The sequence below is a fragment of the Notechis scutatus genome, chromosome 4 (assembly GCF_049901735.1).
Source record: "Notechis scutatus isolate UNSWTSFEM ecotype Mainland chromosome 4, rNotScu1.2, whole genome shotgun sequence".
Lineage (NCBI taxonomy): Eukaryota > Metazoa > Chordata > Lepidosauria > Squamata > Elapidae > Notechis > Notechis scutatus.
In genome coordinates, this window is record NC_142012.1 from 48,062,778 (window position 1) to 48,134,866 (window position 72,089).

At 36.3% G+C, this 72,089-nt stretch overlaps 1 long non-coding RNA gene across 1 annotated transcript; it reads right to left on the reverse strand.

Annotated features, from left to right (window-relative positions):
• Positions 1 to 29,710: 29,710 nt before the first annotated feature.
• Positions 29,711 to 31,491, reverse strand: LOC148130727 (uncharacterized). The gene is made up of 2 exons (XR_015749611.1): positions 29,882 to 31,491; positions 29,711 to 29,841 (listed from the first exon to the last, which is right to left on the reverse strand). It is a non-coding gene; the product is annotated as an uncharacterized LOC148130727 (long non-coding RNA).
• Positions 31,492 to 72,089: the final 40,598 nt, after the last annotated feature.

Genomic DNA, 72,089 nt, shown 5'->3' on the forward strand with positions numbered 1-72,089 from the left:
TTTGAAGTGTCAATGGTCATGTGATTGGATTTTGGGCCCTTGGCAACCACCCTGTGTCCATTTGAAGTTCCACTGTCATGTGACCATAATTTGCCATGTTATTTGCTAGAAACTGGCAATTTATTTTTAGGGATTCACTTAATAATGTCTCATTTGCGTAACAACTTCAATGTTCACTTAATGACTATAGGGTTCATTTAACGACTTCCAAAAATCTGTTGTAAAATCAAGTGAGGTCAAGTGTTAATTTGCTTAATGACGGCCATGACTTATGGCCTCCTGTACCATGGGGGAGGCATTTTTAGTCTCCCTTGGCTCTGGAGGCTTTCCTCGAGCCTCCAGGAGGGCAAAAATATCCTCCCTGGGCTCCGGAGAGTCTCTGGAAGCTGGAAACAGGCCCATTTCTGGCCTCCCCAGACTTCTGGGAGGCCCGTTTTTCACCCTCCCTGAGCCTCCCTGTACGCCCTGCACTTACCGGTATCCAAAACGGGCCACATGGGACTCCTGGGAGGGGAGGGGAGGGGAGGGGTGGGTGGGCCCAGCCAGGAGTGGGATTTGGAGGTTCTCCAAACTGTGCAGAATCTTAGCTAGGGGTTCTCACAAACCCCAGGAACCCCCAGCAGCCCACACCTGAATATTTATATAGAAAATCCACCAGGATGATAAAAAAAAAAAAACCTGGAAGGTTAGACTTAAGAAGAATGGTTAGAAATGTATTGGATATGTTTAATTTAGAACAGAAAAGATTTCAAAGAGGAATATCTTCAGAGAGAAAACAAGTTTAAATCATAAGGAAACAATATTTGGTGGGCCATAGAGAAAAAACAATCATAATGATAAGAACAGTAGTCCCTGGAAGCATTTAGATGTAGCCTATATGACCATCTGTCAGGGATTCTAGGGTAGTAGCTTCTTATACTAAACTGGAAGTACTAGAAGACATGTAGAAGACATCTTTAACACTTATATTCTATAACCAAAAATTAAATGGTAAATAGCCTGGATGTATTTTCTTTTTCTTTGGGTCTGGACTAAAAGGTGATTGATTTTTCTGCCAGCTCAAGTGTTTTCTTCCTTAGAAGAAGGATAAGACTTTTGATCCTGATTTTTGAACCCATAATAAATCAAGTGAGAAACAGAGAGAGCTGCTGATTCAGTCAGGGGGAAAAAAATCACAAAAAGCCTTCTATTTTGCAATTAAGCAATAAAGCATTCAAAGAAAAGGGGACTGCCACTTGAGAAAGGTCTGGGGTCATAAGTTCAGAACCTCACTGTATCAACAGTAAGTCAAAGTACTGAAGCAACCTTGCTGTAAATTCTGAAAGAATGGGTTGTACATTGCTGCATACTACAGTTGGAAAATGGTGTGAATTAGAAGAATTTGATATGTTAGGTTCTGGCTGACAAATAAAATATATTAGAGTTTAAAATAATCTCAGTTCCATATGAACATGCATTTTTTTTCAGCTTGGTGTCAGTGTTCCAAGTAATGCACCCATAGAAAACAGAACTCCGAGGAAGATAGATTCCTCAAGGAACAATTTATTGGATATATCATATTAGCACAACTGGTGAAAACCGAATCTAAAAGTTCCCACAGTTTTCCCACAGATTAAAAAGTGAACATTTCCCTTTCCCCCAAGTCATTAATCACATTCTCCAACAGAGGTGCTAGCCGGTTGCTTGGTCCACTCGTCTTCTCCCCAGCCACCTGTTGGAATGTCCTTCGTTCCCACAGGAAAACTGTTTCTTTTGACTACAAACCCCCAGTTATCTATTTCCCTCCTCCCTGTCCCTTCTTCCTTGTGGCAACCCTGAAGCTTCAAAGATGGACCTCAGCCAGGTTTGCTTCAGAGTTGACACTTGGGCATGAAAAACTAGAACAATAGAATGTAGTTCTAGATTTTTATATATCCAGAAGATAGATTAAAAAAATAAAGAAAGTGAGATCAAACATTAAGCCAGATATGAGAAAATAGAAAGTCATTCATGGTATTCAAAACAAGTATATGTCTGTCTGTCTGTCTATCATCTATCATCTTTTTTACCTACCTATTATCACTCTCTTTCTCTCTCTCATCTATCTATCTGTCTGTCTATCATCTATCTATCTATCTATCTATCTATCTATCTATCTATCTATCTATCTATCTATCTATCTATCTATCATAAATAGAGCTTCTACAGTACACAGATAATTATCAACTTACAACCATTCATATAGTGTCCATTTGAAGTTACAACAGCACTGAAAAAAGTGACTTAAAATAGTTGTTCACATGTATGACTGTTGCAATATCCACATGGTCACATGATCAAAATTCAGATGCTGCCCTGTAATTATGACTTTTGCAGTGTCCTGGGGTCATGTGATCCCCTTTGGCACCCTTCCGACAAGCCAGATCAATGGGGAAGCCAGATTCAACTAACAATCGGGTTACTAACAGTTGCAATGATTCACCTAACTATTGTGGCAAAGAAGGTTGTAAAAAGGGGCAAAATTCGTGACATCCGTTTTGCTTAGCAACAGAAATTTTAGTGTCAATTATGGTCATAAGTCAAGGGCAACTTATACTGTATCTTACAATGCAAGTAGTATTAATACTCATGATTTTGGTTTCCTGTGTAGACTACTTTGAAGGGTTGGCAGGTAACTAATGATTGCTGCTATTTTAAAGACAATTTTCAAATTTTCAACTTCAAGTTTCCATGAACAAAATAGATTTCAGTCAGAAAAGGTTTTCAATGGTTGAAAAAGGATCGTTTTTGTGTAGCAAATTTAGCATAATTATTAGTGAACAAACTCCATTGAATAGTATGAAATTTACATGCAAGTAAATATATAGTGTACTCAAGTCTACAAATTAAGTGACCTCTTTTATTACAAAACACCTACTTTAAACTTGATTGTACTCTGGCAATTAAATTTCTTAAGTATTACTGAAAAGAGAAGGTTAAAGAAACAGTGTACAGCATAAGATGATAAAACATTTCTCATAATATAATGATTTACATAGTTAATGTATTAATAAAGTCTATATGAAAATAATGCAAAAACAAATAAAAGCTGTAGATTTTAAATATATAAAGTTCTGATACTGCTGGAATTTGGACATACACAAATGAGTGGGATAAGAGTATAACAAATATGAGAAGGAGTTTCTAGAACATGCCTGTGGATGTATGTTACTGGTGGTTTCCATCAATGGCAATGTACCCAGTGTACACAATTAACAACATAATTTATGTACCAGAAAGTAAAAATACTCTGGTTTTTCTACTTGCTATTTATGTGGCATATGTGACTCCTTAGCTCTTGTTTTGTTCCATCTCTACTTCAAGATGTAGGCTTACAATGTTTGAAATAGTTGTTGTTAACCATTTAGTTATGTCCAACTCTTGGTGACTTTATAGGGAAGTACTTTTCATGCTACCCTATCAAGCACAATTTCTTTCAGTTGTTATATGTTTTCAACTTTGTATCAGATTTGATGTCATCAAACCAGTTTGTTCTTTGCTTGCCCATTCTTTTTTGTCCACTAACTATCCCTAGCATCATTGCTTTCTCCAATGAATTCATACGCATAACATGGCCAAAGTAAATCAGACAGTCTTATGATTTTAGCTTCCAGTGATGTGTCTGGTTTTATATGATTTAACATCTTTCTGTTAGTTACTCTGACTGTCCAGGGTATATGCAGTAATTTACATCAGCACCATAGTTTAAAGATGCAAATTCTTCTTCGGTCATTCTTAGTGTTCTGACCTACACTTCACAAAATCACAAAACAGACTCCTTGTCTCGACAAAACCCCTTTTTATTAGGCTAAAGAGAATTCCTATTATTCACCTCCAGAAAAATCCTGGCAGTCTTTCAACTTGTCCTGATAGGTTTGTTCTCCTATGTTATGCCATAAAATGGTTGTTTCTGAGGGCTTCCTTGATGTGTTTTAGTTCTTTTTCTTTTCCATTTTTGCTGGCCTTCCATTCAGAAGTGTAGGGTTCTGATAACTCCCATGTTGTGTTCCAGTGGTAAGAATAAAAATGTAAATATTGATCTCTCTGTGTGTGTTTTTCTGTAAACTTCAATGTTAAGGCTTCTGTCTTCCTTAATGTGAACTGCACAATCCAGGAAGGTAGACTATTTTCTTTAACAGTTTCCCACGTGAATTTGATGTATCTGTCCATATAGTTGATATGTTTGGTGAATGTTCCATTTCCTATCTTTTGATCTTGATCCAAGCATACCTCTATCAGTGAGTGGGATGGAATTTCTGTGGAGTTTAGGGATTTGGTTTCTACCTCTTCCATGTAGAGATTGGTCACAATGGGGGACACAACATGGCATAGCTATGTTTTTGTCTGTAGAAACCTTCATGGTATTTAAAATAGGTAGTGGTCAGGTCCTGCTTATATAAACAAAGGCTTATAACCATAAAACCAACAATTAAATCAAGAAAGTCTTGGTCTGTGCCATGCAGGACAACTGCATGGCACATATGTGATCTGCACTGATGTTGGTTCTGTCACCTAAGGAGCTATTTTGCAGCAATCATTTCTTCACTACTGTGACAGCTTCAGTTGTTGGAATGCAGGTGAAGAGGAAAGTCACATCATACAATGTTGTGGTGTTGCCAACTAGAGAAATTAATAAGGTGGTTAGATACTATCATCTTTGTATACTATCATCTTTATCCTGGGAAAGCCATGCCATGCATATACAGAGTCCCCAAAACCCACAAGGATGGAACTCCACTCAGACCAATTGTCAGCAGCATCAATTCTGTCATCTACAACATTGCAAAACATCTAACAACCTTATTAGTTCCTTTAGTTGGCAACACCACCCATCACATCAACAATTCACAGGATTTTGCCAGCAAGGTTTGGAAACTAAAACTGGACCCTAGCCCTACTAGGAGGTTTGACATTCCAGGGCATAGACTGTGTTGTGGGAATTAATTGTTTAACAGAGTGATAGCATGAGGGTGGGTGGGATAGAAACTGTCTTGGTGTCAGGTTGTCTTGGTGTGCAATGACTTATAGTATTGTCTTAAGGGAAGAAGTTGAAACAATTTATGTACAGGATGTGAGGGGTCTGTAGGTATTTCCACAGACCTCTTTCTGGCTTGTGCATTGTACAGGCCCTCAATGGAAGGCAGGTTGGTTGCAATTTCTACAGTCCTAGCTGCCCATTGAAGTCTGTGTGCTGGCATCTAACTGGGAACGAAGTTGAACAATTTTGTCTTCCAGAAAATCTGCAAATTCCTCAGCGCGCCCCTTTAGGTGGACCTCAATCTCCTCCTTCCCTAAGAGGAGATGGCTCACCTTAAAGAGGGTCACTGGGCGATTATCTGCAGATGCAATTAGTGTGGAGAAGTATTTACACTTTGCCTCACGAATCGCCACAAGGTAGGCCTTAGTAGCAGCAAACCCGTGTTTGATCAAGTTTATCTCCTGTCTTCCACCAGCGGTGCTCTAGACGTCTCTTCATGAGTTTCATCCCTCTTAGTTCCTTTGTATACTACGGAGCACAGAGAGGTCTACAGGTGAGGAGAGGTCGCAAGGGTGCAATCCAGAGCCTCAGTCACCTTCCTATTCCAAACAGTGACTACGTGCTCAGCTGGACTGCATAGTAGATCTGTAGTTATAACCCCCAGCTCCTTCTGGAACCTATCTGAGTCCTTAGTCAATGGGGGTGGACCAATCTAATGGGTCCTGCCTCCCTGCGGGGGGATGCAGATTTTGAGAAACTCATTGCCACCAGACTGTGATCTGACCATGACAAAGGGGCCAAGGGGTCTACCATGACAAAGGGGCCAAAGGGGTCTACCAATTCCAGGTCACATGGACACTGCTCCGACAAAAACACCAAATTGGGTGTGTGACCACTATTACTAGTTGGGCTCTGGATAATCTGGGTCAGGCCCATGGAAGTCATGGTTTCTATAAAATCTAGGGCTACCTCCGACCCCAACCCCAGAGAAGGCAGGTTGAAAACCCCCAGAACTATAAGCCTGGGGAATTCCACTGCCAGTCCTGCGGTGAGGTTCAGGAGCCCAGGAAGGGAAGCTGCCACACAGCAAGGAGGCTGGTATAGCAGCAGCAATCCCACCTAATCCCTTGAGCCCAATCTAAGAAAAAGGGTCTCACAGCTGGGCACTTGTGGAACAGTGCCTCTGGAGGCTGCTAGAGATTCTCTGATGACAACAGCCACACCTCCTTCCCGACCCTGAGGTCTAGACTGGGTCCATGCTCGATAACCTACTGGGCACATTTCTGCAAGAGGAACACCTCCCTCTGGGCTCAGCCAAGTTTCAGTTATACAAGCCAGATCAGCCTTCTCTTCGAGGATCAAATCAGCAATAAGGCTAGCCTTATTGCAAGCTGATCTCATATTTAAAAGCAGCAGTCTAAGACCAGGGTCACCACAGATCTGCTGACCAGGAAAATGAGGTGAGTGCAATGGGGCAGGACATGAGATCAATACTAAATACTGAGGTCGTGTTCCCCGTGCCTGCCCTCTCCCTTGTCTCCCACATCTCCTGTTACTCATATTAACCATATCAACGAATTATTTGGTTGGGTAATTGTCAGTACAGCATTATCATGTATATTTCAATGTATGTTTTTGAATTGCTAATTGGAAGGTTATTTTCCTGGTATATTGTCACAGTTAATGGCAATAATGCCAGTATAAATAAAGAAGGAGAAAAGAGACTGTCTTATCTTGTCTCTGTATAGTGCATTGTTGTGATAAAAAGCCATTTACCAGTAGCGTGGCTTTTTGTTTATAATCTATATCCAGTTCTTTAAAAAAAAATAGAGTCAGAACTCTTGATTTTCAAAACTCTTAAGAATGATCTTTTCTCCTATTCCTCTTAACTGAACTTTTTCTTTCTTCTCTTTCTCCTGATTTTTCTGTAAAGGGCAAGACATTCCAAGTTATATGTATATACTTGTATGCTTCTCCATATGACAGTGAATTGTGTGAGAGAAAAACAACGATTCATGTATGCAGATGTGAATCAATTAATGGAGATAAATTATTGTAATTGCAATTGTTTAACAAGTAGTTGCTTATATTTCTAGTCCTGCAATTTTTGTATATCTGTCAAAAGTCCGTCAAGTGAACCCAATAAACTTAGACCCTCTCAGGAACTTGTACATTCCAAAAGCAAAACTTTATTGAATATACTATTTCAGCACTGAAGAATAAAAGCTCTGTTTTTTCCCGTGCAATGATTATATAGTTAAACAATAGTTTCTCTTTCTCCCCACAGTGTTGGTCACACTGTCCAATTATGAATCATCCATTTGTTTTGAGAACAGTTCACTTCTCTGTCAGACACCTTCATCAGTGGCTTTGGTGGGATCTTTGCTCTCCTGGTCCGTCTCTGGAGTGTCTGCATTCTTTCGATCCTTCCCTTCCCTGCAGTTCTTTGGCAAATTGAATAGCGATAAGACCTATATGCTTCAAAAGCAGTTGAACCTTGACAATATCGCTTCTAGAAAATTATTATACACACTTGCACTACTACTAACTATTTTTGTCAATATTTTCAGGTCTTATGGTGACAAATGTTGGACATTATTTGTTTAGGTTTATTCTTTTTTCCCGTTTATTTTTCTTGAAAAGGGCTGCCTTAAATTTGATTCAATAAATATGGGAAAATATGGATATTAATATATTTCTGGTGTAAAATGGCTGGTAATAATCTTAAGCATACTTTATAGCTTCTAAATCTACTGATCCAATTAACATCTTAGTTTATCTAAGGAATTAAATGCACTGATGGACAAAAACAAGTCATATGGGCTTGTTTAATATTATCTGTTTTTAAAAAGCTAACATTTTATACTTTGATTTGTTATGGGCTGAAAGGTGGGATATAATATTAAAAATTCAAAAACTTAATGGAGATAAAAACTTACCATTGTTGCAATGACAATAAAGAAGTCCTTCTTTGTTATCATCCTATCAGCAGAATGACATTTGGATGTTTTTGTAATTGTAAAGAAAAGCATATTCCCATCCACTGCAACCATTGTAATATAGTCCATCTGGAGCACATGATGTTAAAGGAAAGCAATTACGCACAGAAAAATTATTCATAAGTAATTGATAAAGACTTAATGGCCTACCAATTCTACATGAAAAGTTTATATTCTAGGGAATTCCAATACAATTAAAGTCCCTTTGGTTGACAATTGAAGCTTGCAACTCCAGAATTTTAAGTGGATGCAGCTGCCAGTCTTTAGTCTTCTGTACATTTTTGTGTATGTAGTGACACACAAAAGCACAGAGAGAGACAGAGAAGGTAGTTGCCTGTGTGCCATGTGTTTCTAGCAGCTAGGATTTCCTTGCCAGACTTTTGGTAAAGTTGTAAAAAAGATTCTGGTTTAAAGTTAAATATTTCTCATATGGGCTCTTGTAAATGTCATCATATTTTACGTTCATAAGATAAAATTACCTGGTTCCGGTAATCTTTTCTTGGCATTAGGCATGTTATTATCTAGCAGTGTTCCAATACCTCAGGGGCTGCCACAAAGCAGAGAGGGTCAATATTCTCCAAAGCCTCTGAAGGCAGAGCAAGAAGCAATGCATGGAAACTAATGAAGGAAAAAAACCAACCCAGAAATAAGGTAATATTTCATGACAGTTAGAAAATTAATCAGTGGAATGGCTTTCCTTTTGAAGTTCTGGGTGCTCCATCACTGGAGATTTAAGAAGATTGGGCAACTATTTGTCTGAAATTATATAGGGTTCTCCCACTTGAGCAGGGGGTTGGACTAGAAGACCTCAAAGATCCTTTCCAACTTTATTCTGTTATTCTCTGTAGGATTTTATTGAAGTTAGTAGATCATAATCTATTACATTGGTCCAAGTAAAGGATTAATAGGTTTTTTTTAACTTCTCAGTCTAGGGTTGAAAGCGAATTACTACTGTAGAATCAACTTGCTGGATTCTACATCTAAGAGAGGATTAGAACCAGGTTTCTCTACTTTTACTTCAGCACCTTGGCTTTTAGACCACACTGGCTCTATTTATATCTCATTTTCTTTTATGTAATATAATATATCCATTAAATTTTTATTTGTTGGATATTATTACTTGTTACTAATGGTTATTTCCTTTCACAGTATTGGGAAAAGAAAATATTTACATTAGTTTATATGTGTTCATAGATATCTTAGCGAAAATTATGTCTAATAAATATATCTTAACCACAATATAATGTATCACACTAGGCATGCTTTCAAGATTATTTAGAAGGGTTTTACCTTTGCACAAAGATTTTCTCAATTATTCATTAAGAAAATTTTGAAGTCTTTTGCTTTAAGGAATCCACACATTGAATTAATAAAATGTTAATGCACTGACATCTTTTTTTCTAGATAGTTACCGAAGTCTTTTAGAAGGATTTTTCCCCCAGAGATTTAGAGAATATTTCTAGAGTTGAAGTATTTCTTTTTAAAACCGTAGTTACTAAACAAAAGTCTTGGAAATTTTGTCACTCTCTGCAAAGCTCTGTAATTCCATAGTCAAGCAATAGAATTCTATCAAAATCATCATTCCCTGTATCTATAAGATGAGTTATATGAGCTTTGTATCAATTCAAGTAAACAATTGAGATAGATTCTTCAGGGATAAGAACTGTGGTGGCACAGTGGTTAAAATGCAGTATTGCAGGCTAATTCTGCTGACTTCTGGAAGTTTGATCCTAACTGGCTAAAGTTGATTCAATCTTTCATTCTTCCAAGGTCAGTAAAATAAGGATCCAGATTGTTGGGGGCAATATGCTGACTCTATAAACCTCTTGGAGAGGGCTGTAAAGCACTATGAAGTGGTATATAAGTCTAAGTGCTATTACTATTGCTACTAGCTTTAAATTTTCTTTCCGTATGTGCTAAGAGTTGAAGATAAATTTCTTGTCCAAGACTGCCACATATAAAGCCATTGAAGAATGTAATAATATACAGCATAAACAACACCTGCTTGTCTACTTCTACTATGTGGTTGAAGTCACCTAGAATGAAGTCAAATTCTCTGTGGCCAATCAAGGAATAATTTCTTAGCAGAATTTCTTTTTGTGAATGGGCCATTCTTTTACCTACAGTAAGACAGGAGCAGCTCCAGTGTCTGGCTTGCAGTTATCATTTGATATTTGTTTGTTTTTTACTTCCGCCTTGCAGGTGTACCTATTCAAAGGAATAGTATTGAAAGACTAATTTTTCAGCTTTTTCGTAAATAAGCTTTAATGGACTTTATCAAAAGCTACATAAATTATTCTGAACTTAAAAAGATTCAAAAGTATATTAGGACAATTGTATTAAATAATAGTTCCTGGTCTTGTTATTTTGTTGTCAGTAGTTCTGAAGAACATTTTGCTAATTCAAATAAAATGTAAAAAGATATCTCTTTCTTTCTCCAACCATCATGCTGAAATTTGCTTCATGCTCTATTTTTTTTATTAAGAAATTATCTTTTTAATATAAGCAAATAATAATACTATTGAGCTGCATTGTATCTTGTAATTAAATTCATAATGTATAGTTATTCTATGAAATGTATGCATTGAATTCATGCATGAAGATTTTTAGTATCAAAATAAAGGTATGTATTATTTATTTTGTATAAAATCCAGTTTATTTATGAAAAAGCAGAAAAGATATAATTAAAAACAATAGTTTAACTAGTGATATTCATAAATATGCTAGTATAACAAGATTATTTTATATTTGCCACTAGATATAAATTTATTGATAAAAATATTTATAGAATATATATTTTGAAAAATAGAACAAAGAAATAAGGATATTAAAAAAATGTCAAAATAGATTCATTTGCCACATGCATTTGGCACTGAATTGTAAACATTTGTTTTGGGAGATATATTTGAAAAAATATTGTTCTGAAAGTAGTTATATTTCCAAAGAAGCTTACCTTGTCTATTTTTACATTTTAATTACAGTATATTACAATTGCATGCATGGTTGTTTTTAGGTTTATTGTAAAATTTCTGAACAACTTGAACAAATCCAGCCAACTGGAATGCTTTGTTTAGCATAACTTCTGGCAGAATTGAAATGATTAGTAGGATACTGCCATTTTGAAATATTAAAATAATTTACGGAAAATAATTTACGGAATACAAACTAAAGAACCCTTTTCCAGCAGTGACACAATATGATTGACTTTTGTCTCAACATACGCTCACACAAAAATCACCACAATGATGTAATCCCCAATTGTAACTTCAAAAAAGGCAACTATGATATTATAGACAACGATCTCTCATCCCTTGATTGGCAATCTCTATTCACTGGATGCAATACTGTTGAAGACCATTACAACATATTTTACTTGAAGTCAAAAGAGTCATCAAACTATATGTACCAACAACAACTCCCAAAACAAAACAAAAAAGCAGATTACCCATAACAATAAGGAAACTTCAATCCAAAAAGAGATCACTCTGGCGGAAAAACAAATCTGGTCACGTTGCCAATTTCAAAAGCCGATACAAAAATTTATGCCACCAGATAAAGACCGAATGCATCAATTATCACATTAAACAAGAGGAAAACCTTCTAAGCACCAATTCCACCCGTGCTTTTTACAATTTTGTAAACAACAAACTAAAAGACTCAAGGTCTATCCCACCCTTGATAGGACGTGATGGTAAAGACTGCAACGACGACACCACTAAAGCCAACATCTTTAACACATTCTTCAGCTCAGTATTTGTAAACAGCAATGGATCATGCCCAGTATTTCCTAGCCGTACCACAGATAACAACAATGATCTAATACATATCGATTTTACAGAAGACAATGTTGAAAAAGCACTACGCAATCTAAAACCATCTCTATCTATTGGACCGGATGGAATATGTGCCTACTTCTTAAAAAAGCTATCCACTGCCATAGCCAAACCTCTAAGCATAATCTTTGAAAAATCTTTCAGGACCAGCTCCTTGCCTAACCTATGGTCACAAGCCACAGTCATCCCCATCTTCAAAAAGGGAGACCCAAGCCTAGTTGAAAATTACAGACCAATCTCCTTATGCTGCGTCACCTGTAAAGTCATGGAATCAATTATTAACCAATCCATCATCCTCCACTTAGAGACAAACAACCTACTCTCCAATAAACAATTTGGTTTCAGAAAAAACTATCCTGTAATCTGCAACTCTTACACTGCAAAAACATATGGACGACACAACTCGACCAGGGCAAAGCAATAGACGCAATCTACATAGACTTCTGTAAAGCCTTTGATTCAGTGGTACACGACAAACTACTCCTAAAAATAAAATCCTATGGTATCTCTGGACAACTGAATAACTGGATAGAAGCATTCCTGGCAAACAGACAACAAATGGTCAAAATTGGGAGCGTCCTATCAAATTCTGTACCTGTCAATAGTGGTGTCCCCAAGGCAGTGTTCTAGGACCAACTCTCTTCATACTCTACATAAATGACCTCTGTGATCATATTAAGAGCAATTGCGTTCTTTTCGCTGATGATGTAAAGCTGTTCAATACCACAGACAATACTGCTACCCTACAAAAAGATCTTGACTATGTATCAGAATGGTCAATCAAATGGCAACTTCAAATCTCAACAAATAAATGCTCTGTCTTACATATTGGCAAAAAAAATCAGAAAATAAAATACAAGCTGAATAGTTAAGATCTTGTTGATGACCCAAGCTCTGTAAAGGACCTTGGAATACTCACCTCTAATGATCTAAGTGCTACTGCCCACTGCAACTACATAGCCAAAAAGGCATTAAGAGTTGTTAACCTAATCCTACGTAGCTTTTTCTCTGGTAATATCACACTACTAACCAGAGCATACAAAACATTTGCTAGACCAATACTCGAATACAGTTCATCAGTCTGGAACCCACATTACGTATCTGATATTAGCACAATTGAGAAAGTCCAGAAATATTTCACAAGAAGAGTTCTCCACTCCTCTACTCGTTGTAGAATACCTTATGCCACCAGACTTGAAATTCTAGAACTAGAAAACCTTGAATTATGCCGCCTTCGGTCTGATTTAAGCATGGTATATAAAATCATACATTGCAATGTCCTACCTGTCAATGAATACTTCAGCTTCAACCATAACAACACAAGAGCACACAATAGATACAAACTCAAAGTTAACCGCACCAAACTTGATTGCAGGAAATACGACTTCAGCAATAGAGTGGTCAATGTCTGGAATACTCTACCCGACTCTGTAGTTTCTTCCCAAACCCCAAAAACTTTAACCTTAGACTGTCTACTATTGACCTCACCCCTTTCCTAAGAGGTCTGTAGGGGCGTGCATAAGCGCACCAACGTGCCTACCGTCCCTGTCCTATTGTTTCTCTTATTCTTCTTTTATTTTTCTTATATGTACCCATTTCATGTATTCACAACTATGTATACACTTATACTTATTATCTTGTAAACAATTGGCAAATCAAATAAATAAATAAATAAATATACTTTTGGGATTATTCAGTGTAACAAAGAGAACAAAATATTAAATAAACTGGATATTCCATAAAATCCAGACTCCTACATACAGTATAATGTGAAAATACCATAATACAAAATAATATGGCACTGGGATATTTGATTGTCCTCCTGAAGAAAATGTTAAGCATGATCCTGAGATAGTCCTTGCTCTTGTAGTTCAGGAAGGGGCACTGAGGCTGTGTTCTGTGCAGAAAGAAGCAAGGGTGGCAGAAAATGGTTGGAGACTTGGATAAGAGCTGCTTTGTAGGGCAAGGGATCCCATTAAGAGCAGGCTGTGGTGGCCAGAGTCATCCATTTTTTTCATGTTTTGGTATGATATCTCAGAAAATGTACACTACATATATAATTGCTTGGTTGAAAGTTATCCAAAGTCACCATGGATTTATGCCTAAACTGCAATTTCATCATTATATTTTTCTCACTCCTACCTCCTTCAAACTGTCGAAAGGACCACAGTGGACTTTTCTTTTCTTCATAATGTTTGATTTGCTTGATTTTATCGAAACAACTGGTTTGACTAGGCTGAAATAAAATGCTTATCATCATTAGAAATATTTAAGAAGTTCAGTGAGGAGAAAAAACTAAAAGCAAATTATATACTGTGAACGATATGCAACCCTGAAAGTTCAGAATAAAACTTTTATAATAGATTGCACTCTGTAAGAAATGATTACTATCACTGCAGTTGCAATTCACACATAACAGAGAAATGTCATATAAAGGGAGAAAGCAATTTGGTAATCTATTCTATAAATGTAAATTTTAAATCTATTTCAAGTAAAATAAAAAAGAGATGTATTGGTTATGATAGGAGGTCATATTACACTGATTGCATTTTTTATAAAGAGATTAGACACAGCGGCAATTCAAGGTTCCAGGGGCAAATGTAGAATTTGAGGGGTAAAATTCATGGTAAGCTAAACGCATAAAGTGGTCATCCTGTTAATTATATAAACCTACAATGGGCAGCTGCCTTTTTGTTTTTGTTTTTTTATAATACCATTTGAGGAAGAATGCAGAAGAAACTCACTCTTATCTGAGACCTTTATGTGCAGAAGAAGCCTTTCTCAATAACAAAATTCTACTCCTGTGCTTCATACCTATGTGGATTGAAAAAATAAATGAAAAAAAAAAATCCCTTTGACACTAATAAAGGATTTCTTCATATGAAATGCAAGATTATTTTACACACATCAAGTAGTAGAGAAATAAGATTTAAATAACCACACTAATAAAAGGGTTAATGTTCTATTTAATGTCAGTCAGATAATTGGATATTATGATTTTCTGAGCATCTTATGGAAACTTGTTTTGGAGTAATTTTTCAGTTAAGCCTTTTTGTGACAGAGAATAAAATAACGTTTCTTGGATTACAAAATTCAGACCTAAAGCAATTCAAAAGGAAAAATGGAAATATGGAAATGGAAACAAATAAAGCTCAATATATAGTTGCACAAGAGTAAATCTGCTTCGTAAAGGTTTTTTGTATGTACTATATCTCCAGATCTTCTGCTAGATCAAGAAGTACATCAATTGTATATTTCTACTTTGTCCATAGAAGTTGGGGAGAGGGAGAGGGAGGTCTTCATTAATCCAAAAACTCATTTTTCCAGGATTAACTTAAATTCACCAAATCATTCCCCTCCCAAAAAATGATCTTAGCTCTCTCAAGTCATTTCTACAAGCAATCCATTAGCAAACCCATATTTCATGCATGACTTCTTTTTACAGTTGTATGACTATAAATGTCTTTATTCTACAAAAACTCCTAAACTTTTTCATATTTAATTTCTAAATTTACCATCACAACAATGCCACTTGATATATAGCATTTTCTATATCCTATTATTTTAAAATAACAAGGAACAACATGTGCTTTCTACTCACTACTAAGATTTTATGTTTATCTTCTGACTAGGACATAATCAAGTCTTCTTACCTGTTTCGCTACTGAAGATTGAATGTTGGGTTCTTGTTTTGTTTGTTGCTATTATAATCCTTTGCAGGATTGGCCTAATTTTTATACTATCCAGACATTCATATGAGAGTCCAAAATTTAAAAATTGAAAGCACAGCTTTATTTATTTGCACAGTTCTTGCTATTTTTTTGGTTAACCCAGATCCTACAATCACTACCCAATCAAGCACCTGATGAAGTTTGGGACTGAAGATTTTTTTTTGCTGAGGTTAGCATCATTGTCATAAGTGTGTGCGTGCATATCTATGTGTCCATGTGTGTTTTATATATAATTTATTTATATATGATTTCTGTCATAAACAGCTGGAAAGAGAACAGTTATCAGTTCTCTTAAGTATGCCAGGGTAAATTTGCTGTTGCCGCTGCTGTTGCTGTTATATAAATTATAAGCTTTGTATAAGTATGCATTCATAAAAGCTTCATTGGTAACATATTTCTAACAACAGTATGCAGCACTCCTAAATAATCAAGTAATTAACAGACAATCAAGAATAGCCTTTCTTCTCCCTCTTCCAAGTATCATAAATGACAATCCGCAAATCTCACAAGATCTTTATTTGCTTTACACCTTATATTCACCAGAAAATTTATTTATTTATTTTTATTTATTTATTTGATTTGCCAATTGTTTACAAGATAATAAGTATAAGTGTATACATAGTTGTGAATACATGAAATGGGTACATATAAGAAAAATAAAAGAAGAATAAGAGAAACAATAGGACAGGGACGGTAGGCACGTTGGTGCGCTTTATGCACGCCCCCTACAGACCTCTTAGGAAAGGGGTGAGGTCAATAGTAGACAGTCTAAGGTTAAAGTTTTTGGGGTTTGGGGAAGAAACTACAGAGTCGGGTAGAGTATTCCAGACATTGACCACTCTTTTGCTGAAGTCGTATTTCCTGCAATCAAGTTTGGTGCGGTTAACTTTGAGTTTGTATCTATTGTGTGCTCTTGTGTTGTTATGGTTGAAGCTGAAGTATTCATTGACAGGTAGGACATTGCAATGTATGATTTTATATACCATGCATAAATCAGACCGAAGACGGCGTAATTCAAGGTTTTCTAGTTCTAGAATTTCAAGTCTGGTGACATAAGGTATTCTACAACGAGTAGAGGAGTGGAGAACTCTTCTTGTGAAATATTTCTGGACTTTCTCAATTGTGCTAATATCAGATACGTAATGTGGGTTCCAGACTGATGAACTGTATTCAAGTATTGGTCTAGCAATGTTTTGTATGCTCTGGTTAGTAGTGTGATATTACCAGAGAAAAAGCTACGTAGGATTAGGTTAACAACTCTTAATGCCTTTTTGGCTATGTAGTTGCAGTGGGCTCTAGCACTTAGATCATTAGAGGTGAGTATTCCAAGGTCCTTTACAGAGCTTGGGTCATCAACAAGATCTTGACTATTCAGCTTGTATTTTATTTTCTGATTTTTTTGCCAATATGTAAGACAGAGCATTTATTTGTTGAGATTTGAAGTTGCCATTTGTTTGACCATTCTGATACATAGTCAAGATCTTTTTGTAGGGTAGCAGTATTGTCTGTGGTATTGAACAGCTTTACATCATCAGCGAAAAGAACGCAATTGCTCTTAATATGATCACAGAGGTCATTTATGTAGAGTATGAAGAGAGTTGGTCGTAGAACACTGCCTTGGGGGACACCACTATTGACAGGTACAGAATTTGATAGGACGCTCCCAATTTTGACCATTTGTTGTCTGTTTGCCAGGAATGCTTCTATCCAGTTATGCAGTTGTCCAGAGATACCATAGGATTTTATTTTTAGGAGTAGTTTGTCGTGTACCACTGAATCAAAGGCTTTACAGAAGTCTATGTAGATTGCGTCTATTGCTTTGCCCTGGTCGAGTTGTGTCGTCCATATGTTTTTGCAGTGTAAGAGTTGCAGATTACAGGATAGTTTTTTTCTGAAACCAAATTGTTTATTGGAGAGTAGGTTGTTTGTCTCTAAGTGGAGGATGATGGATTGGTTAATAATTGATTCCATGACTTTACAGGTGACGCAGCATAAGGAGATTGGTCTGTAATTTTCAACTAGGCTTGGGTCTCCTTTTTGAAGATGGGGATGACTGTGGCTTGTGACCATAGGTTAGGCAAGGAGCTGGTCCTGAAAGATTTTTCAAAGATTATGCTTAGAGGTTTGGCTATGGCAGTGGATAGCTTTTTTAAGAAGTAGGCACATATTCCATCCAGTCCAATAGATAGAGATGGTTTTAGATTGCGTAGTGCTTTTTCAACATTGTCTTCTGTAAAATCGATATGTATTAGATCATTGTTGTTATCTGTGGTACGGCTAGGAAATACTGGGCATGATCCATTGCTGTTTACAAATACTGAGCCGAAGAATGTGTTAAAGATGTTGGCTTTAATGGTGTCGCCATTGCAGTCTTTACCATCAGGTCCTATCAAGGGTGGGATGGACCTTGAGTCTTTTAGTTTGTTGTTTACAAAATTGTAAAAAGCACGGGTGGAATTGGTGCTTAGAAGGTTTTCCTCTTGTTTAATGTGATAATTGGTGCATTTGGTCTTTATCTGGTGGCATAATTTTTTGTATCGGCTTTTGAAATTGGCAACGTGACCAGATTTGTTTTTCCGCCAGAGTGATCTCTTTTTGAATTGAAGTTTCCTTATTGTTATGGGTAATCTGCTTTTTTGTTTTGTTTTGGGAGTTGTTGTTGGTACATATAGTTTGATGATTCTTTTGACTTCAAGTAAAAATATGTTGTAATGGTCTTCAACAGTATTACATCCAGTGAATAGAGATTGCCAATCAAGGGATGAGAGATCGTTGTCTATAAGATCATAGTTGCCTTTTTTGAAGTTACAATTGGGGATTACATCATTGTGGTGATTTTTGTGTGGGCGTATGTTGAGACAAAAGTCAATCATATTGTGGTCACTGCTGGAAAAGGGTTCTTTAGTTTGTATTCCATAAATTAAATTCAAACTATTGCAGAAGATGAGATCGAGGCAGTTGTTTAGTCTAGTGTTGTTGGTTACTAGTTGTTCCAGTCCCAGATTTGTAATAGCATTGTAGAAGGTTGTGTGTATGATTTCAGTTGTACAATCATTTAGGGTCCAGTCAATATGAGGTAGATTGAAATCACCAAGAAAGATAAAAGGGTATGGGCAGGATGCAGCCCATGTTAGTAATGTATTTAGCTTGTTTACATGTTCGATGTCATAATCAGGTGCTCTGTAACATAGTAAGAATCGAATTGTGATATTTAAGGATAGTTCACAGATGATGGTCTCAGGAAGAGCAAGCTCCTGGGTAACTTGGATATTTTTTAGATGTAAGGACTTTTTATAGAAGATAGCAACACCACCTCCTCTACAAATTTCACGATCTGATCGGTAAACATGATAGTCTCTTACTGTGGTAATGGAGTCAGGGAGTGATGCATTGAGCCATGTTTCACAGACAAATATAATGTCGAATTTAGCCATATTTAGTAGGAGGAAAAATTCAGGTATTTTATTCACGAGGCTTCTTGCATTGAGTAGTTTGCATTTAAGGCCAGCAGTAGTTGGAATTGAGGTAGTTAGGGGCGTGCATGCCTAGTCTTGGGTGATGGTGGATCGGTTGAGGTAGGGTTGTGGTTGAGGGTTAAAGCTGAGTTGCGGGTTGTGTGGCTTACTTTTGATACAGTCAGCATGGTAGTCAATGTACAGGTCCTTCTCTCCATTGTCTAGACGTTTTTTGAGTTCAGTGCGGAGTACACGGGAGTGGGCACGTTGCTGTATGGTTAGGTCAGGGCGACAACGGAGGTTCTTATGGTTGGTGTTGGTTTTGGCGAGTGAATTTATAGTGTAAATGAATTTACGTTTGCTTGATTCATTTTTGCAAATGACTCTGCACAAGCGTGGGGCCACAGAGCCGTCTCTGTTTTTGAGCTCTCGGCCAATGCGGGAAATGTCAAGTATTTCATCAGCGGAGATGGTTGATGCTTGATAATCACTGATGATGTTTCGACAGTTGTGGTGTCATCATTGTCATTGATGTCCTCTAGACCAGTGATCCCCAACCTTTTTGACGCCGCGGCCCGGTACCGGCATCAGCTGGGCGCCGCGGCCCGGCACCAGCATCAACTGGGCGCCGCCATCTTTTTGACGAAAAGATGGCGGGCGCTAGCGCTCGTGAGCTTTTTCGGGTAGAAATGGCTTTCTACCCGAAAAGCTCACCGAAAAGTTGGTGCCGCCATCTTTTTTGATGAAAAGGCTTCCGGTGAGCTTTCACCCGGAAAAGCTCACCGGAAGCACTTTTTACCAAAAAGATGGCGGCGCCCAGCAACCAGCGGCCCGGTAAGACTTGTTCCAGCGGACCGGCACCGGTCCGCGGGCGGCGGTTGGGGACCCCTGCTCTAGACTAAATAAGATGGCGTTTGGACGTTTCCATTCACGCTCAACAGCTTCTCTGATGAGGATTGGGATATCAATATTTGTCTGGGTTGTGTTTTTTTGTGGATTGGGTTTTGGATTGGGTTGTGGTTGTTGGGTAGAGATGTGGTTTGTAGCTATTGGATGTTCAGGTTTTTGCATTGTGTCTTTTTTTTTTCAAGGTTGGATATTCTTTTCTTTTACGGCGTCCAGGGATGCTACTATGGTGTTAAGGGATGTTTCAATGGTTTCAATAGTATCAACTCTTTCCAACAGATCCAGTTTGGGTTTGCATGATTTGCAGAGATATGAAAACTCATTGGATGATTCCAGGTATTGAATAAATTGTTTGGTTAATCCCAAGCAGTCATGATGAGCGTATTTGTTACACAGAGAACATTTGATGGAGTTTTCATTATCCTTTAGATTTTTGTAGCATTTAAGGCATGTGCAGGAGTCTTGTGGTTCATTGGTGGGGATTATCTTCTCTTTAGGTTGTGGTTTGGCATTGGATTTTCTTTTTGGCATGGTAGGTTTGTTAAGATAGTACGTTGATTGAATTAATTAAAGGAACAATTTTGGGTAATCTATATAGCCAATATCACACCAATCAATCAATTGCAGTAATCTCTCTAGTCAGATAATATTCCTGAGCAACAATCAGCCTAATCAATTAATTACTCTAATCACTAATCAATTAATTACACTAATCATTAATCACACTGTTCATTTAAATTCACTAAATCATTGATTTTACTATTCAATTAAATTACATGAATCTTGATCTTTTAAACTAGTCAGTAATCACACTATTTGCACTAAACACTCTAATCACACTAATCAATTAAAACAATAAATCAATTAAACCATTAATAAAATATTTTATAGAAATTGATTATCTAATCGTTGATATAGGTGATGAGGTAGAAAAGTTGTAAGTTTTGAGGTAATGAATTAATCAGTGTTTGATTAAAGTAATGAGGTAGTATTAAGAGTCTACAAGGAAAGGGTTAATTGTTTTACTAGCAGCTGTAGTTGACTGAATGAGAGGAATTTATTGCTCTTTGTAATAGCAGATTGCTATTACTCTGTAAACAAAAGGCTGTAACACGATGTTCAAAGGGTTTTTGAAATAGAGTAAAACTTGCTGAATTAAACACTTTGACTACAATCAATATGTCTCTGAATAAGATTGTTTTGCAATAGTTTCTTAAAGCTCTTCAAGTTGAGTAGTAGTAAAAATACAGTCCAGAAGTTTGGGTTAACCAATCCAATCTGTCCTTTACTTTTAACTAAATCTGACAGTAACTCCAGATCGTTAATCGCAGCTATTTTCCTCCTTAGAGTCCCACTTTCCAAGGAAAATTCCACTGCAGAAATTGGAGTGATTTTTTACCAAGATTAAGCACGCTGTTACAAGATCTTTCCTTTCTTTTTTTACTTCTGTCACAGCTTTGATTTAGCCATGCTAAGTCTCTTTTTAGTTCGGATGGAGAAGTTTTCTTCGAGTCAGTCACAAAAGCATTCCTCTGCTGTCCAGGGTGACTTTTGGCTACTAAGAGCCTCAGGGCTTTTTCCTCCCTCCTTGTATTTTTTCTGCGAGCTGACCGATGTGGCGGTGAAAACTGCGTGGGGGATATTAAAGGAAATGCATTGTCTGGCGTGGAAGATAACTTCTATCAGCTGTGTGAGGGATTTAAATGAAGGTAGGCTGTTAGCACTCCGCAGGCAGGCTCCGAGTGAAGGAAAGGGCTTCACTTCTCTGGGGAAGGAGAGGAGGGCTCCGGATCTGTTAGCAGGAATATTTGGGCTCCACAGCTTCAGAATCTAGCATTTTTGGGCTTGTTTTTTGGACTCAGGTTTACTCACAGTTACTGGTGTAACAGCAGCTTTAAAAGTGGTTTCTGGTGCAGGTGATGGCTTTATAGGGAGATAGTGGTCCAGGAGCGAGAGCTTCACTAAGGTTAGACAAATAAATACTGATATTTATTAGAGCTGTATTAATGTTCAACATACAGAATTTTCTCTATATACTAGAATAAACTCACTGAAGTGCATTTGAGGCTATACTAGAATAATTCTAGAATGAATTATAGTATAGCCTCAAATGCACTTGAGTGAGTTAGAGCTGAATTGCATGAAAGCTTGGATAAACTGTGGGGAGAAAATTGACATATCAGAATCGATTGAACAGAGTGACTCTCTACCCTGGAATAAATTGCAGTGCATGTATGGCAACAGGACAATAGGTCACAGTAGAAGCACTTCCAGTGCTAGAATGAATTGCAGGATGAAGTTACACACACACACACACACACACACACACACACACACACAGAGAGAGAGAGAGAGAGAGAGAGAGGGAGGGAGGGAGGGAGGGAGGGAGGGAGGGAGGGAGGGAGAGGATTCAGTTCTCCAGCATGATTTAAACATACAACAATAATGATGATAATGTTATTCTGGGTGATGGAGGATTGAAGAAAAATAAATATCAGAATTTGCATATCAATGCTGAATGCTTATTAAAGAAAGAATAGCAATAGCACTTAGACTTATTTATCACTTCATAGTGCTTTACAGTCCTCTCTAAGTGATTTACAGGTTAGCATATTACCCCCAACAATCTGGGTCCTTATTTTACCAACCTCGGAAGGATGGAAGGCTGAGTCAATCTTGAGCCTGGTGAGATTTGAATTGCCAAATTGCAGTCAGCCAGCAGTCAACAGAAGTAGCCTGCAGTACTACACTCTAACCACTGCGCCACTGTGGCTCATCAAAAATCAATGCTGTCTCATTGTGGCCCATCCTGGAACTTGACAGCAATGGAGCTAAATATTCCAATTTCTTCAGTATATGTTGGAGCTGTTAGACTACCATCTTCTCAACAACTTTCTTAGAAAGGAAGATTGGGAACTGGATTAAAATTGTTCACTTTTCACCGCTGGTTCTACTAATTGCCTTTTAAAGAGAGAACCAGTGTCTCTTTTAAGGCAGATTAAGCTCTCTGTTCTCACAAAAAGATATCCAATTCAACTTTGATCATCAAGGAGGGGCATGGATATATCATACAGGTGGCAGAATTCAATACTCCAAAGATCCTGTTCACTTTTGTGGGAGTAATCAGCTTAAATTTGGCCCAGATAAACTGACAAGAGTCTCAGTCTCTCCCACAACCAGAATCTAACTGTAAATGCATCCAAGCAAATGTAACCAACAGATTTTATAACAATTCTCACAATAACCCTATCTTTAAGATAAGTTAAGGAACCAAACACAAAACAAGAGTATAGAGCTGTATTAAACTTATCAGAATCACTTGGCTATTGAGTTTGATTTGTTTCATAAGGCAGGACCAAAACAGACGCAATGAAGCAAACACAGTCATGTTTCTTGAGGGAAAATTGCTAATAATTTAGGATATGAGTTACCAACCTTTACTACTATTTCCTGCCAAATAGTTCCTGTTGCAACTCTTTCAATAGTGAACATCTTCCAACACCACAGGAGTTATGGTGAATTGAAATTTTTGTGAAAGTGGAACTAGCAACCATGGCAAAGACTAAGAAAACGGATAAAGAATAGAGATTTTCCAATGTGCTTCTGGACTGCAATTCTTCAAAGAGAGATTGCAGAACAGCAGTTTTCCACAGGTTTAACATCTAGAAATGATGGGATTATCCATCATTAAAATTGTTAGAAGTAGAAGGTAATATAAATTTGGTTTGTTTGATCATGGTTAAAACAAAATATGTTGTTACTTCTGGCAACCCTTTATGGATTTAATCCCAACTCCAGGATTAAAAAGATGACATTTTAAAATTTTGTTAATAGATAAGAGATTGGACATGGGATGAAGGGTTAAATGTTTGCAACCTTAGAGAGTAGAGTCACTAAATTTGTTTATAATTGTGATAAAGTTTGGAAGTCACTTTATTGTTTTCTCTTTCATTATTCTAATTTTTCTCTTATCTTTTTTCCCTTTGTACTTGTTTCTATTTTGTTTTCTTTAAGTTTAAATTTGTGATAAGAGTTTACTATTATAATTAAAAGTCTTAATATATTATATTATAATATAAATATATATATATATTGGATATCATCCATAGACATGCATTGCTATCTTTCTTAATTTCTTTTTTAAAACAAGGCCTTCATTTTAGCTAATCAAAAGTCTGGCTTTGATCAACCCCCAGAATATTTTTTAATTATTTTTAACTAAAGGGTTTTGAACTTGGATTTTTTAAAAAATTGAAGTAATCAGTTTTAACACTATGTACCTTATAATCTGTAATAAAAATACTTTTAATCGAATTCTTAGCAGTAAACAACTATTTGATTCTATACATTTAGTACATTAGATGCTTACTCATAACATAGTCCTATACATATTTATTCAAAAAAGTTAGTGTTTAAGTCAGCATCACTATATTCAGCCCTATTAAATCTTGATTATTTTTTTCTAAATTTGCAATTAAAATTAGTAGTTGAGATAGGATGAAAGCCTATGATTGTGTTTTCTTTTGATGCAAATTTCCATTAGCCAGTAGAAAATATCTGCTTAATATGAAAATTAAAAAGAGTGCATTCTTCAGATCCAGGCCTCATTCAGAGGTTCAGGTCAGCCACATGTCAAACAGGCATCTAGATTATCAAGTAAGGATTATCAATATTACATGAAAGTCAGTCAACAATGAGAATTAATTAAAATGATCCCTTAGTAAGTAAATAGATTGAAAATGAACTTCTGTTGAACTGAGGCCATGTTGGGAATTGTTCCCAAAGCAGCAAGATATAGGAAATTTCAGTCACTATGGTTTGGTATTGACCAGCAGTAGGATCCTAATTGTTCTACTACTGGTTTGGTGATCACATGCCCTTGCATGCGCACCTAATGCACGTGCAGCTTTCCCCACACCAGCTGAGGCCTGCAGTGCCAATCAGCTCAGAGGATAAAGAAGAAAAAAGTGCAAGGGCGGGGTGAGAAGGCCAATCCTGCAGATGCTTTTTTCCCTTCTCTCAGCTGATCTTCAGCGGCTTTTTTTTTTTTTACTACCTGTTCAAGCGAACCCATCCAAACCGGTAGCATACCACCATTGGTATTGACCCTATTGATATACAGCTAAGATTATGATCCTACTCACTTTTCAGGGAGTAAATGTCACTGAAATCAATGCAATTTTCTTCTGAGTAGATATATGTAAGATTTCATTCTCTAAAACAATAGTTTCCTTTCTATTATCAGCTTCTTAGCTTTCCTGTAATCAGGTGGCAACACTTAGAATCTTCTTTTGACTTGAAGAAAGGTACCACAGTCTTGCAAACCATAATTCTGAATATTTGAATCAATACTGCTGCATGAAGAATGTGGAAGAATTTTTAGACATTAAGCACACGATTCCATTAAAACACAAATTGATACTAGAGGCAAAAGAACAAGCCTAAAAGATAGGGACGAGGCTCTTCTATCTAGACATATGCAATTACAATATACATTTAATCAGTAGAGCATTTACTTATTGGATAATAGCTTGTACATGTTAATGAGATTGAAATGATGAGATAATGGGGCATGAATACAATGGCTTCCTTGAGCCAAACACAAGGGTCCAAAGAATGTGTCTGTTAAGATGTTACTCTTCTCTGGGTATTATCTGATATTCTTGTTTCCAGGATTTTTATAATACCCTTGTGTTTGAATCAGAATTCTTTTGTGTCTAAGTATTTTTTGATTTTATTTTCCCTAGAAAATGTATTTGGGGAGGAGTAATTTACTTGCTTAACTGAACATCATATTTTACACTTCAGGTATGACATATTAATATTATCAGAAAACAAATGTTGCTTGAAATAATTAATAATTACTGTGGTATTCAAAATCAGAAGGTCAGACAGAGAAAATGTCAGGTTTTGCAGCTGACAAAAATGGTAAAGCATATAATGGTAAGGAGATAGTAATGAATGTATAGTAATATTGTGTGTGTGTGTGTGTGTGTGTATTTACTATGCATCAGTATACACACATTACTATACTATACTATACTATACTATACTATACTATACTATACTATACTATACTATACTATACTATACTATACTATACTATACTATACTATACACTATATATAGTAAGGAAATTTATTTTGACGCAGTTATTGTGGCTTCTGAAAGAGGAAGAGGAAGAAGAGAAGGAGGGGAGGTGGAAAGAAAGACTAAATGACAATGAGTGATATTGCAATTTTACCTGAGCTTTTCCTCTGAATAAGAATCTTCTGATTTATTGTTAAGAAGCAACTCAGGGATAAATGAGGATGAACTCTTTATATCTATTGCTTGGCTTTGTATTAATATGAAATCATCTCATTAACTTACCTTGATTTCTCATATTATAGCAAGCTTAATAGTTCAATTCCAATCTTCTTCACATACCTGAATTTCTGTCCATACTTTTCTTTTCATGTCCTGCTCAACCTTTAAAAATACTTACAAGTCCAAGGAATCTATCTTAACAGATATCTTTTAATATATCCAGAACACAAGGGAAATGCTGCTGGTTGTTAGAATTTTTAATATATTAATTTCAGCTGCACAGGAATTTTCCTTTTAAGACATAATAATCTTTTTTTTTTAACTATTCCATTTTGACCCAACAAATATTTTGACAAAACAACATTTTGACCCAGTTTTTTTCCCCTCACCAAATATATAGGATGAGAGGCATGGAAAAATTGAAATGCTTCTTTTAAAGTGGATAATGGATAGAACATAGTTTTTCAATAAAAATAAAACTGAAAAAGTTCCTTGTGCATTACACTTAAAATGAAATCCATTCCCACAGATAGACTAAAATTAATCTAAAAGCAATAAAAATGCAGTTTCATACAAGACTATAAGAATATTTTTTCATGTTGTTTATTTTGAGTCTAAAATTTCATCAGAAAATTGTTGTAGCTCAAATTCATAATAGAGAGGGCATTGTAAATGTGAAGAGAAGATTGGGGTCAAGGTATCAGGCATTTCTTTAATCCGAATAAAAGATGAATACATTCATTGCTATTTAGATAGATCTCATGTATTTCGAAATGTAATGTGGTTTGTTTGCACATATAGGACCTTCAATGTCCAGGTTTCTTCGGACAGCACAGTCACATCACTTGAGACATTAATAAGTTTTAAGTCTCTGTGCCACATTATTCCCAAAGATAAAAATGAAACAGAAAAGAAACTGGTTGGGTAGTATCACTTTATTATTGTTTTAGGCTCCTGACTCCCTCGGAGTAGGCCAAAGGAGTTAAAATCATAATGATTCTCCATTCAGGGTCCCAATCTTATCAGATCAGTCTATTTACCACAAAACATAGCCATAGTTCAATCCAAAATCAGGAATTAAGTAAAACACAATATACTTTCATGATTTATAATTTAATTATAATTATAGAGTTAGCATATTGCCCCCAACAATCTGGATCCTCATTTTACTGACCTTGGAAGGATGGAAGGCTGAGGCAACCTTGAGCCTGGTAAGATTTGAACTGCCAAATTGCAGGCAGCCAACAGTCAGCAGACGTAGCCTGCAGTACTGCATTATTACCACTGCGCCACCATCGCTCTGTACCATAAATATGATGTTAAAGAAAAAGATGGCTCTTAGTGTTTGTCAATGTATTTATATGGGCAAGTCATTAAATAATTGTACCTGAATTTGACTTGATGACAAATGAGTACGACAAAGAATCCAACTTAGTGAGTTAAATGGGGGTTATTCTTGAGTAAACAGGTACTCACTGTTTACTATACAGAGTGGGTGTGCATTTATCAATTTTTTTTCTTCCATATATATACTCCCTGTCATGGTTGGTATCCCACACAATTAGCCATGTGTAAATAAAAACTATTGAAGAAGCCTACATGGCTTTAACATAACTTGCAGTTTTATCCTAAGTTTTCCGTTGGTTGCATGTTTTGAGAGAAACAGAATTAACATGGGTTGTGCTGGTGGTTTTAACACAAGATTGGTAAGGAAGAATGATATGGAATAAAATAGTGGTGCATAGTTCTTTCAGGTGAATGGTACATAGAACTATGTATTCTTATGTAATGCTTGAATATGTAATATAAATGAAACAATAATTTATTTTGGTCAATAAAGAGTTATACTTATTTTGCCCTGTCCTTGAAGATGATCTTTTCTTATCAGTTCAAAAAACTTGACAAACACATACTTCTTAACTCTGAAATCTTTTCATCACTACTTGAGATAAACAAATACACTTTAACTTTGATGGTTTCCTTTCCAGGATAAAATGAATTTGTTCTTGAAAAACTCTAGTGAGCTAAGAAAAGAGTTGTTAGTATTGGTATTTCAGAGTTTATATAAGCTAGTCAAAATATCTATTGGGTGGAACTTTGATCCAGACCTAGCTGTGAATGTGATGAATATTTGCCACTTTCAATGGGTCTGATTGGCAAAATGGGCATAAGGTTTTCTTTCTTTGTCTTAATGTATTCTTGAATACTCTTTGTCTGACTTGTGATGTTATATTCTTCAGTATTCTTGGTTATTTCTTGATTCTGTCTCATGTGATATTATTATGCTGTTTTCTTACACTTCCTTGGAATAAAGCCTTTAGTACTCCTTCTGCATGATTATTGCTTGCAAATCCAAAAAAGATCTATAACCCAACCTTCATGGGGAATAGGGCACCGTGACTTACTTAAGATGATATTGGCCAATATGAGCTCACTTCTTAAACTCTGCTGGGATTACATCAATAGGATGGAGAATTTCTTTTTCAGTTCTAGGGACTTTGTTTCAGAGATGGTTCTGAGGGACTTTAGTTTTCATATTTCAAAACTCTCTTTGATTTATCTCAGCTCTTGGTCTCATGCTCAAATAACTCTATCAGCAAGGCAGTACAATAATGGAAAGGTGATTTGCCACTGTAAAATTGTATTCATGGATATCTCATTCTAGAATAACACAATTTATAGCCTATAGTTAGCAAAATCCCATTCTCTGAAACCATAAGTTTGTGCCCTTAAATAAGCTTCCTGTTTTTAATCAGTTCAGAATATATCTGATTGTGGTGGTCTCTCATGGAAAAATGAGACACAGGCAAGTGTTCTCGGGATGAGAGCCCAGAGCAAAATCCAGTACTCCCTTTTATTGAGATTTTAGTACATGGTAAACATAGCAAACATAATCACATGATAGGTTTACAATAGTTAGATATAGTATAGACTTGTTTACAATTGTCTGAGCTGCTTCCTTGTTACTTGTGTTTGTTCTTCCCAGTGTTCAATTTCCTTGCACTATCTTAGTGACCTTTAAACAAGCATGTATGTACAAGGCATTAGATTAATCATTACCCAAACCTAAGTCAAAGTTTTATTCCCACATCTCCCCTGTTTTAGTTTTTTGATAATCGCGGATGCCTCAGTAGCCTTTCGCCATCTGTAACAGCCGTTCTCCTTCCGGAGGCTTCACCCGACACATTCCTAAAAGTCCAGGGAGACATTGGATACAACAGCATGCACAGAGAGAAATTATAGTAAGCAATATCACTCCAACAATTAGGTGACGAATCCATGAACCATTTGGCAACCAGGACCAAAATGCAGACCACACGTCCAGTCCCTCGCCCTCCGATTGTTCCATATGCTGTATAGTAGCTGTAATGTTTGGAGAATAATCAGAGATATACATGCAACAATGCGTATGAACCACAGCGCAAACTCCCCCTTGCGCAGCCAGAATAGTATCCACCGCATATCTGGTTTGCAGGACAAAGTCAAGAATTTTTCCTTGCTCTTCTTCAAGCAGCTTTAGCGTTTTAATGGTGTCTTTAAACATAGTAATTGTCCAATTGTTTAAACGATACAAATCTCTATAGTTCATCATGACTCCTAAAGGGGGAATAACTCCCCTTGATATTTGTGTCAAGTAGTCATGGGTCAGAACAGAGTTTACTTCCGTTGCAGAATGCGCATTGCAGATATGAGCAGTCCCCAAAGATTTTGAAATAACATGAGATGGGATTACTTTCCCAAAAGTGCAGACCCCTTTCCATCATGCTGGCATGCGATCATAGGCCATCCGGCCACACAGCAACCATAAATTTGCTCCCAGGAGATGACCAACCTTACCTGGCTCAACATAGATTAGTTTTGCAAAGGACTCCATTAACATAGCCAAATAAAATACGATGGTGCGTATTTCCCATTCGCACATTTAGACAACTGGTTTTCTTTCATGGTGGGACAACATGTGGCAGGAATATATGGACACCCATTTTCATTGATCAAAGATGTGATATCAAATTTGGAAATATTATGTACAAAGTAAGTGAGATTTTTGGTTTTCATGTCACCCGAATAAACCCGACTTCCATTGCCAATAACAATTGTTTTGTTGCAAAACGGATATGCTCCTAAGTAAGTCATATTCTCTATCGTCTCATTGTGGGTCCAACAGATACCCGCCACCTCTTGGATCCGGCTTCCAAGGTGTAAGGTAGTTAGGTTACTTGGAGTCCAACTGCTAGACCACGTCCCTGAACAACCATAGCATTGTCCCTTGTACCAGTCACCTTCTGCCAGAGGTACTGCAACCATTGGAAGCCCTGATGTTTTGTGAGTTGGCATGTGCATACATATCCAACAATCAGTTTTGTTATGAAGGTTTGTTAGCTTCCCCATGTCCTGGATCAACGTATTTCTTTTCCATTCCCCCAAATCCACCCCCTTATCCCTTTGGCTGATGATAAGGACGCACACAGCGAGCAGGAACCCAAACAACTGTCCCCTCATCTTCAACGGCAGCGTATCCTCGGCCCCAAGTTATCAGCGGGACAGGTCCTCTCCACGTTGGATCTGGCAGTCTCCTATACCGAACTTTCGGTCTTGGCGCTCCTGCAGAAGGGGAGGAAGCAAAATGCCTACTGGCTGCCGTAACAGCGGGAGATCCTCTCATGTTTAAAAAATTTAAAGTATATAAGGTAATATTAAGAATGTTTTGTATGTAAGTCAACCCATATCCATCCACTTCCCCCATTTTTGTTTTTATATGAAGGAGTGCTTGTTTGAGTGTCTGATTATCTCGTTCCACAATGGCCTGACCAGTGGAGTTTTAAGGAATGCCAAATTTATGTATAATTGACCATCAATGACAAAATTCCGCAAAGGCGGTGCTGATGTAAGCAGGGCCATTATCGGTTTTTATCTCCATTGGTGGCCCCACATGTGTGAAGGTATGGAGACAATGGTTGATTACACGTTTTGTAGCCTCTCCTCGTTGAGGTGTTGCCATAATAAATCCTGAATAGGTATCAACGGTGACATGCAGATGGTGCCATGGTTTGAAAGGATGGTGTTGTGTGACATCCATCTGCCATAGCTGACAAGCAGCTGTCCCCCAAGGATTTACTCCTTGAGGAAGAGCACTGGATTGGGCACTGCAACTAGGACATTGCTGGATAATAGCTGCTGCTTCTGCAGCAGTGAGACCAATTGTTTACAAAGAGCTTTGGCATTTTGATGAAAATAGCTATGTGAGTCCCACGGAGTAACAGGGGAAAGCAAGAGACAGGACATGGCGAGGCGGCTGTGTCGGCCACGTCATTCCCTTCCTGCAGCTCCCCGGAAGTGGCTGGTGGCTGCGAATATGTGCGATATGCAAAGAATGTATGCGAGAATGAAGACAGCTTTGCAGGGCTAAAAACAAACTCATAAGATTAGCATCAACAGATGGGGAGAGATAAGCAAATTCAATGTTAAGTATCAATTGATAAACGTAAAGAGAATCCACAATTAGATTTATCGGTTCTTGCGCAAATTCCTGTAAAGCCAAAATAGCAGCAGCTAATTCAGCCCTTTGTGCTGATTGTTGAGGAGGGGTAATCTTTGTTTTCCATACCCCTTCCTGTCTCCATGCACAAGCGCCGTAGGTCTTACCACCGTCCGCATAAACGGTCACGCCTTCAACTGGCTGCTTAACTGAATTAAAATTTACAGATACGTTTCGAAGTAACTGGAAATGGGGGTCACTGGGGGTATGGCAAGAAATCTTCCCTGGCCAATTTTCAAGAGCAATCTGCAATTCAATGGATTGACTATACCAAGTTTCCCACAAAGTGAGGGAGATAGATAAAAATAACTGAACTAGATCTATACCATATAAATGCATACTGCGATTCTGGCCTTTGATGATTAACTCACTATAAAGCATAGCCATAGTAGAAACTGTTTTTCTGGGAGTATTCTTCAAATGCAACCATTCAATGATATAAACCTGCGCCTCATGTAATTGAAATAAAGCTGCCATAGGCAAGGCTGGAGTTTGTAAAATTGCCAAAGCAAATGGGGTATCGGGAATGCATCGATTAACCCAACGCTGCGTTAAAGCCGCATTTACATGTGCCAGTACCTCCCTTTGTTCTGCTGATAAGGTTATAGCAGAATCCGGCCTTGCGGAGCCCTTTAGGGCCAAGAACAGGGGCTGGAGTACCACTGTAGTTAAACCCAGGTAGGGTCTAACCCAATTAATTGTTCCTAGTATTTGTTGTAATTTTACTAGAGAAATCTTTTCCTCAATTTTGATTTCCGGAATGACCGGATGAGCATAGGTTGCAAGGATTTTATGCCCTAGGTAGGCATATGGCATTTGACTTTGAATTTTTTCTGGGGCAATATGAAGTCCAAATCGCAATAATACCTCTTTAAGGCAAGGTAACGCTGCCTTAACCGTTCCCGGTGGGCCGGGAGCTGCAATTAAAATATCATCCATGTAATGGTAAACCTTCCACCCAGGATGGGAGGTTCTGAACGGAGTCAGAGCCTTTCAAACATATGACTGGCACATCATTGGAATATTTAGCATTCCTTGTGGCAAAACCTTCCATTGGTAACGAAAGGTAGGTGCATTGTTATTCAACTCAGGTATGGTAATATATCAAATATCAAATATCACAATTCGATTCTTACTATGTTACAGAGCACCTGATTATGACATCAAACATGTAAACAAGCTAAATACATTACTAACATGGGCTGCATCCTGCCCATACCCTTTATCCTTCTTGGTGATTTCAATCTACCTCATATTAACTGGACCCTAAATGATTGTACAACTGAAATCATACACACAACCTTCTACAATGCTATTACAAATCTGGGACTGGAACAACTAGTAACCAACAACACTAGACTAAACAACTGCCTCGATCTCATCTTCTGCAACAGTTTGAACCTAATCTACGGAATACAATCTAAAGAACCCTTTTCCAGTAGTGACCACAATATGATCGACTTTTGTCTCAACATACATCCACACAAAAATCACCACAATGATGTAATCCCCTATTGTAACTTCAAAAAGGCAACTATGATCTTATAGACAACGATCTCTCATCCCTTGATTGGCAATCTCTATTCACTGGATGCAATACTGTTGAAGACCATTACAACATATTTTTACTTGAAGTCAAAAGAGTCATCAAACTATATGTACCAACAACAACTCCCAAAACAAAACAAAAAGCAGATTACCCATATCAATAAGGAAACTTCAATCCAAAAAGAGATCACTCTGGCGGAAAAACAAATCTGGTCACGTTGCCAATTTCAAAAACTGATACAAAAATCTATGCCACCAGATAAAGACCGAATGCACCAATTATCACATTAAACAAGAGGAAAACCTTCTAAGCACCAATTCCACCGCGCTTTTACAATTTTGTAAACAACAAACTAAAAGACTCAAGGTCCATCCCTCCTTGATAGGACCTGATGGTAAAGACTGCAACGCACGACACCATTAAAGCCAACATCTTTAACACATTCTTCGGCTCAGTATTTGTAAACAGCAATGGATCATGCCCAATATTTCCTAGCCGTACCACAGATAACAACAATGATCTAATACATATCGATTTCACAGAAGACAATGTTGAAAAAGCAATACGCAACCTAAAACCATCTCTATCTATTGGACCGGATGGAATATGTGCCTACTTCTTAAGAAAGCTATCCACTGCCATAGCCAAACCTCTAAGCATAATCTTTGAAAAATCTTTCAGAACCAGCTCCTTGCCTAACCTATGGTCACAAGCCACAGTCATCCCCATCTTCAAAAGGAGACCCAAGCCTAGTTGAAAACTACAGGCCAATCTCCTTATGCTGCGTCACCTGTAAAGTCATGGAATCAATTATTAACCAATCCATCATCCTTCACTTAGAGACAAATAACCTACTCTCCAATAAACAATTTGGTTTCAGGAAAAAACTATCCTGTAATCTGCAACTCTTACACTGCAAAAACATATGGACGACACAACTCGACCAGGGCAAAACAATAGACGCAATCTACATAGGCTTCTGTAAAGCCTTTAATTCAGTGGTACACGACAAACTACTCCTAAAAATAAAATCCTATGGTATCTCTGGACAACTGAATAACTGGATAGAAGCATTCCTGTCAAACAGACAACAAATGGTCAAAATCGGGAGCGTCCTATCAAATCCAGTACCTGTCAATAGTGGTGTTCCCCAAGGCAGTGTTCTAGGACCAACTCTCTTCATACTCTACATAAACGACCTCTGTGATCATATTAAGAGCAATTGCGTTCTCTTCGCTGATGATGTAAAGCTGTTCAATACCACAGACAATACTGCTACCCTACAAAAAGATCTTGACTATGTATCCGAATGGTCAAACAAATGGCAACTTCAAATCTCAACAAATAAATGCTCTGTCTTACATATTGGCAAAAAAATCAGAAAATAAAATACAAGCTGAATAGTCAAGATCTTGTTGATGACCCAAGCTCTGTAAAGGACCTTGGAATACTCACCTCTAATGATCTAAGTGCTAGAGCACACTGCAACTACATAGCCAAAAAGGCATTAAGAGTTGTTAACCTAATCCTACGTAGCTTTTTCTCTGGTAATATCACACTACTAACCAGAGCATACAAAACATTTGCTAGACCAATACTCGAATACAGTTCATCAGTCTGGAACCCACACTACGTATCTGATATTAGCACAATTGAGAAAGTCCAGAAATATTTCACAAGAAGAGTTCTCCACTCCTCTATTCGCTGTAGAATACCTTATGCCACCAGACTTGAAATTCTAGAACTAGAAAACCTTGAATTACGCCGTCTTCGGTCTGACTTAAGCATGGTATACAAAATCATACATTGCAATGTCCTACCTGTCAATGAATACTTCAGCTTCAACCATAACAACACAAGAGCACACAATAGATACAAACTCAAAGTAAACCGCACCAAACTTGATTGCAGGAAATACGACTTCAGCAATAGAGTGGTCAATGTCTGGAATACTCTACCCGACTCTGTAGTTTCTTCCCCAAACCCCAAAAACTTTAACCTTAGACTGTCTACTATTGACCTCACCCCTTTCCTAAGAGGTCTGTAGGGGCGTGCATAAGCGCACCAACGTGCCTACCGTCCCTGTCCTATTGTTTCTCTTATTCTTTTATTTTTCTTATATGTAACCATTTCATGTATTCACAACTATGTATACATTTATACTTATTATCTTGTAAACAATTGGCAAATCAAATAAATAAATAAATAAATAAATAAATAAATAAATAAATAAAGGCAAATAATTGCTTGTCATCTGCATGCAGAGGGATAGAAAAGAAGCAATCCCGCAAATCTACTATAACTAGATCCCAATTGCGCGGGATCAGGTTCGGAGTTAGGCAAGCCACATTGTAACGCTCCCATTGGTTGAAGGATGGCGTTGACAGCTCTCAAATCATGTAAATATCTCCATTTTCTACTTTTCTTTTTGATAACAAACACCGGAGTGTTATACGGACTAGAAGTTGGCTCAATGTGGCCTCTGTGATCATATTAAGAGCAATTGCGTTCTCTTCGCTGATGATGTAAAGCTGTTCAATACCACAGACAATACTGCTACCCTACAAAAAGAACTTGACTATGTATCCGAATGGTCAAACAAATGGCAACTTCAAATCTCAACAAATAAATGCTCTGTCTTACATATTGGCAAAAAAATCAGAAAATAAAATACAAGCTGAATAGTCAAGATCTTGTTGATGACCCAAGCTCTGTAAAGGACCTTGGAATACTCACCTCTAATGATCTAAGTGCTAGAGCACACTGCAACTATATAGCCAAAAAGGCATTAAGAGTTGTTAACCTAATCCTACGTAGCTTTTTCTCTGGTAATATCACACTACTAACCAGAGCATACAAAACATTTGCTAGACCAATACTCGAATACAGTTCATCAGTCTGGAACCCACACTACGTATCTGATATTAGCACAATTGAGAAAGTCCAGAAATATTTCACAAGAAGAGTTCTCCACTCCTCTACTCGCTGTAGAATACCTTATGCCACCAGACTTGAAATTCTAGAACTAGAAAACCTTGAAGTACGCCGTCTTCGGTCTGACTTAAGCATGGTATACAAAATCATACATTGCAATGTCCTACCTGTCAATGAATACTTCAGCTTCAACCATAACAACACAAGAGCACACAATAGATACAAACTCAAAGTAAACCGCACCAAACTTGATTGCAGGAAATACGACTTCAGCAATAGAGTGGTCAATGTCTGGAATACTCTACCCGACTCTGTAGTTTCTTCCCCAAACCCCAAAAACTTTAACCTTAGACTGTCTACTATTGACCTCACCCCTTTCCTAAGAGGTCTGTAGGGGCGTGCATAAAGCGCACCAACGTGCCTACCGTCCCTGTCCTATTGTTTCTCTTATTCTTTTATTTTTCTTATATGTAACCATTTCATGTATTCACAACTATGTATACATTTATACTTATTATCTTGTAAACAATTGGCAAATCAAATAAATAAATAAATAAATAAAGGCAAATAATTGCTTGTCATCTGCATGCAGAGGGATAGAAAAGAAGCAATCCCGCAAATCTACTATAACTAGATCCCAATTGCGCGGGATCAGGTTCGGGTTAGGCAAGCCACATTGTAACGCTCCCATTGGTTGAAGGATGGCGTTGACAGCTCTCAAATCATGTAAATATCTCCATTTTCTACTTTTCTTTTTGATAACAAACACCGGAGTGTTATACGGACTAGAAGTTGGCTCAATGTGGCCTAATTGTAGCTGCTCAGCTACCAATTGATGTAAAGCTACAAGCTTTTCCTTTGTGAGTGGCCATTGGTCAATCCAAACTGGCTGAGAGGTTAACAGTTGTAACTTTTCCATTATCCAATAACAATTTTTGTGCGGAATTGTGACAGCAAATCTCTACCCCACAAGTTTACATGCAGGGGCAACACAAGAGGTTGAATCCTTGCGGTCTCGCCAGTTGCTCTATGCAATGCCGTCAACCAATGTACACTACTTCTTGCAAACTGCATACCACCTACTCCACAAACAGCCGGAGAGTCCTCAAGCGTTCATTCATTTGGCCATTCCTTTTGGCGTATCACAGAGACATCTGCTCCGGAATCTATAAGGCCAGAAAATGATTTTCCCTGAATTTCAATTGTCATTTTTGGTTGGTCTGTAGTCAACTTTTTTGTCAGCGCTAACAATTCTGCAGCAACTGGAGAACTGGCCATTTCAATGGACCCAAAACCGTCAGTTCGTGGGATCCCAATTAAAGGATTCATAGGAATGTATGGAAGCAATAATAACTGGGCAATAGAGTCACCGGCCATTAATGATGCAGGAGTATCAGTGTACAATTGTACCTTTATAACCCCTTTATAATCTTGATCAATAACCCCTGGAATAACAAAGAACCCTTTTTATGATGCAGAAGACCTGGGAAGTACCAATCCCACTGTTTTTTCTGGCAGTGGCCCATGCAAATAAGTGTCCTCAATGTACACTTGATTAGGAAAAGTCACATCAATCGAGTGCAACATTTTTAAACCCAAACCTGCACTCCCGGTAGTTGCAGGCGATGCCTTTGTGACAGCCTTGGGAGCGGGGCTAGCTGCACGCCCCAAATTTAGTTTCCTGAATTTTGGTTCTGATCAGAGCGACATTGATTTGCCCAATGAAACCCTTTTTTGCATTTCGGACAGACCGACTTCGGGTGGACGTCCTTATTTTTGTTTTTGTTAAACGCCATTCCCCCCACAGGGGCTCGGCATTGGGCTTTAAAATGGCCAGGCTTCCCACAATTAAAACAGTTTCCCGTAGGTTTCATCCCTTTTTGTAATGCCATAGCCAAAGTCTCCATGTTGTAAGCCTGAGAACCCACCACTGCACATGCCTTTAACAGATCAGCCAGAGTAACCTCACCTCTAGCCACCAAAGGCTGTAAGATACGCTTGCAGTCAGCATTTGCATTTTCGACTGCCAATCTCAGCAAAAGTTCCTTTGCCACTTCCTCATTAGAAATTTGCCGGGTAATAGCCAATTGTAGCCTTTCCACAAATTCGTTATAGGACTCAGATGCTCTTTGCTTAACTTGGGAAAAAGACCGTGCCGGGGTTCCCACATCCTGGATGCGGGACAACGCCCCAAGGACAGCAGCCATAACCACAGGAAATACGTGATCAGGCAAATTAGTAGCTTGATCAGCAGTGGATTCAAACAAGCCTGCCCCATAGATTTGGTCTGGCGTATACAGTCCCCCGAATTCGCCCCTAGTGATAGCGTCCCTCTGGTACTCTGAATCAAAAACCACATACTGAGTAGAACTCAATATCATTCTCATTAAATCTTTCCAGTCATTAGGAATCATGCGTGAGGAAGCCAAACTTGTCAGGAGACCCTTTGTAAAAGGACTTTGAATACCGTAATCTTTAACGGCTTTCTTGATTTCCCTAAGTACTGCCAACGGAATTGGAACCCATTCCGCCTGCATGTTGCCTTGAGCAGGGGTCCCCAACCGCCGGTCTGCGGACCGATACCAGTCCGCGGAACAACTCTTACCGGGTCGCTGGTTGCTGGGCGCCGCCATCTTTTGGTAAAAGTGCTTCCGGTGAGCTTTTCGGGTAGAAAGCTCACCGGAAGCACTTTTCATCAAAAAGATGGCGGCGCTACGCCTCGGTGAGCTTTTCCGGGTAGAAAGCCATTTCTACCCGAAAAAGCTCACGGGAAGCGCCGCCATCTTTTGACGAAAAGTGCTTCCGGTGAGGTCACCGGAAGCACTTTTTCGTCAAAAGATGGCGGCGCCCAGTTGATGCCGGTGCCGGGCCGCGGCGCCCAGCTGATGCCGGTACCGGGCCACGGCGTCAAAAAGGTTGGGGATCCCTGGCCTTGAGCATCCACTTGCCTATTAACTGGAAACAAATTGATCTGGGGAATCTCATCAGGCTCTAATTTCCCCTCATTGAAAGCCTGGTGCATCATTGCTTGAACTTTTCCCATTTGTGGCTGGGGTTTCTCCTCCACAGGCGTAGGCGCTGTTGGGGGTGAGAAAACATACTCCAGTTTTGGAGTCGGAGGGTGCAACACAACTCCTTTATAAGGAGGAGGTTCTATTAAAGGTTTTAGAAGAGGTTGCTGCTGGGTCTCTAAAGCAGTCATAACAACCTTCCAATATGTCAAAATTTCAGCTGTTGCCCGTGGTTCTTCATGAAGGATAGTTCCAATTTTCCTCCACGTGTCTAATTTTAAAGAGCCTCTCTCTGAGTACCAGGGGCATTGCTGCCAGATCTCTTGCAGCAGCTTTTTCACATTACCTTTTGAAAGAAATATATGCTCCCCTCCAGAGGGTTTAAAGATAAAGAAATTTGTCCTGACTAACTTCAGCAGCTCATTAACATGCCGTTCCTGTGGCTGAGAAAGTTTTCCCCCCATGTTCCCTGAAAAATCCTATTGTCCAGCAATAGTTAAGTACGTACTTTACCTATTCCAGGCGAGGAAACATGGAGGTCCGGACACGTACCACCTGCCGTGGATCACGTTGGGGTCACCACTTGTGGTGGTCTCTCATGGAAAAATGAGACACAGGCAAGTGTTCTCGGGATGAGAGCCCAGAGCAAAATCCAGCACTCCCTTTTATTGAGATTTTAGTACATGGTAAACATAGCAAACATAATCACATGATGGGTTTACAATAGTTAGATATAGTACAGACTTGTTTACAATTGTCTGAGCTGCTTCCTTGTTACTTGTGTTTGTTCTTCCCGTGTTCAATTTCCTTGCACTATCTCAGTGACCTTTAAACAAGCATGTATGTACAAGGCATTAGATTAATCATTACCCAAACCTAAGTCAAAGTTTTATTCCCACATCTGATGACTCCAGTTCCACTATGTTTCCTAGTGGTCCTGAACAAAAGCTAGAATTTTTAGGGATACATTTCAAGGACTAACTCATGAATAATAAAGAGCCACTATTTTACTTCACGTTTATGCTCTGCAGTTTAACCTTTTAACTCAAGAATTTACTAAAATGTTGAATGATCCAGAGAAATATGTTTTCCCTTAATTGAATTAACTTCAGTGTAAACTAATATAAATATTTCAAGTTTCCCTTCTATGCCACCTAATCCCACTTTATTTTACTTCAAATTCAAGCAATACCATGAATAAAAAATGGAATAAGTGCTGCAATTTGTTTAATAAATTTATACAACTGTCCAGCTGATATACATGAGTTTGGGTGGTTAACACTTAAAACAAAAAGCAGAATAAAATCACAAGCAATAATTAAAAGCAAAAGGAAAACAATATAGCTAAGAAATAATCAAATAACAGTTGAGAATAAAACACCTTGCAGTCAATATTATCAAAACACAGGCTCACTCATAAGGTCACAGCCCTGTGAGTAAGGCCAAGTCTTTAATGCAGAAGACAAGCAGAGTCAGACCAATCTTACGAAAAATGATGTTTCCGTAGAAGAGAATATATACTCCAGGATGAACTTAAGTCCTTGGTGCTCCCTGAGCTTAGTTGTTTGCTTGTTGATGTTTTGTTACCACACTAGATGACATCATCAGTGTTGGCAAGCGTGGAGTTTGTTCCCTGTTTATATATAGTTGATTGTACTGTTAGTATTGGTGGGGATGTAATTTTATTCTTGGTAGTTTCTTGAGTAGGGCTAGTTGACTGTTTCTATGTTCTTAATCCTGGAGTTAATTCCTGTTTATCTGGCTATTGATTCCTGACATTTTCTGGTCTTTTTGTTTCCTTTTTATTTTTTTTCATAGTCTCTTTACTATCCTGTAACATGTAAAATAATAAATCTATTATTTCCATGTTACAAACAAAGGCAATTATAGTTTCTCTTCATGAAAAAGAAAAGAAAATCTTGCCTTAGCTTTATTTGTTTGTATAAATCTATTGTAAATTGTAATAATTAAAATTAATATTGTATGTTTAGAATATTCTGCACTAAAGAAAATGAAATATGTGTTCTTAGAATCCTTTGAATATCTACTCTACGTTTAAATTAAACTCTTCTAGAAATAAGAGAGGAAGAATTTAAATTTCACAGTGATTTTTCCAAGAAATATTACATTATGTGTCCTGCCCCTGTTAAAAATACACTTAAATGTATTCATTTTTTAAAAAAAAGACTGTTTTATTTTATTATGGATCCTAGACACAATGGGATTATTTACAAAATAAGTTCATTTCTATAGATACCAAATGCTATTGCATTACACTGCAACATAATAGAATAGAATTCTTTATTGGCCAAGTGTGATTGGACCCACAAGGAATTTGTCTTTGGTACATATGATCGCAGTGTCCATAAAGAAAAAATAAATATATTTGTCAAGAATCATAAGATAAAACAGTGATAGTCATGGGATACTAATAAGCAATCAAATCATACTAGGAAATAATAAAAGCAATATAAGTTGTAAAGATACAAGCAACATGGCTATAGCCATAAGTGGGAAGAGATAGGTACTAGTAAGGATGAGAAGAAGAAAAGTAATAAAGTCTTAGTAGTTAATCTGATAGTGTTGTGGAAATTAGTTGTTTAGCAGAGTGATGGCATTCGGGGGGGAAATTGTCCTTGTGTCTTTTTGTTCTGATGTGCAGAGCCTTATAGCGTCATTTTGAGGGTACAAGTTGAAACAATTTATGTCCAGGATGTGAGGAGTCTGTAGATATTTTTGACTCATGCATTATATAGATCCTCAATGGAAGGCAAGTTGGTAACAACAGCCCTCTTTTTGACACGTGCAGTATACAGGTCCTCAATGGAAGGTAAGTTAGTAGCAATTGTTTTTTCTGCAGTTTTAACTATCTGTTGAAGTCTGTGTCTGTCTTGTTGGATTGCAGAACCAAACCAGACAGTTATAGAGGTACAGAAGCCTTCGTTTCTCGATTTCACTCTTCATTAGCATATTCAACACTAACAGTGAGGACAATTAACCAGTGGAACAGCTTGCCTTCAGAACTTGTGGATGCTTCATCACTGCAGGTTTTAAGAAGAGATTGGACGGTCACTTGTCTGAAATGGTATAGCAGGGGACTGGACTAGAAGAACTCCAAGGTCCCTTCCAGATGTATTTTGATTCTGATTCTGATCCTGGAATATGGATACAATCCAGCAAAAGATAAGCTACTTTTTAAATTTGTGAGTTCAGCTGGACTTAACTGTGAGCTTAATCTATTATATTATGTTAAGGTTTGTGATGAATTAGATTTTAATTATACCAATTATTTTTCTTGTATTATTACAAAGAGAAAGTAAAGTCTCATTCATGGGAAATAATTTTAAGCCTGTTTATGTGTTGATATACCTTTATATGTACTAAAAATCTGAATCTATCTCAATAAAACAAACTGACATGTTCCATAAAGTATGAATGCCATTTGTAACATAAAAAGGGTTTAATAAACAATTGAATTATTTTTCAGGACACTGTTTACTACTTATGTGTTAATCATTCTGGACATGAAAACAACTTTTGCAATTGTTGAATAATTGTTAACATTTAAAACTTAGCAGTTAAACTTAAATACCTGTAAAGAAATTACTAAATAAGTTCACACAGCTATTTTAAGGTGTTTTATTTCATTTGTGTAATGAAATGAATTGATTGCATTTGTCTCAGTTTTATTACAGATTCTACTTAATTGTTTGATTGATACTGTCATCTCCTCAAAGTTTGCTACACAAGACAAGATGCCTAGTGAAATTGTCTATATTTCTAACGTGTATTAAAAATCATCACTTTTTAAACCTATATTTGATGTTTCTTTTTACCATTTTGACATTAAGAAACTAGTAACTGCAACTCAATTTGGCACCTTGAATTAAGTGTTCAAGGGCAATAAAAGAATTGTAACATATGCAGGACAATAAGTCTCTTCCATCCATAAGATTCTGTTCAAATTGATTCCTTTTTTTCTTATCAGGTCATGCCATATGAAGGTTATTAAAAAAAATCTCATCCATTCAAAAGATCTATCAATAAAATTTACTGGGTTCACCTAAGCAAGTAAATGACTCCTGTTTAACCAACCTCACAGTGTAATAGAATTTTATAAAATGTTGCTTTGAACTATTTCAAGGAAGGGCAAGATGCAAGTACCATAAATCACATAAATAAAATTTAGAACTCCTTTCCCCCAAACCAAAGTTTTTACTCAGTAAAAATTACCAATATATGCCTTGCTGAGTCTATAAATTGTTATGGATCTTGAAGCACCTACAAATCTATTTGTAATAAGATTTCACTTTAAATTGATAAGGAATAGAGAGACCATATATTTTCTATTTCACAGTAGTAGGAGTCCTTAGGATGCCTGATAAATATGGCAATACTGTTTGGCCAATATATAGACTGTTTCTTAAATTTCTAATAAAAATAATGATTATGAATTGTCCAAATATCTACTACTTCCACTATAATTTTTTACAACTAAGAATGGAGTCAAGTGTCAGATATTTAAAATTCAATTAGATGTCAATTAGTTGAATAATTTCATTCACTGAAGACCTCCTCTAACTGAATAAAATAGAATAGATCTGGAAGGGACCTTGGAGGTCCCTTCTTCTACTCCAGCCCCTTGCTAAATCAAGAGAACCTATACCATCTCAGACAATTGACTTTCCAGTCTTTTCTTAAAAACCTCCAATGATTGAATGGCCATGATTCCAAGTATAGTCTTACTAGGATTTTGTAAAATGGCATGAGTACTTCATGTGATCTTGATTCTATGCCTCTGTTTATACAACCCAGGATTGTATTAGCTTTTTTGGCTGCTGCTGAACATTGCTGGCTCATATTCAAATGATCATCCACTAGGACTCCAAGGTTCTTCTCACAGTTACTCTTTTTGAGACAGGTCTTGCTTAATCTGTATATACCTTAGATTCTTCCCTAATCTATATATATATACCTTTGATTTTTCCTGCCTAAATGGTAAAGCTTTGCTTTTTTCACATTAAAATTGGATAGGATATCTGTTGGATAGGGCCCATTGTTCAAATTTATCAAGATCTTTTGGGATCCTGAGTTTGTCTTTTGCAGTGTTGACTAATCCTTCCAGTTTAGTATCGTCTGCAAATAGAAGGGGAATAGAGTTCCCCTTCTATTCCCTCATCTAAGTCACTTATAAAGATATTGAAGATTATTGAGTCCACCTTGTGGTACCCTTGTGGATGTAGTACTATTAAAGACTACTCATTAAGTACGATTTATCAGCCAGCTACAAATCATCTGTTGGTGACGTGATCTATCCCACATTTTCCTAGCTTACCAAGTAGTAGTGATATATTTTATTAAATGCCTTACTGAAATCTAAGTATACTATGCTTACAGCATTTCATTAGTCTACTAATTTAGTGACTTTGTCAAAATATTGGTTTGGCATGATCTGTTTTTAACAAATCCATGCTGGCTTCTGGTTATAAATTTATTTGCTTCTTGTTGTTTTCCGATCTGTTTTTAAATTATCTTTCCCAAGATATTCCCAGGTATTGATATTATATTGATTGGTTTGCAATTTCCTGGGTCTGTTTTTCCCCCTTTCTTGAAGATGGGAACCACATCAGCCCTTTCCCAATCCTCAGGTACTTTCCCGGTGCTTACATCTTTGGAAAGATATGGTACAGTGGTCCTGAGGTAACATCTGCCAGCTCCTTCAGAATGTTGGGATGTAATCTGCAAGGTCCCAGTGATTTATATTAATCAAGATCAGAGAGCTAGCTGTTCTATTATCATTTTCTTATTTTAATTTTTATTTCTGGTTTGTCTTTTACAGTAGCTTTTTTCGTACATTGGGCTATAATTTCTTTTTGCGTAAAGATGCAAAGAATGAGTTAAGCAGCTCTGCTTTCTCCCTACTGCCTGTTATTTCCTTGCCATCTTCTCTCTTTAGTGGACCTACTGTTTTCTTGACTTTTTTCTTGTTATTAATATGTTGAAATGTTTCCTAATTCTCTGTGCAATTATATACCACGAATTTTTATTTTCCAAATCTAAAATATTGGTTTTGGCTAATCTGCACTTTTTACTAACTGTGACATGTAGATAACTTTTTTTTTTAGAAGACATGTGTTGATTATCTAACATTTCTCTTATCCCCATTCCACAGGAGGCAGACTAAATTAGATTATCACTGTTTTAATTTTTAATAGTGTATTTGAATTCCATCTTCTCATGTCTTTTTTTGCAATGTCTTCTGCACAATCTTGGTCATTATGTGATCAAGGATTGTGGTTTACCAACTCTGTGTAAAGTTGTCATTATTTAGTATTCCACTATTCTCTTTAAATTCTCTGTTTTGTATTATTATAATCTAATTTTATTCATTTATTTTTGTTCTGTACTGTTTTAATGACGATGATTTTTCTTCTGAACAATGCTCAGTAATACTGAAAATATTATTTTCAACTTTGGTTTTGATTTTTAGTTGGTTTACTAGTTCTATTGATATTACTATTGTAAGGCTGTACATGAGCTGTACATGACTAATGCACATCTCTTTAGTCATTTATGTCATATTTAATTCAGCAGTCCTTTTTCCATTAATCACTGTTCTGCAGCTTCATTCATGTATTTTATCTTTTCCCTGAGGTGTTGCTGATATTCAGACAGTTGTAGTTCTATTATTTTCACTTGATTGTTCTGGTTGTGAGAGAAGTTCCTGTGGGAATAGTTCATATATGATTTTTTAAAATAGGGTACCTTTTCACACAATAATTTTTATTGACAAGCATATATGATACATGCATTCATACACATATTGGTGGATACATGCATTCTTTTGTTGAATGTGAAGTGTATTTACAGTTGTTTCAGCTGGAATTAGTATTATCTTAAACTGACATGGAAGAAGTATTATCTGTGTTTTTTCCCTGAGAGAATTAAATTAAAATCATCTTCCTTTTTGGTTAATACAATAAGTGATCAATTTGTGAATCCTGTTTGAAATTTGTGAATCCTGTTTGAAAATTATAATCCTAAATATAATTTTATTCTGAACATCTGGTGTAGATTTAGCAAATGAGAAATGGGTAGAGAGAGTATAACTGAAAGTATGCATACCCAATGTTTATTTCTGAATAATGTTCCTCAAAAAAATATTCTGAAATAAAGGTAATGCTTTACAATCCAGGGCAATGAAATGAGAAACTAGGATTGGAAGCTGATCTATATTCACCTTTGTTTCTGTTAAAAATACCATTCCAATGAATATATATTATGGTAGCAGGCATTCATGAATAAGGTCTAATAGGAAGGAAAAGCAACTTCCTGCTTAAAAGTACAAAATGTTGCTCTCAACCTGGGCAAATATGCAAATGAAAATTTGCAAATGTCATTCCTCCATTAAAATAAATTGGAAATTTTCTGTCTGAGAGGAAGATTTGTATGCAGAGATAAATGTATATACTTGAAATTAGTTACCAGATTAACGTGGCAGGATTCTGCTCTTTTTTTGCCCTTGAGAAATTTATATTACAATCTTTTTGGCAGATTCACAGACTTATTTTGACAATTGTATCAAGAATAAAATGGAAGTAGAAATGTATATAGAATAGTTTTATTTACCATTAGATGAGATGACATAAAAAAATAATCAACCTGGAACCTATTGAAGTTTTCTGTCTAAATCAATACCAGTAGAGTCTGTCTTGGCAGTGATAAGAGAGATAAGAGTCTTTCTATGAGGCTAAAAGTAGGAGAAGTCACAAGATGAGACATAATCCAAAATTATCTACTACCTTTTTTCTCTGGGATGAAACTTCAATCAAAGGTCTTTGCACTTCAGATTATCTATACAACTGAAAAAGGTAATAAACTGTTCCTAGGACCCAGGGCCTTTAATCAAATATTGACAGATGAGTTGTTTGACTTGATAAAAATAGATCTAACACCCAGGTTTCATGGTCAACCAGTTGAAGTTTAATGTAAAGTGTATATAAATAATGGCTAATGTAAAGTGTGTGTACACACACACTTTCTATAAGTGTATATAGAAAGACTATATCAAATGCTAGGCACTACTGTATTAAATTTTGTTAGTATAAATCTATTACCTAAAGCTGAAAGAAAGCCTATCTTAGTATATATATTTAACTGAACTGTTCAGATGAATGGTTATTCTCTTCTTATAGGACACTACACATGAATGATTTAAGTGGTTCTGATGTACAACAAAAAAATATACAGCTGAACAATTAATTTCATTGAGTTCCAATTCCTGTAAGTCCTAGACACGAAGACCAATAAAGGGAGTAACAATTGAACAATCTGGAAGCCCAAATAGCACATACTTGAAGTATGAATTAACACTAAAAAGCATTTAATAGAATATTTCTAGGCTATTCAAAGTAATGTATATAATTCAACTATTTCTATGGTAACATAATATTTATTTACATTAATCATATAACACTACAATCAGGCCTAAAAATATTATAAATTGCGAATGTGAATAGCTTGAATGTATTACTTAGATTTTTTTTTTTTCAAATATTCATACTCAAAATAAAATGTTATTTTTGCATCCTGGATTCTAACATGTGTCAATTTTTTTTCACATAAAACATCTATCTTTTTTTGCTACTGCAAAGCCATATTAAGTATATCAGAAGATTTTCTGAAGGAAGTAAGAACTTTAATATTTACTATACCTTAATACAATGAGATCTGATAAGAATACAGATTGCTTGAATTTGAATTGGCAAGGATATAGTTATTTTCTAGAATTTCTTTCCGCAGTATCTGAGTATTCTTCAAATATTGACTAATTTTAAATTTTTCAACAATTGACATCCTGGATAGGGAATCCTGGGAACTGAACATGTATGAAGAACACTAACAGGAGAAGATTCTAACATAAAAATTTAAATTTGCAGAATATAAGATTCTGATGGGAGCAGGAGTATTTCTGGAACCAGACAGCACTTGATGCAAAATAAAATGAATAATATGCACAAAATAAATATATAACATGCACAAATATGAGCTTTTTCCCTAGTTACTTCTATTACTAACATGAAGGGCATGTAATGTTTTCACTATAAATCATATAGGATTATATTGTAGCATACATGTTCATTTTCTGCATAGTGTATGTACATTGTTATTTGGTTTCCTGACTTAATTCATTACATTCATTCATTATTCCTTACAACTAATTGCTTACTTATTACTTATTTTGTGTAATAGACTGACCATAAGCTTAACCCCTCTGACTTTTCAGGGGGAAAGGAACAGGGGTGATATTCTACTGGTTCACACTGGTTTGGTAGAACCGGTTGTTACAATTCATGGTATTTTGGAGAATGGGTAAAACGGGCCCCTGGCTGGCCCTGACCCTCTCTGCCCACTCCTCTATACCTTGCCCAGTCAGTCTTATTGCGTATGTGTGACATCGTGAGCATGCACAACAGTCACTGATGGCATTCTCTGCCTGGCCCGCCCCACCCCACCCAGTCACTCTTTATAGCGCATGTGTACTACATCACTTCCCACATTTTCGCACCTGCCACCATCACTTCCAGCAGCAGCAGCAGCAGCTAGCCAGCTAGCCAGCCACCTATCGCTGCCTGCCTTCTTCCGCCTGCCTGATCACAGATGTTTTTTTATGTTTGATAGCCCTAGTCTGACTTATTCAATACTGCTGACAGAACAATCAGTACTGTGACAAATAGTAAAAATAATAATATTGAGAATGAGTCTCCTTGAAATATTCCTCTCTTAATATTAACCTCTTCCAACTGTGCCTTCCACTGTGCCATTGATCTTTGCGCAAAGCTTCTGATGTTTAAACAGACTCCCGTTATTTTGAGGCACTTGATTATACAATGTGTCAGAGAATCAAATTCCTTTTTATATTCAATCCAAGCTACATTCAAGTTGGTCTTGCTTCTCTTGCATTTTTCTAAAATATATTGTGAGATAGGAGGTGATCTTTCGTTCTTCTGCTGTTTGAGTGGTTTCCTTTCTGTTCCAGTAAAAATATTTCAGCTGGTTGCTGCTGAACTGCATAGTTACCACACCAGTTAGCAATTTGAAAGTTATGGGTAAACAGGCCTGTATTATTTGGGGTGCCCCTTTTGTTGGATCTTTCATTATTAGGTAGTTTTGTGATATGATAACCAATCTTTAATTTCACCTCCTTGCAGTATATAGTTAAACTGGTTGCCAATGAGTGGGGGTAGACCAGTCAAATGGTGCTAACCAATTCTTGATCTTCCTTGCCATGTTGTCCACCATTTCTGTTATTATAAAATAAAATTATAATTTTTTTTTTAATTTCAGTTTCTTTTTTATTCTTATCCATCTCCTTGATGCAACTTGTATTTCAGGTTCCAACTAGTGCAATCATCATAAAACAAACTCAGAGGCATTGTAATTCCTCAAAGAACTATTTTATTTAATCACACATCTTGGCACTAACTGATGGAAGCCAGTACTGAAAGTTTCCCAGGCTTCCACATCACTATAACCAAACGTTTCTCATTTTTCCAAAACAATAAGTCACATTGTCCAACCAGGATATGAAATAGTTTCCTTCGCTCCTCCTTTCTCTGGCCAAACAGCAATTGGAATGCAGCTGACTCATCACCTAGCTATGTTGTTTTGGCTGGAGTTTCATCCACCTCAGTCTCCCCCCTTCCAATCCTCAAGTGTGTCAAACTGAATTCATACAATTCCACCACCAAATTAAATTCAGGCTTGATATGATAATTTAATTTTCATATGATGTTGTCCTTACTGTACAGAAGCAAATATGTGGACTAATATACAATAAATATAATATTAGATCCAGTGATTTAATTGAAATTTAAGTGAAATTTCAGCAAGGAGAAAATATTCCTTGTAGGAGTCCAGAGTTTGTTTCTTCAAAATAAACACAATTCAACAATATTTGAATTATTGTATGTCTCCACAATTTTGGTTACAAATCTTAATGGGAGCAAATGTTATTAATTACGAATAATGTATTTATAAAAGGGCATAATTTTGCACCATTCAGAATTGGACAGCTATGATAAAGAAATGCAATATTCTATCTTATCCATTTTTCCATGTGACATACAAAGTCTTAGCCTGAGCCAGCATTCCTCCAATTTATTTTTATTTATTTTATCACATTTTGAAATTATCCATCTGTCTCACAAAAGGTGGGATCTTCCACTCTTTATCAGGAAGAAAAATTTGAAAAATAAGATGTTTTTGGAGGAAAAGACTTCAACTGGTAGTTTCTTTAAGAAAGCAGAGAAATGTTACCAAACGAGACATACAGCTTCTTGAACTTTATTGACAAATTAATGATTTATAACTTCTGCAATCTTGTGATTATTGTTGAAACTCTATTGCTGAAACTGTATACAAAATTGTATATGAGCACCCCTATACCATTGAGTGTTGGCACATGATTTTGATTTCTATCCCACTCACATCTTTCCTCTGCACAAAATAAACATTTGCATTGTCTGCTCTGTGTGCAGTGATTGGCTATTTGTGTACTGAATCATTTCAGGGATAACAGGAGGAATACACTAACATATTTCAACAATGACATAATATAAGGGAGCTCCTAGGTAATTGTGTGCTAAGTGGTTCCTGTCATCAAATTATCTTAGGCTGATGACTTTGGATGTCATAAAAGGCAGTATGACATTTATTTAATTCAGTTTTAATATTTTTGGGGTTAAGGGAGAGAGTATATCTTTTGAGAAACAAAAATCCCTCCTATAACTGCTATATATTTTGATTTGGAATGTTGTATCCCTTTGTTACTTATGTTTATTAAGCCTTTTCTAACTATTTCATTGAAGGAAACAGAATACAAACCCCTAACCATTTCACTAAGAATCCATTTTCCATGCAAAGGGAGAGGATGTCATGCTTATAACAGATCTATCTTGAAAGAAAGAAATGTTTGTGTTGGGAATACAATAATACTGCTGAAATACTGAATTCATACGAAGTGATACAGCATATTCAAGCTGATAGTTATGTATCTAGAATGCCTAATATAGCTTGCACCATTGCTGTCACAGGGTTTTGCCATATACCGTTCCATAGTGCTTTATAGCACTCTCTGGGAGATTTACCAATGTCAGCATATTGCTCTAACAATCTGAGTCCTCATTTTGCCAACCTTGGAAGGATGGAAGGCTGAGTCAACCCTGAGCCAGTCAGGTTCGAAATCCTGACTGTGGGCAGAGTTAGCCTGCAATACTGTATTCTAGCCTTGGCACCACCATGGCTCTAATCTAAAGTCAGGGACAGGAAAGGACAAAGGGAAAGAGGAAAGACAAAGAAAAAGAAGGAAAGATTGCAAGAGAGCAAGGAAGAAAAAAGAAGGAAAGAGGGGAAAGAAGAAGAAGAAATGAGAATGAAGAGGGAAAGAAAAAGAAGAAAATGAGGAAAGGAAGGAGGGAAGGAAGAAGACAGGAGGAAGGAGGGAGGGAAGGGAAGTCCTGCCTTAGCACTTGGCCACCAACAGATGGCAAGGCTCCTCTGGAGCACAAGGGTTTGCTGTTCCCCCTAGTCTTGCCTTTCTCCACTGGAGACAATGGATCCCCACTGCCCCGCCCGGGCCACCCCACATGCCCCAGACATGAGTGATGTCGAGCTGGCCATGCCCAGTCCAGCCACACCCACCCAGCTCCCTGAGGTCAAACACAACCCTGATGCGGCCCTCAATGGAATCGAATTTGATACCCCTGCTCTATGCTAACAAAAGTTCTATTAATCAGGTAATATAGATATCACTGTTTTCATCAAAAATCATCTTATTCACTTTGGGAAGAATTACATCATTTATTTGAAGGATAGTTGTTTCATTTATTGATAGGGTGACTAATAATTTTATAGCTGTTACCTAATAAAAGATCATGTGATCTAAAAGATCATATACCCCTAACATTTTATGGAGAAGAGAGTAGAAAAGGATTAATAAATTTCCCAAGTTACCTGTTTGTGGCTTGAGAAGATGTCCCTATTGTTTATGAAAGAATTAAAATTAAATACTCTGAAATATTTTCACCACATGGGTTCACAAATTTGATATTTCATAGTAAATATGTGATATACTGTAACAATCTAGAACTGCATGTGTGTTTTACTTGAAATCTCACTTTAGTAGACCAAGCCAATTTGAACATGGGTAGCATTCATCCTGCTGAAAAATGTCACTAATGTCTCTTTTAAAGACCAGCATTACCTAATCAAAGTCCAAATTTTAGTCCCTGCTATATGTCAGTCTATTGTAGTTCTATTAATAAATCTCTTATTTTCTCAGTCCTTTTTCATCTCTTTATTCCACATCTGTTATCCTCATTTGTGGAAGGGAAAGTTTCATTTACTGCAATTATTTGCTTCCATCCCAATTGGGAATAGAAGCAGTTTATCTAGCAAATTAATTGAAGTAGAAGCTTGCACCAATGGATGGTTATCTAAAGCAAATACGTGTATTGCCAAATGCAGAATCTGCCTCCTTTTAAGAGGAAATGGAGGCCTTTCATGCTCCCAGTTTCCTCCCTATCTTTCTCCAGAAATCCTTTTACATCCTTCTCCGTCTTAATTCAGCAGCATAACCCTAACCCTAACTCAATTATATTACCAAGTGAGGATTTATTTTCCTCCTCGAGCTGATTCACTTATGCCCAGAGTTTCTTATTTATCCACTTCATGATGCTTTTTAGTGTACTTTGGTTTCATCAATAAAGTTGAGTTTAAAGTACACTAGACTGCATACAAAAACTTAGATGGTATTGCTTAAATGTGTACTTTGTAAGACTTAGAATCTGTGTTCAGTTATAGCCATCTATACTTGCTGCTAAAATCTATACAATAGGAATTGTCTTTCCCTGGTTTCTTTATAATCACTAATGGCCCAATTTCTCAAACAAGCTAATAAAATGAGAGTTCAATAGTGATGAACATTTGATGAAATTCTTCTACTATTCCATGTGCTTTCATCTAAGAAATGAAAACAAAATATTAAAACCTGGTGAAAAAGCCTTTTCCCCCCTCATAATTCAGAAAGTTTGGAATTGTAGGATACAAGGTCTGATTTTCTATATTGTATGTGTCTTAATTGCAATAGTTAGAAAAATAATAAGAAAGATACATGTAGCTTTAAAATAGAAAAATAATAGCATTAATTACATTATTTCTCCATGATATGATGTAGTATTGTAACAACTGTATGTGTTAATGTTCTTTAAGATGGTATTAACACTAATGTATTAGTCTTTTTAATATGTCCACCTAATACTTTGGTTAAGGTTCAGATATCATGAATGGATGAAATCATGATGATTTCCGACCATACAACTAGATGTATCTTTCTCATTGTAACCAGTTGATAGGTTAAGAGTCAGCATGGTCAGATGGTAGACCCTGGGCAAGAAACAGATGATGAAATAGCTCTTATTTTGTGCTTTTTTTTTTTTTTGGACACAGATTGTTATATATCATAAAGGTAAGATGGTTAAGGTATTTGACTGATATCTGGGAAATCAAGGTTCAAGTCCATCCTTAGCCATAGAAGTTATTTGACTGACCAATACCTCTTTGTAAGCCTGACCCATCTCAGGAAAAGTGCGAATAAGCTATGTATATATGTATAATTTAGAAATTAATTCCTAGAACTGTGAATAATTTATTGATACCATTCATACTACCTGCACAAACCTAAACAAACCTAATATTTCTTCTCTAAGTGAATATGACAGGCAATCATAATCTCCCCTCCCACACTGAAAAGAACATAAGGATAATATTTGAGCCAGAGATTCTGAGTTCTGAATTACAGTACATAAGCAGGCAATAAAGTGATGTTTACAGGTTTCATTAGGCCTGCATTTCCGAATGAAATAAATTCCCTGGCTAATGTGCATTGTTTTGTTGAAGGCTTTGTTTTTTCAAAATTTTGCTTTTCCAAATTATTTGACACACTATACTTAAAATAACCTCATAATTTTCATAATATGTTTAGTTATCTTTTTTTTTTTTTTTTTTTTTGGTCCACAGGTTTCATTTAATTCTTAAGTTTTTTTTTTTAAAAAAAATGTGTTTTATTATCTAGAAATATTGCTAGGTTTCCAGAGACTGCCTGCATTGATGCATTGCTTGAAAAATAATTAGAATGCATATTTTACATGACTGTATTAAATTCTATTTATACATTCATAGTATTTATACATTCATAGTATTAAACTATTTTTGTACTGGTTTTTAGGCTGAAAAAATAGGTGATATTGATGTATAAATAAATGGACACAGACCAGAGCTACTCATGGCTTTAATAAACAATTGCAGCTGAGTCACAACTCAGTTAGCAATCAGTGTAAAATGAAATAGGTTTTACAATTAAAAGGGTGATGTATCTTTTAGAAAAGAAAATATTTATTAAAGGCATTCCACAATTCAAATTTTCTTTTGTCTTTATAATATCAAGAAGTAATGAAAATCAGATGTACAGATAGTAGGGTCATGTTACGAGCATATATTTAATTTATGACAAAATAATTTACAAGTTGATTTGATTCAGCTGTGAACATTAACATTATAAAAGTGCTTTCAATTTCTGAGCTTTGAATTTCATGAATTCATATTTTATTAAAAAGTACCATAGAAGGGTTTCAATAAAATTTCTTTGTAAACTGATTGTAAAACATTGACCTTTGTAGAAATCTTGGTGAAGGTGCAAATGAAATATCCAAGAAGAGATTTTAAGATTGACTATAACTAATATGAATTGTATATTACTTCAAATTAATTATAACACATGAAATGAACTAAAGTATATAAAGATGGGAGAAATTACAATTGTCATTATTGGGCAGTTAATATGTGATAAAATGGATGTATTGCCTAAATGATTTTAAGTTAAGGTTAATATACATTTCAAAACAATTACATTAGAAGTGATGATCAATTGTATGATTATTTAACTAATCAGCTTTATAGATTGAGATTTACTTGAGCTGTTATGCCACTCATACAATAGATTTTGCAATACTCACAATGGTACATGGATATAAATTATATAGATGGGCCTGATCATAGCTGTCACTGTGCAGTAGCTAAAAATAAGAATTGGTTCAAACAATATTTGATGGGCATCTTTAGACAGTCTAAAGATTTGTTACCACAGTATGGTATGTTACCATTATTCAATTGACAGTGCAATTCATGCCCCTACTAATCAAATACTCTTTCCTTAAGAACATATGAATCTTCTACATGCTTTCTGTTAGTAGTTCTGGATAATGCAATGCTGTTTCTATGCATGTTCTACTTCAAAATACAGAGTACAATAAAATTTAAACTTAGCACTCTTGATATATTGTCCTGGAAAACTTCAAATCTTAACAGTATAGTGTTGTTGGAGAGGTTGCTTTGAGCGTCAAATTGTAGAGACTACTTCTTGTTTGTTTGTTTAACTTTCTGGAAACTAAGTCAGAGAATCAAGTTTTAAAGTTTAGTGCTTGTTCAATATGTTCCAAGTTTACTTATTTAGTAAACCAGAATATAGACTTTTTCTTTTCCATTAATCTTTATTGGCTGTTTTATGGAACCTGCAGTATTCAAGTGATGAAGGATTTTACACATTTTCTGTTTTAATGTATATTGCCCCATATAAAATTGATTAAGATAGTTTTGCTTAACTGCAAATTCTACTACATTAGATAATATACTATATTACTCATTACTGACATTAAGCTAAGGTGTTAACACAGATGATGCACAGCCTGTTTTGTTATGTTAAAAACCATTCAGTCCCAAATTAACCCCTACTCTTTTATACAGGGGCTTCTAGGAGTTACGCCCATTTTATTCCAGAAAAATCCAGTTTTGGTCATAGAAGCCATGCCTTTCTGGAGGATTGCATCCTCAGTAGTGTGTCACCAATTACATCCTTTGTAATGGAGAAAGATATATTTTTAAAAAAGTTTTATTACATATAAAAAATTCAATCTCTAAATAAACAGTGTGTTGTCTGCATACAAATAATTTTGACAGATAATAATCATAGTATTTACAATAGTATTCATCATATTGGTATTGGTTTCATAATAATAATAATATTTGCTTATTCATTTTAAAACACCTTCCTTATAAAATTAATCCTTTATTAATAAAATTAATTTCCATATATATAACATCTGTTTTTATTGGCTAGCCATTGATAAAATGAGTCCCATGTTAAATATTTGGTTTCTTTCTTTTCCTTGATTTTAAGTGTAAATGTATCCATTTCTGTACATTCTAATATTTTTTAAATTACGTTTTCCTCTGTAGGGATCTTTTCACTTTTTCCATTATTGTACAAAAACAATTCTAGCTGCAATTAGTATATGTAAAATCAAGTATGTATTCCCTTTATTATATTTTTCCAGTAAGATGCCCAACAAGAATATTTCTGGTTTTAAATCTGTATATTGCTTTATCATTTTTTCCAACCATATATGCTGGGGGCTCACAGGGGCTCAGGCGATCCCCTAGCTAAGACTATCTCAAGGCACAGATCTGGGGAAGGCTACATTAAAATTTCTGATGCACTGAAGGTTCCTAAGAGCAAAGTGGCCTCCATAATTCTCAAATGGAAGTAATTGTTTCAGTAGAAACATCTAATTGGATTTCTCATAAAGTATTCTTATATTAACTACTGCTCCATCTAAATAATAAAAATATTTTTAAAAATAGTAAATAATAAAAAGATGGAGTATTTACTAAGGTAAAGGAATTATCTGCCAGAGCATTTAAAAAGGTTTAAGAAAGCAACATAGCTTATTGAGTTTGTGGAATGAAGCAGAGGTTTACCAGGTTCTGACCAGTTCTGCAGAACTGGTAGCAGAAATTTTAAGTTGTTTGGAGAACCAGCAAATACCACCTCTGACTGGCCCCACCCCTATCTATTCTCTGCCTCCCAAGTCCCAGCTGATTGGTTGGGTCTTCTTTTGTTGTCCTGCACAGGAGCACGGAGCTGGAAAGCAGGTTAGTGGGGTAGAGAGGGGGATTTTAGTGGGGTGGAGATTTTACAGTATCCTTCCCCTGACACACCCAACAAGCCACACCACACTCACCAAGCCATGCCCACAGAACCGATAGTAAAAAAAATTTGAATCCCACCACTGGAATGAAGGATAAATTCAGTGAGTTACAAATTGTAGTGCTAGTCATAATTTCTCATTTAAACACTCAATCTTAAACTTTTCCTAATCTGTTTGGTGTTGTGGCTAAGGCTAGAAGCCAGGAGTCTGTGAATTCTAGTCCCACCTTAGGCATAAAAGCCAGTTGAATAACTTTGGGCCAGTTAGTCTCTCAGCCCAATTCAGCTTACAGGATAGGAAAATAGAGGAATGAGTATTGTGTATATCCATTGCCTTGAGTTATTTATAAAAATAATAAAGGTTGAATATGAATAAATAAAGAATAAAGAACAGAAGGAAAGTAGCCAGCAGTTTATCAGGATTATAATTTATTTGGGACTCAATCTCTGTTTTTGAAGCCCGCATAAGGAGTACCCATCCTTTCTGTGGAAGGGAGCTCCTCCAAAGAGCTGTAGGAACAGGGGTCAGATCCATTCCTACAAGAAGCAGTTCCTTTGCCCTCAGCAAACAGCACTTTTGCTCTCAAAAAGCTGCTTGGCAGGAGGAAATCTCAACTCAGTGACAGGTAACAGTAGTTTGCAATTTTTCCTACTGGCTTCCCCATTGACTTTCTTGGGGGGAGCCAGCACAGAAGATTGTAAATGGTGATCATAGGATCACAAGGTGCTTGACAACAATCATAAGTGTGAACAGCTTGCCAAGCACCCATATCTTGCCAAGCTTGCCAAGCACCCATGTTTATGTGACTGGGAAGGCTATGTGTGCATTTTATGACCTCCAGAAGTTATTTAAAGCACCCATTCCATGGTCATTATAATTTCAGACCATAATTAAAGGAATGGTTGTAAGTCAAAGGACTATTTGTATTATGTTTGGCAGAAATTAAATATTGCACTCCATAGTAAGTATATACCTATTATTAAACTTGGAGATAGTAGTGTTATATTTTACTGCCCCAAGTACTGAATAACTTCTACTCATTGAATAAACCATGAATTATGCTTTATATGAGAGAATGCTACAGGAAAATAGGAAAGCATTTCTCTCAGTCAAAGCTTAAGCATTAATGGTTCATGCAACAAGGCAAAGATGCCAAACACATAAGCAGGTCTACCAGAACATAACTCTGAGTCTGCTGCCCAAATTGACTTCTTCTATCAGATGAGCAGCTATATAAATTATATTTATAAATGAATAAATAATCATTCATAATAAATAATTCAGTATTTTGGAATGCCCAACTCAAAATCCAAAGGTACAGAAGGATCGTAAGGATCATGTCAGATTTCAACACTGGGGCCTATCTAACAAAATGAATTTCAGTGGTGTTTTTTCAATTGTAAAGTTTTACATTTAGGCAAGAAAAGCCAAATGTATGGGTGTAGTTTAGGTAGTCCTTAGCTCAATAGTAGTAACTGTGAGAGGGATTTTGGAGCCCATTTTTAAGTGAACAATCATTTAAATATGAGCCAGCAATGTGCTGCAGGTACCAAAAAAGCCAACACAGTCCTAGGCTACATTAATAGAAGGATAGATCATGTGAAGTGTAGTACCATTTTATAATACTTTGGTAAGATCACACTTGGAATACTGCATCCAGTTTTGTGTGCCACAATATAAAAAAGATGTTGAGACTTTGGAAAGGGTGCAAGAAGAGCAACAAATATGATTAGGGGGATGGGGATGGAGACTAAAATATATAAAGAATGGCTGCAGGAATTGGGTATGTCTAGTATAGTGAAAAGAAGGACTAGGACTGACATGATAGCAATTTTCCAATGTTTGAGGGGCTGCCACAAAGAAGAGGGAATCAATCACCTTATTTTCCAAAGCACTAGAAAGCAAGACAAGAAGCAAAGGATGAACATTAATCAATGATAGAAGCAACCTAGAACTAAGGGGAAATTTCCTGACAGTGAGAACAATTAACAAGAGAATTGCTTGCCTTCAAAAGTTTGGGTGCTCGATCACTGGATGTTAGATAGTCCCTTGTCTAAAATGGAATAGGGTCTCCTGCATGAGCAGAGGTTGACCTGGAAGACGTCCAAGATTCCTTCTAACCACTGGTGGGATTCAAAAAAATTTACCACCGATTCTGTGGACGTGGCTTGGTGGGCGTGGTAGGGGAAGGATACTGTAAAATCTCCAGTCAGAGGTAGTATTTGCTGGTTCTCTGAACTACTCAAAATTTCCGCTACCAGTTCTCCAGAACTGGTCAGAACCTGCTGAATACCACCTCTGCTTCTAACTCTGTTATTCTGTTAAAATAGGAGAGGATTTCAAACAAGAAATTTGTGCTATAAATCCCTCAAGGTAGAGCAGGCTACCATGAGAAAATAATCCAAAATTTCTACACAGAGATGTGAGAGAATGATCAATGTTCAGTTGCAACCAGTTATTTATTTTAATATGGTAATTGTTTTTCTATTCTAGCACATCATGTGTGAGATGACTGGGTTTATGAAATACTGAGACAAATGTGAACATTTGGCATTGTGTTTAGTCAGATTCACAAGGAAGCCACCTAAATTGTTACAACTTTCAGTGATAACATATGCAAACATTTTAAAAATTTAAAAGAATAAAGTAGTTTTTCACCAAACTGTAATTAAAGTTTATATAATGTGTAATATGCACAAACACACAGCTCCCAATTCCCAATTAACTATACCAATTCCCCATTAACTATATACTGTCTGGACAGCACAGTTCTGAATGAAGGGATATGATGCGATAAAGAAATGAATGGATGATGGATGGATGGATGGATAGATGGATTACTGGTGATTTATAATATGACTCTCATCATCTATGTTTTGGTTATGAATTGTCTACATTGCCATACTAATGAGATTCAGAAAATGCCACTGTGATCTGGGGGACTTCCAGTTTGGGCTTCTTCAGCGACGGACCAAAATCGCAATCGTCCGCAGTTTTGATCCCGTAGAGGTGGTGAAGAAGGGGGAGCCATCAGCGGGGTTGAGGAGAGCCGCATCTCTCCTCCTCGGCTGGCCATTACTCCCTTTCCCAAAGGCAGTTGCAGCGGTGGTCAGAAATGGCCACCTCAAAGAAGACCAGACAAGATTGTGCAGGAGGAAGTTTAAAGGAGAAAGTTTGACTGACCGGGTTGAATGGAGAACATCTATTTAAGGTACCTGGAACCTGAATTTTAAAGACTAATACTATTCCTAAAAAAGATTTTAAGCTGCAAAAGAGAAAGGGAAAGGAAACGGAATTGGCTTTTTTCACTCTAACATTTACAGTTTTAACTGACTTGGAACATTAAGAGGAAGAGATTTGAATAAGAAATTGATACTAATCCACTTTGACATTAATAGGCTATTTCTAGTTGAAAATAAAGTGTCAAAGGGATAAAGATTCTTGGATAATTTAAAAACTTTCTTTAAAAAGAAAAAGAAAGAAAGCAGTGGAGGGAAAAAGGAAAAAAGAAGGTGGAATCTGGAAAATGGAGGAGAACTTGAAAAAAATTGATAGTGGAATTTTAACAAGGCTTGCAAAAGATACATTGTAGCTGAAACTTTGTTACAAGAGAACAAAGCCCCTGGAAAGAGAAAGGGAGAAAAGAAGCAAGAAACAGTTTTGGATTATTGGATGATTCCTAGAACTTTGGATGGAGGATCCTAATGAAATAAAATAAAATCAATTGGGGGTTGTTTAATTTTTTTTTAAATGGCATCACTCCTTGAAGAGTTAAAAATGAGACTTAAAGAATAAAAAGAAGAAGCACAAGACGGAAGAAGATCTTTTGGCTTTGTATTTCAATTTTTAGAAATGGAGATCTTGAACTATGAAAAATAACAAGAAACGCTGACAAAACAAGAAGGGTGGGACAACAAAGAAGCCATCTTCAATGACCAAGCAATTTTAAGCAGGGTAAAAAAAAGGGAAAGGGAGGAAAGGGAGTTAAAAGCTTAAGTACTGAAGCAACAACCAAAAAAAAAAAAGAGTAATTTGAAAAGTAATGATAATATCAGGAAGAAGCAGAAGGGAGGATCACAGAAGGGAGAATCAGATAGAAAAGGGAATAAAAAATAAGAAGAGACGGAAGAGGGAAAGGAAAAGAAGCTACAAAAGACAGAAACAAGATATAGAGGTACAGGAAAAACGTACAAGAATTAAAGGTACAAACCTATTTAAAAGACACAGAGACAATGTTTAAAATTTAACTTGAGAGGATTCTGCAAAGGTGCATGGGATAGCATTGTTATATAATCTGTTAGATTAAAGTGATAGAAAAAATTTCTATTGATGTGTAGTGGAATATTTGTTTGTAAAGAGAATAAGGCTCTCAATGATTTAAAAAGAACGCTTAAAAAAAACTGAAAAGAAATGTGGAAGATTTTTATCAGTTGATAAGATGAACTTGAATAAGAATAATAACTTTATTGACTACTGTTAATAACTATTGTTTGATTTTTTTATTTAAAGACAGTAATAAATAAAATATGAAATATAGATGATTAAAGTGAAAGACAACTGATATTACTAGGTAATGTTTGTTAAAAGAAATAGAAATGTAAAAGATTGTTATTAATATTAATGGCAGAGCTGTACTTGAATAGAATAATTATTCCATTTACTATTGTTATACATATATACACAGATGTATACATGTATACTTTTTTCTTTTAAGAATTTAGTGTGTATTTTAAGGGAATGTACCAAGCAGAATTCAATTGAAAATAGGTATGTGTTATAAAATAGAGGTTAGAAAATGAATGTTATAGCTGTAAAGATGTAACTTAAATTTTTAAATAAGATTTGAAAAAAAATACAAAGGTGTTACACTCCAGTCTAGCAATTACAGGGGAAAATTTGTTTTATGAGAAAAGACAATATGAAATTGTAAACAGGACAGACGAAAGTATAAAAACATTGATTAGAAAGATTTTAAAAATTAGAAAAAGATATGTAATTGAATTAAGAAAGGAATGAGATAATGTAAAATAAGGCTATAGGAAGTAAAGAAAGGGAAAAGCTATTGAAAAAAATGTGAAAATAGTTACAAGATATGGATTAGAATGTATAAGATAAATATGTATTGAGCTTATGTCTGTATGGACAAGTGATAACCCAGGGCCACGCTGTTCTCAAAAAAAGATATTTTATTTGTATGTTTTGTGAAAACTTAAATAAAACTTTTAATTAAAAAAAAAAAGAAAATGCCACTGTGATCTGTAATACAAATTTAACATATTTTTATACATGGTGAAAGCTTGTAATTTTTGTTTTGTTTCCATAGAATAGAATCTCAGATAGAAAAAGTACAAAAGATCACCCAATTAAAAAGTTATACTTTCATTGTAAAAATGAAGGCTTCATATATGTTTCTACATTGTACCATACAAATTCAATAAAGCCAATAATGTGAGGTTTTGATTTATTCTGAATGTCATAAAGTAAGTATAACTCATTTGGTCTTGACTTAGTTTGTTAGGGTCACATCAAGTACATTATATCCCCCAGGCAGCTAAAATTTAACAGCTCCATAAAAATGTCACAATGACAAAAATCTCATAAAGATAGCATAAATTTAATATGAATGACCACTATTCTGGATTTAGCCTCAGGTGATAGTGAAATTACTTTCTCTTATTAACAGTTTTTGGGTAACCTTACAAAAGAAGCATGTTTAAATAATGGTACAGTATGTTCTAATTTACACAACAAAGTAGTTTAAATAACTATGGGATGATGGTATACCCAATAGAGTATTGTTTGCTTTCTCCTAAAATAGTAGGCAAATAATTAGTTCTCTTCTCTATGTTCTGCTGGCAGATTTAGTAATCCATTCAGAAAGACTGGGTCAAGACAGAAACTCACATAAGCAACAAACAGAAGGTTGACAAAATTAGCTCAGACAAACACCTAGGAGTTGCATTTCTTCTTTTGCCTATAGAGCCAGCTATGACCCCTACACAACCCCTACATGACCCCCATAGGAATCCAGAAGGCGTAAAAACCCACCCACTCTAAACTCCACTTTGTCAGCTGTCCCTGAATCACATGTGATTGGTGGTTCTACTTCATCAATAAAGGGAACCTTTCTTTTCAATCAGCCTCCAGCCTCCATTTTATTTCCAGTGCTCTTCTCCTGGTTTGGAACTGAACCAGATGGATTTTCCTTCCAATAAAAGTAAAATAACTCTGTGGAATAAAATGACTAATTCCACAACTCTAACTGATTGGATGTAGGAAATGATTTGAAAAATATCAAATTCCTGTTATAAACAAGCTCTATGTGATTTTGTTATGTTAGTGGCATAACACATGACTGCTAAATCTCACAAATTTCTCACAAAATAAACAGTTGTGGCATTGTCTTTGGCACAATGTTCTCATTATATTAACTCACACCACGTCTTTATGTACCTGGATTCATAAATGTATTCAGCATGGAAGTGCCTTGGAAAATTACTCAGAAATGACAATTAATTCAGAATACAGCAGTATAGTTAATGCCAGACATTACTCAAAAGGAACATATAATGCTGCTGTGGTTTCCTGTAAATTCCTGGGTTTTATTCAAAGTGCTGGTTTTAACCTATAAAGTCATATATTGTATGGTATGTTTTGACAACTAGAATACTACATCTTCCAACTGGATAATTTCCAGGAAATACTATTTTTTGTCATACATTATGTAAAGAGAGCTGAGAACAGGATGTAGTGCTTTTCTATTATAACATTGGACCTATACTTCCCCCCAGAAATCAGATTTACTTCTTTGATGTTTCTGGAAAATGTTAAAGATGTTTTTTTTTTCAAATGCTTTTAATGTGCAATTTATTTTACAAGGGTTGAAAAAAAAGAGATTTATGAAAAGTGGAAGTTGCACCCAACTTCACAATTGCTTTTGGATTAGCTTCTGAGATGTGAGGCTAGTGTGGTCATGTTGCAGCAAAATGTCCTTTTTTGTGCTTGTGAATCATTGTTTTTTTGTGCTTAATCATTGTTTCAAATTTTTGATGTTGCTATGCAGCACTTTGAGCTGATAATTGTGACTGGTTTAAGGAAATAAATGTAAATAATATCTGCTTTGCCAAAATCTGTGACTATGAGCTTTCCTTCCAAACCATGGGTTTTGACCTTTCTTCCATAAGTGAAGCTTTGAAATGATTTAATGAAGCAATGGGCTTGGCTAGTCTAATGAAGAGAATGTGAGTTAATTTTATGAGTTTTCTTTCAAGCAAATTTTATGTGACAGACTGAGCTAGCCGGTGGCAGATAGATAGATCTCTGAATGAATCTGTGATTTTGTGAGCAACTCAATCTGCCTGCCTGCTTTGCCTCATTTTGGGTAAAAGTTGCTCTTTTTTTATAAAAAATTCAATATTTCTATAAATATTTATAATATTTACATACAAGCCATGCCCAGCCAGTCACATGACCACCAAGCCACAACCACAAATTAGGCCACACCCACAGAACCGGTTAGTGGTCCCTGGGATTTAAAATTATGAGTTTTGTGGTCCCTGAGGTCCAAAAGGTTGGCGACCCCTGTTCTAGGCCATCCCCTTCGCACCCAGTCCAGAACCTGGCACAATTGTGGATCTTTGGAAGTAAACTGAGCAATGTCAGATGCAGTCAATGGTAAACGCAGGTCCTCAATAAGAAAAGTAGAAACAGTTGGTGCTGGGTTAGTTGCAAAGATAGGCAATGGACACCTGCTCAAGGCATCTGCGTAAACAGGTTCTTGCCAGATCTGTAATTAAACAGCTAAAAATAAAATCCAACATGTCATCCTTGGAGAAAGTATTTGGGGGTTTGGTTTGTTTCCTGATAAAATGCCTAGTAAGGGCTGGTGGTCTGGAACAAATTCAAAATGGTGGCCATACAAATATTCATGAAATTTCTTAATTGAGACCACAACAGCCAGTGCTTTCTTATCTATCTGGCTGTAGTTTCTCTCAGTTTTTGAAAGTGTTATAGAGAAAAATGCAACAGGGGCCCCTTGGCCATTAGGCAGTCTGTGGCCTAAAACAGTACCAATTCCAATTGGGAAGGCATCACAGACTAAAACCAAGGAAGACAGTTGTTGCATTGGATCAACGTGTTGTGAAGTCAAAAGGGACTTAATGGCTTCAAAAGAGACTTGTTCTCTCTCTTGTTCTCTTCCATTTCCATGGTATCTTAGCATCCAATAGCCTATGTAAAGACTCAGCTACTGTAGCCTTGTGGGGCAGGAATGAGCTGTAAAAACTTAGGAGCCCCCCAAAAGCTTGTAATTCAGTTTTTGTAGTGGGAGTGGGGGCTTCCTGAATTGTTCTAACTTTTGATTCCATGGGGTGGATGCCAGCAGAATCAATGTGGTAATCCAGACAGTCTACCTAGTCAGTAGAAAATTTGCATTTTTTCCTGTTGGTTTTAGTCCTATATCTTTAAAACATTGAAGTACTCTTTTTAAATGATTTAAAAGTTCTTTTGAACTGTCAGCTGCAATAAAGATGTCATTGAAGTAGTAAACGTTCCATTATTGATTGAAAAATGCCTGGTGCTACTCTCACGCCAAATTGGAGGCGCTTGCATCTGAAAGCCCCTCTGTGGGTAATTATTGTCTGTGCTTCAGCAGTCTGATTGTCCACAGCAAATTGTTGATAAGCCTGCCTCATGTCTAATTTAGTGAAAATTGAACTTTTACCCTGTGAATGCAGGAGTTGCTGGATAATGGGTACTGGGTAGGCATTTGGTTGGAGCCCCCTATTGATGGTTGACTTTTAATCAGCACAGATGCGAATTGAGCCATCCTGCATTAAGGGGATGACTATGGGGGTTTCCCATTTTGCAAAATCAACAGGCTCTAGCACCCCCTGAGAAATCAGCTTGCCCAGCAGGACATCAACTTTGGAGCGTAATGCTAAAGGAATTCTGTGTGGTTTGAGTCTAATTAGAGTCACTCACTCTAAATTAAGTGAGATGGGTGTGCTGTTGTAGCAGCCAAGCTCCTCATCAAAAACTTCAGAAAAATCAGAAAGCAACTGATCTAAATCTTGGAAGGTGACAGAGTTAATTCCAGTCACTGGCAAACCTAAGGAGGTAAACCAACAAGTCCTAGCAAGCTTGGTAAACACCCATTCACTATAACTAGATGGAGTGTCCATTGAATTGTTGGAACTGTATGTGGAACTTGCCTTTTCCGATGACAGGGATGACTTGACCTTGGCAGTCTCTCAATGCCAGTTTGCAGGGCATTAGCTGTTTCTTAGAGATGTCAGGAACCAGGTGCCTCAAGTTGTCCCAGGACAGGATGGAGAGGGAGGAGCTGGTGTCTATCTCCATCTTGCAAGGTCTACCTTCTAAGAGAACATCAACAGTTGAGGCAGATCATGTTTCTGAATTAGCAAGTGGCTCTTGGATGATTGCCTCCGCAGTTTAGGCAGACGACTTGTGTTGTGATCTGTTTTCTTTCAGCTGGGTTGTTTCTTTGTTGGGCTGGCTGAGGCTGCTTCAGGTGATTGATCTCTTCTTCCTCATCATAGAAGTCTGCTTAGACAGCTTCTTCATAATGGACAGCTGCATTGGTCCTTCCACCCAGATAACTGCTGGCGCCTTGAATTTCTGCTGCGGAAAGTGTTGACATTTCCGCAGCTTGCACCTCTTCTATGGCTGCTTTCAGATTTAGGTCAGATTTGGCTAAAAGACACCTCTGTAAATGGAGATCTCTAATGCCACAGACCACTGATCCAAAAGCATGTCATCCAGGTCCCAGAAACTGCAGTGAAGGGCAGCCGATCTGAGAGCAGCCATATATTCACTGATGGTCTCTCCCTTAGCTTGGCTCCTTCTTCTGAAGGCATGATAGTTTCGGCACATAGTGGTTTCTGAGAACCTCTTGCAGCTCTTTCCAGGTTACAGCTTTGACGGTCTGGGGTGCTAACAGGGCGGTGCCGGTGTCGAAGATGGTGGCTCCACAGAAGCTGAGGAAGTAAGCCTTCTTCTTGTCCACAGGGATCTCTGTCAGGTTGGTGGTGTCCATCATGCAATTGAAATGGTTTATGTAGGACGTCCAGGTCTTGGTAACTGGGTGGAAAGGAGGGTAGGAAGGCAGCATGGCCATCTGAATCAGCTTAGTGACAGCTAGGTAAGTGACTCCAGCTTAATGACTTCAGCCTTGTTCGTTCAGCTCTTTTTGCCTCAGAATTACATCACTGTGCTAACATCCTATCCTCATCGCCAGTTTTAAATTTGGTGCGTGGGAGTGAGAGGTGGAGGCAAAAGTAAAGGCTAACAGGCTTTATTGCAATAAAGTAAAACAGCTACGTCTTGCCGGCTGATAGAGAACGGCTGATTCCGTCTAAGAGCTCCTTTTATATTGAGCTATCAAATGGAATTAGTCAATCAGGGATGGCTCTGGCTTCCACTCAAAGAGCAGACTGGAGTGAAGACTCAGCAAGATGCAGCAAACTTGCTTAAGAAAGGCAATACAGATGAGCCCGTCTCCCTCTGAACTTTTCAGGCAATAAGCATGAGTATGCATGTGCGTCTCCCTAAGAAGTCTCCTTAATCATCAAAATGTCAAAGCCTGCTGAATTCTGTGGGGAATAAGCACAAGTCATCTGTTGAAGAAGTCCCCTTTTTTGCAAGCCTTTTCCTACCCAAAATATGGGAACCGAAATTTTTAGTCTGATTAATTGATTTATGAAAAACAAAATATCTTGGCATTTGTGTTGCAGTATATTAACCAATGGAACAGCAACTTTGCTTCTTCCAATGAAATACATGCCACAAGAACTGAAGGTTGAGCTTAACAACGCAGCTGAAAATAAAATTTTATCAAAGTAAAAATCATTGTGTGAAGAAAAAGGGAGTCTGCATAACTGGCTGCAGCATACTGAAGTGAAGAAAACTGTCTTGTTGACAACTGTTGCTTCAGTTCTATGAAATTCAAGAAAATATACTTCCTATTTAAATGGAATATTCTTTTTAATTGGCACATAATTAAGTGACAAATGTTGAATACATAAACTGCCATGGCATACTTGGCTGATATATTCTTAAATGAATAACATTCATGTTTTACTGCAAAGTATAGATGCAGTTCAAGTAAAATTCACATTTTGGAATTAGTGCGTTTCTAAAACCAATCTTGTATTTAACAGAATATATTTTTTCACTAGCTGTTATTTTTTTAACTAACAAATGACATTTCCATCAATGAAAATGTCAAAGCCTTGATGATATAACACCTGATAACACTGAAGGAATATTTACTCACTCCAATAGAAATATTTGACTGTGTCCAGAATTCTTTATTTCATATACAGCATCTGAATTGCCATTAAAAGAAAAGGAACAACTTCTAACTATTTCAACTCATTTCACATTACAAACATCATTTGCTTTTCCGGAAACTGGAAATTTATCAATAGAACTTTTAAAAGAATTTTTCTAAATTATCCATGGAAGAGAATATTTACAACCAAGGACTGAGCTATGGGGTCACTCGGCTTCGTTGTTTTCTTTCTGGATGAAAGAATATGTGTTTGTGAGAAATGTTAGAAAAGCATGTCATTATTTTTGGATAGCATGGATAATTATGTCATGATAAAAGTAAAGTTAATGTAGATTTAAAACATAATTTAATTAGGCATATTGAGAATATGGAATAGATATAAAACCAGTATGTGCCCCAAAACCTCTATATGGATCTCAGCATTAGAAGCATTTTATAATGAAAACCTGCAGGCAACTGCAAATGGAATACTAAGAATCATTGGAAGATCATCAATAGTTATGCAGAATTAAATCAAGAGAGTAACTAATAGCAGAAACATATAGTTCTCTATGGTTTTCCCATTTACAATTATCATAAAGATTTAAAATGTATTAAAATTTTATGTTGTGGATTAAAGATGGAATTTGAAATCCAATGGTGTATCAATGATCAACATGTAATTGTTAAAATATAAAAATGTTTGTTGAAATTTGAAACAGTAGAATAGGTTAAAATATATGAAAATGTAAGAATTTTTGTTATAATATACAGATGAATCAATAGGAAACTATGTGTTTAAAAGTATAAAATGCATAAAATTTATAAAATGCTATGTTTTTAAAGAGAGGTTTTATAAAATTATGTATTATTGGTATATAGAAATTATAAAATATAATTTTACACTGTATAAAATTTCCAACAAATGTATCTTGGAAATTTAAACAATTTGAAGGGTCATTTTGTGTAAAAAAATGAATTTTGGATTCAAATACAAACATTGATATAGAGAATTTTTAGAGTTTAATATTCCAGAACTTTATCTTTTAGAATCTATGAATATATAGAAAAGAGCAATGGAAGATTATTTCAGTATATTATGGAGGCTAGATTGCTATATGCAAAAAAATGGAGAGATTCAACTTTGCCTAACATGGAGGAATGGTTGATAAAATTGTCAAAAAATACTAAAATGAATCAATTGACTTTTTTAATGAGAGAAAGAAAATTCTTCAATGACTTTTTGGATTTTTTGTGTGTGACAAAGAAGATGATTTTGTGATTTCTGGTTTTGATGATTAGAAAAAAATAGTTTATAGAAAGAAGGAAACTGTAATGAAATTAGAGATAATGGCTTGATTAGAATTGTATGCATATCTGCCAAGAGGGATATTGAAAGCTATTTATGCTACCATTTATTTTCTTCTTTTTGTTGGATCCATAGCTTATTATAATATGAAAAAAGAAAGAAAAGGAAAGAAAAAAGAAAAATCATTCCTATGAAAAACCACTTCAGATGACTTTTTAATTTCACTGTTGATCCTGTTGCTCATAAAAAAACATTAGAATAAATGTGCAGTGTTTTCATAAGAAAGGGACAAAAGAGAGATTAATAAACAAGATAAAAGAGCAGCTAATGGGAGACTATATTGACTAAACATTAAAGGTCCAGATGAAATGCTGTTTGCTGATCCCTTAATAGAAATCCAAATTACTTTGTGAATTGTATACTGAACTGCCTCATAAATGCAAGAAAAGCATAGTGACAAACATATTATTGCAAGTAAGACATTCATTTTTAAGACAACAAAAATTTAAATTATCTACATGATCTACAAAATTTCTATTTATTTTAACTTCCCACTTGTTAATTCTATAGCAATATAATTTTATTCAGGTATTTTATTTCATTTTATTCTGAACATGTATTTCTAGATAATACAATTTCCCAAGTTACACCAATTAAAAGAATGAATATAATAAACCAAACAAGACAGCTATAGGAAAAAATATTTTATATTCCAGACACTGTAAACCAACAGTTAAGTAAAATTATATAAAGTAAACATCATTTCAAAACATATAATCATTGCTATATTTAATATTCAGGCAGTACAAATCAAATCCAAAGAACTCTGTTTTGCTTGCCATCCACTTCAGAAAAAAAGAAAAAAAATGATGTGTAGCCCTTATCTTAATTCAGCAATCTATTAAATAGTAATTTATGACTAGGTTCATGGAGAAGTTTGCTGCAGAGAAGTAATCTAAACATCAAAGAAAAATGCTTACAATGGGGAAAAAATTACAAGCACATTGCAAAAATTGGGAATTCTGTCATGGAATAACATTGGTAGAAATGTTATTTCTTTATAAAAGATTTAGACATAATTTTTTTCTATTAAAAATATCTAAAAATATTATGAAAGTGAGCTGCGGGTGACTCACGTGCTAAGATGCTGGGCCTGTGCATAGCTGAGATTGGCAGCTCAGCAGTTTGATTCCCATGAGCGAATAAAAAGCGTAGACAAGAAAGGGGCTTCCCCCAATTTCCTACCAGCATTCAGGTGTCCCACAGGTAAATATAACACCGCCCCCAATTTTTCCTTTCACAGAGGCAGCCAGCCACTTCAGTGATCCCTGGCTAACACGTGTCATATGCTAAAAAAAAAAAAAAAGTAGAAAATTCGAGAAATCAAGAAAAATAAATTAATTACAGATAATTTCTTCTGATAATATCTGACTTAATACCCATCTTAATATATCTCAAAGTCCATAAATGCAAATTTTAAAATCTGTACAGCATGACTTTTGTCTTTTGTGTTGAAAGAAAAGAACAGCAAAAGGAAGATTCATATACTTTCAAAATACTTGACAGTTTGTATGCCTGCTGCTCAATGAGACTGCAGATTGGAAGGATTATTTTTTCTTGCTGTGATCAAGAGACATGAATGAACCGTGAAGTCAGGCAAGGTCATAACATTTATGATTGTCTGAGCAATCAATTCCTTCTGCTCATCTTAGTAGTTTTTATTGATCTTTATTCAAGGTCATAAAAATCTTGAAGATGGTATTGTGGAAAGGAAAAGGAAGTTTTGCCCTTTAAGGAAAAGGCAAAGCTCTTTCCTTTGTGGATTTAAATTTCCCGGCTGGGAGATTTTACTGCAAAACGATTGGTCAGATGCATTGGAAGTCAGAATCAGTTTATTAATAGTAAGGCAAGTAAGAAGAAGTCCTACAGCATTTCTGAGGTTAATCCAATCTTGTGAGTAGAGAAACCCCTTTCTTATACCCTTCAGGTCCTTTGATTTTGTACGTGTGAACCTTTGAAGTCTTTGATTTGTGTGTGTGTGATGAGTTCCTGTCTCTTGAGATTGGGATCTCTTCCTGGGATCTTGGTAATTGTTTTATAGTAGCTGTTTGTTGCATTAGGGTG